This window comes from Oreochromis aureus, linkage group 3 (assembly GCF_013358895.1).
Source record: "Oreochromis aureus strain Israel breed Guangdong linkage group 3, ZZ_aureus, whole genome shotgun sequence".
Taxonomy (NCBI): domain Eukaryota; kingdom Metazoa; phylum Chordata; class Actinopteri; order Cichliformes; family Cichlidae; genus Oreochromis; species Oreochromis aureus.
Window position 1 is genome coordinate 130,684,139 of NC_052944.1, and position 72,089 is coordinate 130,756,227.

At 42.6% G+C, this 72,089-nt stretch overlaps 2 protein-coding genes and 1 long non-coding RNA gene across 3 annotated transcripts in view; all 3 read right to left on the reverse strand.

Moving 5' to 3' along the window:
- The window catches only part of LOC120438095, a 9,400-nt gene extending 4,487 nt beyond the window's left edge, over positions 1–4,913 (reverse strand). The window contains exons 1-3 of the long non-coding RNA XR_005611664.1: positions 4,867–4,913; positions 885–1,058; positions 439–612 (exon numbers count right to left, since the gene is read on the reverse strand). This is a non-coding gene — a long non-coding RNA (uncharacterized LOC120438095). The remainder of the gene's footprint in view (positions 1–438; positions 613–884; positions 1,059–4,866) is intronic.
- Positions 4,914–27,157: 22,244 nt separating this feature from the next.
- On the reverse strand, positions 27,158–28,645 carry LOC120438094. Its single transcript, XM_039608536.1, has 5 exons — positions 28,131–28,645; positions 27,954–28,031; positions 27,572–27,735; positions 27,360–27,479; positions 27,158–27,285 (listed from the first exon to the last, which is right to left on the reverse strand). The coding sequence occupies exons 1-5, from the start codon at positions 28,489–28,491 to the stop codon at positions 27,196–27,198; spliced, it is 813 nt and encodes a 270-aa protein (XP_039464470.1). The 5' UTR covers positions 28,492–28,645; the 3' UTR covers positions 27,158–27,195.
- On the reverse strand, positions 28,521–30,394 carry LOC120435329. The gene is made up of 8 exons (XM_039604714.1): positions 30,148–30,394; positions 29,886–30,025; positions 29,546–29,750; positions 29,367–29,468; positions 29,091–29,281; positions 28,866–29,007; positions 28,645–28,781; positions 28,521–28,577 (listed from the first exon to the last, which is right to left on the reverse strand). The coding sequence occupies exons 1-8, from the start codon at positions 30,392–30,394 to the stop codon at positions 28,521–28,523; spliced, it is 1,221 nt and encodes a 406-aa protein (XP_039460648.1).
- Between the last annotated feature and the right edge of the window lie 41,695 nt (positions 30,395–72,089).

A 72,089-nucleotide genomic window follows, 5' to 3' on the forward strand; every position in this document is an offset into this window, starting at 1 on the left:
TTTCTGTAAATCCAATAAACTTCATTTCACTTCTCAAATATCACTGTGTGTCTCCTATATGATATGTTTAACTGAAATTTTTTATTGTAACAACCAATGATTTATACAGGAAAATAATGACTATTGACAAGGTTGCCCAAACTTTTGCATCCCACTGTATGTTAAAGTCAAATGAGAAATTATTTGCATTTAATAGTAACATTATCTCTCAGAGAGAATGTTAGAGAGCCTCATTCAGGTCTAAAACAGTATACTGAACTAAAGTAGACTGATCCTGAAAATGTACATTCTGTTGTATTGACATTATTAAGTGTCAAAATGGTAAAACACAGGACTTTAGGCTTCATGTCTGAAATTACAGTCATAGATGAGTAAGCCATTTATCTATTGATATAATGTGTTTTAAAAAGTTTTCAGTGGAAAAGACGAAATCCTGACCTGAGAATTTCCAGCGTACAGTATGGACTCTCCACAGCAGCAGATAGAAGCTGCAGTCCTGGCTCCTTTATGTTGTTGTTACTCAGGTCCAACTCTCTCAGACTACAGGACTTGGAGCTGAGAACTGCGGACAGTGTTTCACAGCTTCTCTCTGACAGGTTACAGACATTCAGCCTGAAAAATGTTGAACGAGAAGACAAATAACACTTGCGTTAAAGTCTATTGATGGTGCGGCTAGAAGCTATTCGATTTTTCAGTATTTAATACTTTTTCAGGACTTGCTGGAATCCTCATTGCCTTATCTTAAAGAAGACAGAAATGTGACAGTTTACTCTGACTTGGACTGAAATACTAAAAGTACAAACACATATGAATGAAGTTTACTTATTAGAGCTTTTTGCTAATTGATGAAATAAATAAAAAAAACTAATATCACTTGATCTGACCGCAGAATTTCCAGTTTGCAGTATGGACTGTTCACCCCAGTAGACAGAAGCTTCACTCCTGAATCCTGCAAGTTGTTATTATTCAGGTCCAGCAACCTCAGACAGGAAGCTTGGGAGCTGAGAATTGAGGAGAGAGCTTCACAGCTTTTCTCTGAGAGGTTACAGTGACTCAGTCTGGAAAAAAACAAAGGAGGGGGGGGGGGATCAAAATACACTGGCTTGTGAAAGTATTCGGCTCCCTTGAACTTTTCCACATTTTGACACATTACAGCCACAAACAGGAATCAATTTTTTGGGAATTCCACGTAAAGACCAATACAAGGTGGTGTACACGTGAGAAGTGGAATGAAAATCATACATGATTCCAAACGTTTTTTACAAATAAATAACAAAAGTGGTGTGTGCGTAATTATTCAGACCCCTGAGTCAATACTTTGTAGAACCACCTTTTGCTGCAATTACAGCTGCCAGTCTTTTAGGGTGTCTCTCTATCACCTTTGCACATCTAGAGACTGAAATCCTTGCCCATTCTTCTTTGCAAAACAGCTCCAGCTCAGTCAGATTAGATGGACAGCGTTTGTGAACAGCAGTTTTCAGATCTTGCCACAGATTCTTGATTGGATTTAGATCTGGACTTTGACTGGGCCATTCTAACACATGGATATGTTTTGTTTTAAACCATTCCATTGTTGCCCTGGCTTTATGTTTAGGGTCGTTGTCCTGCTGGAAGGTGAACCTCCGCCCCAGTCTCAAGTCTTTTGCAGACTCCAAGAGGTTTTCTTCCAAGATCGCCCTGTATTTGGCTCCATCCATCTTCCCATCAACCCTGACCAGCTTCCCTGTCCCTGCTGAAGAGAAGCACCCCCAGAGCATGATGCTGCCACCACCATATTTGACAGTGGGGATGGTGTGTTCAGAGTCATGTGCAGTGTTAGTTTTCCACCACACATAGCGTTTTGCATTTTGGCCAAAAAGTTCCATTTTGGTCTCATCTGACCAGAGCACCTTCTTCCACATGTTTGCTGTGTCCCCCACATGGCTTGTGGCAAACTACAAATGGGACTTCTTATGGTTTTCTGTTAACAATAGCTTTCTTCTGCCACTCTTCCATAAAGGCCAACTTTGTGCAGTGCACGACTAATAGTTGTCCTATGGACAGATTCCCCCACCTGAGCTGTAGATCTCTGCAGCTCGTCCAGAGTCACCATGGGCCTCTTGGCTGCATTTCTGATCAGCGCTCTCCTTGTTCGGCCTGTGAGTTTAGGTGGACGGCCTTGTCTTGGTAGGTTTACAGTTGTGCCATACTCCTTCCATTTTGGAATGATCGGGAATGATGGGGAAATCTTTTTGTGGCCTGCTTTAAATTTCTCAATAACTTTATCCCTGACCTGTCTGGTGTGTTCTTTGGACTTCATGGTGTTGTTGCTCCCAATATTCTCTTATACAACCTCTGAGGCCGTCACAGAGCAGCTGTATTTGTACTGACATTAGATTACACACAAGTGCACTTTATTTAGTCATTAGCACTCATCAGGCAATGTCTATGGGCAACTGACTGCACTCAGACCAAAGGGGGCTGAATAATTACGCACACCCCACTTTTCAGTTATTTATCTGTAAAAAAAAAAAAAAAAAAAAAAAAAAAAAAAAAAAAATGTTTGGAATCATGTATGATTTTCGTTCCACTTCTCACGTGTACACCAATTTATATTGGTCTTTCACGGGGAATTCCAATAAAATTGATTCATGTTTGTGGCTGTAATGTGACAAAATGTTCAAGGGGGCCAAATACTTTCACAAGCCACTGTAAAATCAACAAAAAAACTTACGCTTCAATACATACCATGCATTAACTCTGTACAAATAATTAAAAAAAACATATACACATAAAAAATATATGTCAAAGGAAAATCGTGTATATGTGATCAGCTACATGAAATGTATTCTTTTATTGATCACTAAGCAAACCATATGTCTACGTGACTTTTCACCTAATAACTTTTGACATGAACTCTTCTGTGATAAACAACTTACAGCTTCCTCTTTCTGTAAGAACATACAGATTTAGAAAAGGGGAACCTCTGCTCAGAGTTCTTAGAATAACTCTGTTATCTTTGTACACACACACACACACACACACACAGACTTGTATAAATAAAGCACGCAGACAGTGATGAGACGCAGGTCGTGCGTCCATGACTGCCCTCGCGAGTGAAAGACAACTGCAGTGTTTGTGTTTTCTAACTCAGGGCTCTTAGCTTAAGAACTGCGGGGTGATTTAAAGAAATCCCCTGTCAATATATCTAAGTAGGAATCAGTGAGGAGCTGGTAGATATTTTTTTTTGGCTCAGTACACAACAGCACACTCATACTATAGTCTTTGCGACTTTGAGCCTAATTGCAGCATTTATGATTCAAAACAACAGTTAACATAGATTGATGGGGGCTAGACAAGCATCAATGCAAATAATTTTAAGATGACATATTCTTCTAATTTTGGGGTCTAGATTTTTGTTCTCTAGCTTCATACTTTAAAATTATATATATTTTTTAAAATCTCATACTGGACCTTGTTGCACACCCTCGGTTTTTTAAAACTGGCTAAAACAGTGGTACTGAAATTGCTGTCAGAAAATGCAGATATGCAGTAAGCAGTGTTTTATACTGCTCTGTTGCAATTACTGAAAAATGCTACTGAAATATTTTAATTTGTGAAAATTTTAAACTTGAACCTGTTCTCCTGGACTTTGTGATGGGGACGGGGTGAGGAATAGAAAGGGAAAGACAAAGAAGCAAACTTACATTGGTGCTAGCCCAACAAGCTAAATATGAAATTAACAATGTAAATAGTCGAACTGTAGACAAAATTGGAAAAATAGGTATCATATGGCAAAGTAGTTAAAATGTGGTCACACTGACAAGAGATATTGTAACTTTCTAATGTTATACTTTTATGATCAAGGGAAACCTTTAAAACACAATTTTTCATCTTTTTTAATATATTTTTTAAATAAATAAAAATATGTTTTGAAATATTGACAGTTTTGGTTGATTTGCTTTTGGAAACTAAAGAAGTCGGAAAAATCCCAATAAAGATGAATATAGACAAAGGTTTAGATATTTACTCATATAGAAGTAGGAACAGAGTGGTCCCTTAATATTTTGTTTCTGTTTGTTTTTATTTTAAATTTATTTAAATATATATTTAAATGACATGATATATCACAGAAACATATCTTTTAATTTGATTTATGTTAGATTATTTTAAATCTTCTATTTTGAGAAATGGATAGTCTAACCATGTAGGTTGTGGAACAATAACTGGCGAAAACGAGAGGTTTTAGAAAGATTAAAGCTCCTTAGACAAAGATTAAAGAGAAATCCCATGTTAGTCGAGTTTTTTTGTGCACAGTTCAGTGTGGATGTGGTTTTTAGATCAAAACTTGTTGAGTTTAAATGTTTAAAGGTTGTGTCAAAAATTACTCCAAATTAAAATTTCAGAGGTCAAAACCTTTCTTTTGTCCTTTGTTTGAATTTTTTACTATAGATCTGCATTGATGTATACATCTCCAAAAGTTGATTCTGTTCATCTGGACGTAGCGTTTTCAGTGGGAGAAACGTTTCATCACCCATCCAAGTGACTTCTTCAGTCTCAGCTGACTGCAGCTTTCCCCAAACTTATAAACAGTACATTTGCATGATGCCTGAAACCAGCCCACTGAAGGAACAATGGGCTGGGAAGTCACCTTCATTATAATTATGCAAATTCTCATGACCATTGATACTGAGCAATGGCCATGAGTACCATTCACAGAGACCTCCCAGCCAGAACTGCCAACTCTTGAACCACGATCGTCTCCATTTAATAAAAAACCTTGGGATATGTTGGGATACAGATGTGTGATAGCAGAGGGTTAGGGGGGGTTAGAGTGACTGTCTATAACAAAGTTTTAAAGCGAAGTTTGATTACATATTGACTTACAGAGCTTTGTTGGAGGCTTTGACCACTGGCAGCAGCCTCAGAAGAGCCTCCTCTGAAGCAGAGTATTTCTGCAGGTCAAACACATCCAGATCTTTTTCTGATGACAGTAAGATGAAGACCAGAGCTGACCACTGAGCAGGAGAAAGTTTATCTGTGGAGAGACGTCCTGATCTCAGGGACTGTTGGATCTCCTCCACTAGAGAACGATCATTCAGTTCATTCAGACAGTGGAACAGATTGATGCTTTTCTCTGCAGACAGATTCTCACCGAGCTTCTTCTTTATGTACTGAACTGTTTTCTTATTGATCTGTGAGCTACGATCTGTCTGTCTCAGGTTACCTCGTAGGAGAGTCTGATTGGTCTGCAGTGAAAGACCCAGGAGGAAGCGGAGGAACAAGTCCAGGTGTCCATTTGGACTCTGTAAGGCCTTGTTCACAGCACTCTGGTAGAAGTGTTTCTCTATTGATTCTCTTGTTTCAGACTTCTGGGAGGTTGTTTGTTGTTCTTCCAGCAGATTGATTCCAAACTTGATGAAGATCATGTGGACATGAAGAGCAGCCAGAAACTCCTGAACACTCAGATGGATGAAGCAGAACACCTTGTCCTGGTACAGTCCTCTCTCCTCTTTAAAGATCTGTGTGAACACTCCTGAGTACACTGAGGCTGCTCTGATATCGATGCCACACTCTCTCAGGTCTGATTCATAGAAGATCAGGTTTCCTTTCTGCAGCTGATCAAACGCCAGTTTTCCCAGAGACTTAATCATCTTCCTGCTCTCTGGACTCCAGTGTGGATCTGTCTCAGCTCCTCCATCATACTTGACGTTCTTTACTTTGGCCTGAACCACCAGGAAGTGGATGTACATCTCAGTCAGGGTCTTGGGCAGCTGTCCTCCCTCTCTGGTTTCCAGCACATCCTCCAGAACTGTAGCAGTGATCCAGCAGAAGACTGGGATGTGGCACATGATGTGGAGGCTTCGGGATGTCTTGATGTGGGAGATGATCTTGCTGGCTTGCTTCTTATCTCTGAATCTCTTCCTAAAGTACTCCTCCTTCTGTGGGTCAGTGAACCCTCTGACCTCTGTCACCATGTCAACACAGTCAGGAGGGATCTGATTGGCTGCTGCAGGTCGTGTGGTTATCCAGAGGCGAGCAGAGGGAAGCAGTTTCCCCTGATGAGGTTTATCAGCAGCACATCCACTGAGGTGGACTTTCTAGGTCAGTTAGGATTGTAGTTTTGTGGAAGTCCAGAGGAAGTCGACACTCATCCAGACCATCAAAGATGAACACAACCTGGAAGTCTTCAAAGCTGCAGATTCCTGCTTCTTTGGTTTCAGTAAAGAAGTGATGAACAAGTTCCACCAAGCTGAACGTTTCCTCTTTCAGCACATTCAGCTCTCTGAAAGTGAATGGAAATATGAACTGGATGTCCTGGTTGGCTTTGTCTTCAGCCCAGTCCAGGGTGTATTTCTGTGTTAAGACTGTTTTCCCAATGCCAGCCACTCCCTTTGTCAGCACTGTTCTGATTGGTTCATCTCTTCCAGGTGAGGCTTTAAAGATGTCTTCTTGTCTGATTGTTGTTTCTGGTCTGTCTGGTTTCCTGGATGCTGTTTCAATCTGTCTGACCTCATGTTCATCATTGACCTCTGCAGTCCCTCCCTCTGTGATGTAGAGCTCTGTGTAGATCTGATTCAGAAGGGTTGGGTTTCCTGCTTTAGTGATCCCCTCAAACACACACTGGAACTTCTTTTGTAGTGTCCATTTTACCTTATGTTGACATACTGTATGAAAATTCTCTGTAAACAAAATACAGAACATTACGCCTCATCTTTTTAAAGCACTGATAGTTGGCTAAATTTTGGCCCATCTCTTAAAACAATAGTTTATTTATTAAGTAGCTGGAAACGTTATAGAAATCCTCTTACTGCTCTGCAGATGGTCGGCCAGCTCCTCCTGCTTCATTCTCCTCAGGAAATCCAGTATGATCTTCATAAATGCCTCTTTGCTGCTCCTCTTCTCCTCATCGTCCTCCCTCTGACTCTCTAAGCATTCTGGGTAATCTGGACTCAGAACCTTCTGGATCTTCTTCAGCTCGTTCTTCACAAAAGTGATGATGTTGTCCTCCAGCAGCTGGAACGGAATATTTATGAATGAGCCAATCAGACTGAAATCATGGAGCCAAACATCAGATCCATGTTGGAAACACTGACAATCCACTGGTCTACAAAGAGCAGCATGGAGATGACTGTGAACAGAATAGATGTAAAAGCAGTTGTTGTACATGCACAGACCATAAATATGGAGTCCAGGTGTGTTTGATGCTGCTGGGCAGACTGACCACTGGGAACCTCTGAGCTCTGCTGGTCCACTCTGTGGAGGAACCATGAAGAATTAGTTCATGCACAGAATAAAGATTCAGTAGTTTTCTTCTGTGTGTTCATTTGCGGCAAACTCCATCTTAAGTTTCTAAAGATTCAAATTGTATCTCAAATATATCAGGCAATTTTATTTAGTCTGTTTTCTTTTCCAGCATCAAAACTTAAAACATTCAGGAAAATAAATTATTTCTTCGGGGCTGAACCCCCAGCCAGCATTTAATATCTCTTGAAATCTGAACGCAAACAAATGTCACAATCCAAAAATAAAAACTATTTTTTTCTCTCTCTGTGATTAACTCTGAGCATCAGTATGGTGGGATTTATCCACTACATCCACACCACTGTGGTTCAGTGTTGTCCTGATGGAGTCTCATTAACAGCAGTCAGTATGATCCAGGCTTTAGCTGCTGGGTCTCTGTGTGACCTCTCAGACTGTTTAACAGATCAGACACAAAGAGAATCAGAGCAGCTCTTTAAAGACAAACATGAACCCACTCAGGTCACACCTTCCCCACAGATATGAGCATCACTGTCCTCAAACAGCAAATGACCAAGTCTAACATTTGATCTTTTCTCTTTCATTGTTTTCTTTTTAATGAATCTTTGTAACAATCTGAGGATGTTTCAGGTCAGATTTAACAAGGAATACACAAACATGTAAAGGAGTCATCACAGCTCTCTGACCTCATTGGTCCAGGTTCAGCACTGAAGTGTGGAGGATGACCTTTAGACCGCTTACTCCTCACAGATGGACAGCTGGATCCTGCTGATTCTGCTCTGTCCTTCTTTTCCTCCATCATCATCCTCTTGTGGACTTCAGTCAGTCTGACAGTTAAACCAGAAACACCAGAAAAGTTTCATCCGAGAAGCTTCTTCAGTTCTAAAACCAAAGGGTGGAGAGTCCTCGATATTTGAACCCTCGAGGGAAAGAAAGAGGGTCACTGACCGACTATTGATCATGTGCTGAGGCACAATATTTTCTAATATTGCTAATATTTAATAATTTCTAATATCTGCTTTGCAGTTAAACTCATCAAACTTAAATTATGTTATTTGTATGTCTATGGAGATATATTCTGTGTAGGTCTTTAGTGCTAATGTTTTAGCCGTTGGCTGTAATGTTAGCTAGTTCATGGCTATAGGAGTCTGGGTCAGTTGTAATAGCAACAGTCTGGGTTAGTTGTAACAATAATGCAAATGTTACAACTTACCACACTATTACTTTAAGTTAGATTAAACAAGTTGGGGCAACGACATCAGCAGAGAGAGGTTCACTGGTCGCATTTGTATATGCGGTTAATGCCATTATTATGGATTACCTTGGTGTGATTTGCAAAGTGCTTCAGAAAGATGAGGAAATCTGTTTCTTGCACCTATGATTTATTTCCACTACCAATACTTCCTACTGGTCCATCTCTGACACAGTGGTCTGCATAATGTATGTGTGGGAACACAAACAGTGGAGGAATTGAATTCCGATGCTGGTGCACAACAAAATTTTTTAGCTTCATTGTTATGTTCAAAATTGGTGCAATTATTTCATTGTGTTACATTTCACCCCAGGATATGTTACAACTAACCCAGACTATGGGGTTAATTGTAACATTTCACTCTTTGTGTTTGAGACCATACCATGCAATGGGTAATTGTGTTGCAGAGAAAATAGCTGCACTATTTAATAGCAGAGACATGTAAATACTTTGCATTACATTTTGAATCCACTACCTTAAAACAGCTCCAATTTACAGACAGAAATGTCAAACATGTTACAACTATCCCCGGTCTCCCCTACACATATTACACAGAACACTTTTTTAAAGTAATGCAGTACGTTAATTAATCACATCCAGGAGAAAATACTTCATTATACTCATAACATTACTTTCATGTTACTGTGTAAAATGAGCTTAAACACTGTCTCATAACAACCATGTAACAATCTAAAGCTGAGGCTACAGCCTCACACACCAACACAGATCCTGATGAGGACACACATGATCTTTCTCTGAGTGTTTATGAACACAAATCAAAGATGAAACCAGCACAAAGACACTTCAAAGTGATTCTACTGTAGAAACATGAACAGGTAGAAACCTGCAGCCTGACTGCTCATCATTTTGTTACCTGTTCAGGTTCAGCAGCAGCAGCTCACTTTATCACGGTGCTGGTCTGGGGTCAGCATTTAATTCAATTCAATTCAATTTTATTTATATAGTGCCAAATCACAACAACAGTCGCCTCATGATTTACTTAGCTTTAACCTCACTCTGGGAGCTTAGTGTTAGCATTAAGCTATCTAAAAAGTTCAAAGAGTCACAGTTGTGTTAGCATAACAGCATAACACAATTATTGCAGTTTTCCCTCCCATCCTTTTTTGTCACAGTTTACGAGGCAAACCGTGTGGAAGATAAAGGGGTTGACCCAAATGCAGGCACGGATGCAGGGGAATGATTAAACAGAAAATGAGCCTTTATTTTGGCTGATGAAACACTATAGAAACAAAAGCACAGGGAAACCAAGAGAAGCAAACTAAACCTAAACTGGGTGAAACTAGATAAAATAAAACCTGAAAACCGGGAACTTGTCAGGTGAATGATGGGAATGATAAATAGGCATGATACACAGATGCTTTGACAAAGAACAGAGACAATGAACCACTAAATACAGGGAGTGCAGAATTATTAGGCAAATGAGTATTTTGTCCACATCATCCTCTTCATGCATGTTGTCTTACTCCAAGCTGTATAGGCTCGAAAGCCTACTACCAATTAAGCATATTAGGTGATGTGCATCTCTGTAATGAGAAGGGGTGTGGTCTAATGACATCAACACCCTATATCAGGTGTGCATAATCATTAGGCAACTTCCTTTCCTTTGGCAAAATGGGTCAAAAGAAGGACTTGACAGGCTCAGAAAAGTCAAAAATAGTGAGATATCTTGCAGAGGGATGCAGCAGTCTTAAAATTGCAAACTTCTGAAGTGTGATCATCGAACAATCAAGCGTTTCATTCAAAATAGTCAACAGGGTCGCAAGAAGCGTGTGGAAAAACCAAGGCGCAAAATAACTGCCCATGAACTGAGAAAAGTCAAGCGTGCAGCTGCCAAGATGCCACTTGCCACCAGTTTGGCCATATTTCAGAGCTGCAACATCACTGGAGTGCCCAAAAGCACAAGGTGTGCAATACTCAGAGACATGGCCAAGGTAAGAAAGGCTGAAAGACGACCACCACTGAACAAGACACACAAGCTGAAACGTCAAGACTGGGCCAAGAAATATCTCAAGACTGATTTTTCTAAGGTTTTATGGACTGATGAAATGAGAGTGAGTCTTGATGGGCCAGATGGATGGGCCCGTGGCTGGATTGGTAAAGGGCAGAGAGCTCCAGTCCCACTCAGACGCCAGCAAGGTGGAGGTGGAGTACTGGTTTGGGCTGGTATCATCAAAGATGAGCTTGTGGGGCCTTTTCGGGTTGAGGATGGAGTCAAGCTCAACTCCCAGTCCTACTGCCAGTTTCTGGAAGACACCTTCTTCAAGCAGTGGTACAGGAAAAAGTCTGCATCCTTCAAGAAAAACATGATTTTCATGCAGGACAATGCTCCATCACACGCGCGTCCAAGTACTCCACAGCGTGGCTGGCAAGAAAGGGTATAAAAGAAGAAAAACTAATGACATGGCCTCCTTGTTCACCTGATCTGAACCCCATTGAGAACCTGTGGTCCATCATCAAATGTGAGATTTACAAGGAGGGAAAACAGTACACCTCTCTGAACAGTGTCTGGGAGGCTGTGGTTGCTGCTGCACGCAATGTTGATGGTGAACAGATCAAAACACTGACAGAATCCATGGATGGCAGGCTTTTGAGTGTCCTTGCAAAGAAAGGTGGCTATATTGGTCGCTGATTTGTTTTTGTTTTGTTTTTGAATGTCAGAAATGTATATTTGTGAATGTGGAGATGTTATATTGGTTTCACTGGTAAAAATAAATAATTGAAATGGGTATATATTTGTTTTTTGTTAAGTTGCCTAATAATTATGCACAGTAATAGTCACCTGCACACAGATATCCCCCTAAAATAGCTAAAACTAATAACTACTTCCAAAAACATTCAGCTTTGATATTAATGTGTTTTTTGGGTTCATTGAGAACATGGTTGTTGTTCAATAATAAAATTATTCCTCAAAAATACAACTTGCCTAATAATTCTGCACTCCCTGTATTCATACAAGCTAAGGGAGGGAGGGATGGGGACACAGCTAAACCTAATTAGACAAGGCAACGGGGAAGCAAAACCAGATACGTGAAACATAGAACATAGGGAATATGACACAGGAGTGGAGAAGAGGCAGATGAGAGAGACACATGGTGGGGAAACATGGATAAACCACAAGGAGGGGAAACAAGACAACACACATAAGCACAAACACAGATAGGGGGCAAAGACATGAGGGGAGCCTAAATATACAACGGTTAACAAAGTGGTAATCCTGAGGTTATTCTAAGAATAATAAACCATAATACAACAGGTCATAAAAACACAAGAAACACAAAATGCTGTGTCAAAAGGACCCAGAACCATGACACTTTTCTGTAGTAAAAATATGAGTTATATCAATATCTACGGACACACTCGACCTTGTTGGTCCAGCTGTGAGTCCGTTACCATGAACTATGGAGCGGCAGATTTGTGCTTTTTGTGCTGGAATTAAGCTGCACACAGCTGATGTTAGCCAGGAAAACATTACACACTGACTTTAATGGAGAGACTGGAAATACAAACATACACAGTTTGTTGTGTGAAGAAATCAAACATGAGTTGAACAAACAGTAAAGTTCCTAAAGAAGAACTGTTAAAGGAGGAAACAAAGCAAACTTACAGTTTCTTCACACACCAACAACAAGCTCCACTCCACACCTGGACACCAAACATGGACACACAGATGACGACTGTGAAAGGGCCACACCTTCATGAGCTGATTTAAAAATATGCCGTCTGACTGCTCAGACCGGCTCACAGTGTGTCTAAGTCAGAGTAAAGTTCACATGCTGATGTGTGAAGACATGAAACCTTGTTGTAGCTTCCAGTGGGAACACACTGAGGCCACCTACAAGACAGGTGGGAATGAGGAGGGATCTGAAATCATATGAGATCTCAGTGAGTGAGAAGTTAGAAAAAACAGACTTAAGATGGCTCTAAGTGATAACTGCTCTGGAGGTCAAAACACAAACTGCATGATGTCACTGTAACCACCACAGTGACAGGAAGTGTTTTTAAATGACTGAAACACTGAAATGATGCTAACGGCTGTCGTTACGCTCACTGATAGCAGTGCTGATGTGTTCATTTCAAACACTGGCTTAGGTCAGACTTCTTCATCCTTCTCCAGCGTGAGGCTGCCCTCAAACCCACAGGAGCTCTGACCTTTGAAGTCCTGACCCTAAAGCTGAAAAGCTGAAAATCGTTATTTGATCATTATTATTATATATCCTGTTTATGTGGAGGCACTTTTCTATCTGTCAGTGCTGAAGCAGACGTCACTGATCACATGACTCCGAGGGATGTTTCCAGCACCTCTCTGAATCTGAGCCATGAAGATTTAAGGCAGCTCTGAAGGCAGTGTTAAAAAGCTGTACCTAATATAGTGGCAGCAAAGACTCAGTCAGTAATGATAAGAGCCAGCAGGGGGCAGCACAGAGAGGTGAGGCACTGTCAGAGAAGCAGGCTCACATCAGACTGGTCTTATTCCATCACCTCTACTGTTAGGAGAGACGGCATCCATCCCATTTGGATGGCGCAGATCTCATTTCTAGAAATATGGACAACTTTATTAAACCCCCCAAAATATGACTATCCAGAGTTGGGACCAGGAAGCAGAGTTGCAGTCTTACACGCCTCTCTGCAGCTTCTCTCCTCCTGCTACCCCCCCAAAAACCCATCTCCATTGAGACTGTGTCAGCTCCCAAACAGACAAAAAACAAACTAAAAACCAGCAATAAACAATTTAAACAAAAAAAATCAAAAAGAAAGAACAATACAGTATCCACGTGTCTGAACCAAAGAGTAAAACAGTGAAATGTGGATTATTAAATATTAGGTCTCTCTCCTCCAAGTCTCTGTTCGTACATGACTTAATAATTGATCAACAAATCGATTTACTCTGCCTTACAGAAACCTGGTTGCAGCAGGATGAGTATGTTAGTTTAAATGAATCAACACCCCCGAGTCACTCTAACTACCAGAAACCTCGAAGCACAGGCTGAGGGGGCGGTGTGGCAGCAATTTTTCACACCAGCCTATTAATTAACGAAAGACCAAGACAGACTTTTAATTCATTTGAAAGCCTGATGCTTAGCCTCGTCCACCCCAGCTGTAAAACTCAGAAACCAGTCTTACTTGTTATCATCTATCGTCCACCTGGGCCTTACACAGAGTTTCTCTCTGATTTCTCAGACTTTTTATCTGATTTAGTTCTCAGCTCAGATAAAATAATTATTGTGGGTGATTTTAACATCCATGTAGATGCTAAAAATGACAGCCTCAACATCGCATTTAATCTGTTATTAGACTCAATTGGCTTCTCTCAAAATGTAAAAGAACCCACCCACCACTTTAATCACACTCTAGATCTTGTTTTAACATATAACATAGAAACTGAACATTTAACAGTGTTTCCTGAAAACCCTCTGCTGTCTGATCATTTCCTGATAACATTTACATTTACAATAATTGATTACACAGCAGTGGAGAGCAGACTTTATCAAAGTAGATGTCTTTCTGAAAGCGCTGTAACTAAGTTTAAGAATATAATCCACCCACTGTTATCATCTTCAATGGCCTGTTCCAACATAGAGCAGAGCAGCTATCTGAACGCTACTCCAACAGAGGTCGATTGTGCAAATTCCCTGCTGACTCGGCCTCAGGATGGCTAGAGGCAAGAATCAAGCGCACTCAAATGAGCTCATCATTGATCATGTGCGCATCACGCAGAGGGAGAGTGGGAGTGAGAGACGAAAGGCGCAGCGACAGAGCATGGCAGTTGTAACGCAGTTTGTGTGATTCCGTGTGCGTTAATGAATCTGTAAGTTTACCTTTGTTAACTGGTATGATAATAGTCATAGTTGTTTGTGCATGTTAAAGCTAAAGTTATGCCTTGGTACACTGATATCACGTTAGTAGGTTTATTTAATTATTTATTTAATTTGCACTAAGTTCATACCAGTGGCCAGAATCTCCTCCAACGATTACATCCCGCGGTTAAAGGATTTTTCTGTTGTTTATTGCTTAGTTTAGCTGTTGTTAGCTTGCCACATTCTTGCTTTAGTACTAGCAACTGGGAATATAGGTGCTATTTAGCCAACTTGTGGTCTTACGGTGACCCCTTGTGGACATTGTAAAATATTGCTGCATCTGAGTAGATGATATGTTCTGATTGCTGCTTAGTTATTTTTGACCCTGCTAATTATAGTATTACCTGTTTCTGTTTCCAGACAACCATGCTTATAGTCACCTATACTGCATCTGCTACTTAGGCCAGACTTGTATACCCAGCACCTCCAGTATATATATATTCTACAAGCGGTCCTTCGAGCCGGATGGTATACAAGCTGCGCTATGGCTACACCCAGAGATTTCAACGACGACCAGCCCGCACTGAGTCCCCGTCCCAGCAGGGTGTGACGCATTCCCGGACATCTGGAGGACTTCGAACTCACCTACCCAGCTCACCGTCTTTATAGTACCACAGTAAGACCAGCATCACCACTGACATCAACTTACGCAGCACCACTCAGCCCTGGGAGTTCCCCTAACTACCCTGCAGCTGGTCATTATGGTACGGCAAGTCCAGAGGAAAGATGGCAGCGGCTGGAATCACTTTGGCAAATGATAAGCCAGCAGATGAAAGAACTTGAATTGGAAATGGACAGGGTCAGATTGCTTTCGTATCCACAGAGTGCACATCTGCCTTACCCTTCATACCACTATGCAGCATTTCAGCCACATTACAGTAGCCTCCCCCATTTAGAACTGGGTTACCCTGTACGGCCTCCCAGTCCAAGAGCTGCACCTAACATTCAGCACCAGGTTCTGCACGCTCCAACACAAGCCCCTGCTCCTCAAGTGCAGGTTGACACTGCTGCATCAAACACTCAGCCTGCTTCAGAAGCGATGTCTGTACCAGCCCCCGCATCCACGGCTCCTCCAGCCTGCTTGCCGCCGTTGCCAATGCAGCCTGTACCCCCTGCTCTAACACAGCCTGCATTGCCCTTCGCACCACCTCCTGCTTCTCTAATGATGCCTCAGCCAGTGTCCCCTATCACACCGCAGCCAGAACCACATGTGCCTCAGCCAGTGCCCTCTACCACTCCTTTACAGCCTGAGCATGTCCTGCCAGAGCAGCAGTATGATGCACTTCCCAGGGCCTGGCAGTCTGTTTCACTGCCATATCCACCTGTGCATTATCCTAGACCACCCCGTGGTCAGCACTATTATCCAACACCTCACCCAGTAGACAGTTCACATCAGCCAAGTATGATGGAGATGGCGATTGCTTCATCATTTGGCATTCCTAAACCCAAACTGACTGTATTCAGCTCAGGGAAAGAGAGTGATTTTCTTATGTTCAAAAAGGGCCTGGACAGCTTACTTGGTCCACACAAGCATTTAAGTGAAGACTATAAGTATCAGATCCTGCTTGACCATCTCACATTCCCATCTGCACTCCAAGTGGCAAAGAGGTATGTCAACAGTCAGACCCCATACACAAGTGCCATGCAAGCGCTCACACAGAGGTACGGACAGCCAAGGCAGCTAGTGCAGGGGGAACTGAAGGCCATTCTGAATGCCACACCAGTCAGGGCCGGAGATTATCAAGCATTTGAGGACTTTGCTACAGCAGTTGGAACTCTACTGGGGATGCTCAGTACAATGGAGGGCCCCTCATCGTCAGAGTTGAAGTGTGGGTCTCATGTGGACACTCTACTCACCAAACTCCCCACTAACTATCGAGATGCATTTGGTGAACATTGCTTTAACCGAGGAATTATCCAAAGTGGCAGTGATCGTACATACACTCTCCCTGATCTAGCTGAGTGGCTGGAAAGGAAGGCCCAGACGCTGCAAGTGTCTCGCCAAATCACAAGCCCCTTCCCAGCTATACCAGCACATACTGAGTGCAAGGACCGGAAAGCAGTGAGACAACAGAGGGTCAAACCTGCTACTATTCTGCTTGGGAGTCATCAGGGATCGAAGCCCGCTAATCCTTCTCCGAGCCCTGCCACTGTACCACACCTGAAGAAGAGAGACCGTTTCAAGCCCTTCTGTCCTTATTGTAATAACCAGGAGTACTACCTCAATGCCTGTGCTGACTTTGCCACGCTCACCTGTACTGCCAGAGCTACCTGGATAAAAGAGAAAAAATGATGTTGGAAATGTGGGAGAGGACATTCCCCAGAAAACTGCACTCTGAAGAAGCCCTGTGCAACATGTGGAGAACAACATCTGCTCATACTACATGATGTTGCTGCTGCAAAGAGCATCCTGACGGTAAATACGTCCTCCAACATGGTTTTCTTGGATCAAGTCAGCCATTCAGGGCGAGTAATGCTAAAGGTTGTCCCAGTGCGGTTGCAAAATGGGGAGAAAACACTGGACACATATGCTGTCCTGGATGATGGCTCCGAAAGAACAATCATACTACCTGCTGCCATCCATCACCTTGGCCTTGTGGGAACAGAAGAGATTCTGTCCCTCAGGACAATTCGACAAGAAATCGTACAGCTGATGGGAGCCACTGTATCCTTTCAGGTGTCAGGTATGACAAACCGAAGAGTGAAATATGACATTCACCAGGCTTTTACAGCAGCCGAAGTAACTCTGGCAGAGCAATCTCGTGCTGCTGACCTCCTGACACAACGATACAAACACTTGAGAGGCTTATCCCTGCAGTCCTTTGACAAAGTCCAGCCCCTGCTACTTATTGGTTCTGATAACCCTCACCTGATAATACCTACCAAGCCTGTGCGTACTGGGCCAGTTGGTGGCCCAGTGGCTGTGTGCACAATGCTGGGGTGGGCGATTCAGGGACCAGCAAGCTTTTTGCAGCAACCAACAGATGAGAGAAGCTGTCTGCATTTGTCCACTCTCTCCTCCTCAGATGAGCTGCATCAACATGTCCAGAGACTCTGGCAGCTGGACACCCTACCCTTCCACACCAACAAGGAGGTGACACGATCAGGCGAAGATAAAGCAGCCATAGAACGACTGGAGCAAGGGACTGTCCGGGTCACCGTCGATGGAGTGGCTCGCTATGCTACTCCACTGTTGCGAAGACAGAATGCACCTGTTCTTCGGGCACCTCCCACAGCAGTGATGGCACTCCTCAGAGCGACAGAGCGACGTTTGTGTAACAATCCAGATCAAGCTGCTGTCTACAATGAGGAAATTCACAAGTTGGAGAAAGCTGGTTATGTAGTGAAGATCAGCATGAATGAGGTGAGCAGCTCTGTGGAATCATGGTTTATCCCGCACCACATTGTGTACCACAACAACAAGCCCAGAATCGTCTTCAACTGCTCCTTTAACTACAGGCAAGCTTCTCTTAACAAGAACCTGCTTCCTGGCCCGGTTCTTGGGTCAACACTGCTTGGCGTGCTTTTGAGATTTAGAGAGTATGCTGTCGCTATCAGTGGAGATATTCACGGCATGTTCCATCAGGTGCGTCTTCTGCCTGAGGACCAGCCACTTCTACGCTTACTTATGGCGAGATGGGGAGAGGGAGCACAGCCCAGACGTGTACGAGTGGCGTGTCCTTCCTTTCGGGACCACATGTAGCCCATGCTGTGCTACATATGCCCTGCAGCGCCATGTAAAGGATCACAGCGAAGACAATGAAGAGGTACTGTACTCTGTGCTCCATGCATTCTATGTGGATAACTGCTTACAGTCTCTACAGTCTCAGACTCAGGCAAAGGACCTGATAGACAAGATGAGAGCCCTCCTTGCCAGTGGAGGATTTGAGATAAGGCAGTGGGCTAGCAACGCACCTGAGGTCATTTGGCTTCTGTTGGTAGGTACCAACAGAAGCCAAATCAACTGAGTGTGAGTTATGGCTGACCACTAACAAGACTGAACCACAAGAGTCTTCGCTTGGTCTCCTGTGGCAAAGGAAAAACTCCCTTTTAACAGGAAGACACCTCCGGCAGAACCAGGCTCAGGGAGGGGCGGCCATCTGCTGCGACCAGTTGGGGTGAGAGAAGGAAGACAGGATAAAGACATGCTGTGGAAGAGAGACAGAGATTATTAAGATAAGATAAGATAACCTTTATTAGTCCCACACGTGGGAAATTTGTTTTGTCACAGCAGGAAGTGGACAGTGCAAAGGTTATGAAGGAAAAATTAGAATAAAAATAAAATAAGAATAAATACAGTACACAACTGTACAGAATAGAATAAAATAAAATACTATATACAGTAGAATAAAATAGAATAAAATATAGACAACATTTTTCATTTTGTCGTCATTTTGTCTTTTTACCAAAAATGCCTTTTTGTCTTTTGGTATACTACGAAATGGCAATAAACCATTAATATATGTCTATGCTGTGCTCGTATTTTTTTTACCCTACTCAAATTCAATTTATGTTACATTTTATTTTGAAAGATTTAAAATGGTTCTTTAAAGAACCATTTCAAAAAAGGTTCTTTATAATGTTTTTTTAAAGAACCATTTGAAGGACCTTTTTAAAAATGGTTGCTCCTGGCTAGTCACCTCGAGAGGATGGATCCCATAAGCACAGGTAAAAAGGGGGACACGGCTGTGACCCCAGAACACACAGAACTTTGTTTGAAATCGGGGCAGAATAATCCCCTGATCTGTGCACCGGCTGAAGGGTGGTCTAACCCCTGAGGTCGAAGAAAGAAGAGGAGCAGAGAATCACCCGACTGGAAGACACTGGTAGCTGCAGAAATAAAATAAAGGTTAGAAGCTCCTCGGACAGAGGTTCTAGTCTGAGTACGTTTGAAGGGTATAAGGTACAAGATGAGTTTGGGGAAAACGGGAGCACCAAAATAAAGCTGTGGGAGAACTGGAGAGTGATGGGAGTGTCATCTGTAACTACTGTTGTTGTTGTAAATATATCTTGATGCATTCTCAATCATCCAGGAAAGTAAATGCATAATTATGCATAATTCTTGCATAATTATGATTAAGGAACTGACCTCACAGCCCATTGTTCCTTCAGTGGGCTGGTTTCAGTCATTATGCAAATGTGCTGTTTATAAGGTTGGGGAAACCTGCAGTCAGCTACGACTGAAGAAGTCACTTGGATGAGTGACGAAACGTTTCTCCCACAAAACGCTACGTCCAGATGAAAAGATTCAACTTTTGGAGATGTTGTAAATATAGTTTTTCTTGCATCTGTATTGCCTAAACACAGAGGTCATCCCACATATTGTCCACCCGTTAAAGGTGGACAGAGGGCCTCAGGGGCAAGAAGAAATGGACCTCGCAACACTGAATTGTAAGATGTAAGTGATCTCTTTAAAAAGAGATCAAAGGGGAAATTGTGAGATTATTATATTATCTTATGCCACGTTATACCCCTAATTAAAGATTGTGAAATTATTTTGTAGTTTTAGTTTCCCTGAAGAGGTGATAACTATTAGATTTATTATACTGATTCGTATTATTGATTGATTTATTGATTTATTTACTGTAGAGGTTTTCTGCCCCATCTCATCTGGAGGAGATAAAACAGGAAGCCAAGGCCGTCACTTAGGTGCCGTAAGAGAAAAAGAATGTGAATGCTTAGTTTGGAGGGGGGTTGAAGCTATAAGAATGTGAGAAACGGTCAGAGACTTTGAGATCAGGCGGACACCCTCCTGCGCTCATCTCCCCATCCGGATGGTTCATGCTCAAAGTGTTGTATGGAATAAAGAGATTGTTGATTGAGTATTTATACACTGAGTATTGTCCTTCCTTCAGCCCAAAGATCAAGGAATTGGAATATTTAACACTACAAAGCAGCAGGTCAAACATGGCTGCAGAGAGCAGCTTTATGTCAGTAACAATGTCCAGGACCAAGCTGACTGCTTAATTTGGGCACACTATGTGATTTTGGACCATTTTGAGACCATTTTTCACTCGTGTGACTGTTTTGGGGATCGGCCCGAGTTTCACCGTAATCATGTGTCGTGCATCGTGTAGTACACAGGGGGTAACGAGAAGCGATTAACACCTCACGACCAGCTCGTGATCAGCAATCACAAGAAAATCAAATCTGTTTGAAATCCTGGTCGCCCCTCGTGAAGGTATCGCACTGTTGAAGCAGTGCCAAGAGACGATTTAACGCGACCTCTCACACTGCACACAAGTAAACACAGAAATGGACGTGAAACAGACGGAGTAGCATCACAAGTGATGGAGGCACCACATGTAGAACTTTGGCTCATTGAGTCTTTTGTGTGACCTCACAAATTATCAGGAACGCAGCATCCGTGAAAAGAGCTGGATGGACATCGCTGCTCAGCTGCAGCTGCCTGGTAAGTCCATGTTCCTCATTAGCAGTTTAACAAAGTTGATGGTGGTTGTGTGTGAGTGAAAGAGAGAGAGACAGATTTTGTGTTATAAGCTTCATGTTATGGATGCACAGTGTGAGCACTCAGGTCGCAGCAGAGCATCGGGCCGTATAGTGTGAGACCTGCATCGTGACCTATGAACTTCTAACCCGTGAGATTCGGTTGTTTGAGCACGAGCTGAAAAATTCCCACAGCCTGTGCTCAGCTTTACAGAGAGTTCATACTCTAACTGCAGGACCAGTTCATCTGGAACAAACAGACGTTCATTGGCTCTTAAAACAATGCTTCAGATTCCTGGGCATCAACATCAGCGAGGATCTGATGGTGTGAGCACAAAAGCAGCAAGACAGTGGTGAAATTATGAACAGGCATCAGTGCGGTCACCTATACTGTCCTTTCAAGAGTCTTTACTTGTCACGTGCACAGTTATACAAGTACAACACGCAGTGAAATGTATCCTGACGCGCTCCTCGACTGTGCACAAAGAGACAGAACATTAGATACATGAAGTGAACATATACAGGAGGACATTATGTGCAGTTAGTAGCATTTAGCTTTAGTGCTGAAGCAGCAGGACCAGTTCATCTGGAAAAAACAGGCGTTCATTGGCTCTTAAAACAATGCTTCAGATTCCTGGGCATCAACATCAGCAGGATCTGAGCTGCTCATCATGTTGGTGTGAAAAGCAGCAAGACAGCAGCTCTTCCTGCAGCGCCTGAGAAGATTCAGCATGAACCCAGAATACTAACAAATACTGCACCATTGAGAGTATTCTGACTGCTGCATCACCACCTGGTAGCTGTAATGCTCTGGACTGCAAAGCTCTGCAGAGGGTGGTGAGATCAGCACAGCGTCACCAGGACTGAACTGGCAGCCATGCAGGATCTACAGACACGCTGCATGAGGAGGACACAGCGGATCCTCTCTGATCCCAGACACAGACTTTTCACACTCCTGTCGTCCAGCAGGCGCTTCAGGAGCATCCAGACCCGCACTACCAGACACAGGGACAGTTTTTACCCACAAGGCATCAGGCTTTTGACCTGCTGACACTCTGCACACACCACTACACACTGTAACAGTTGCTGTTGTAATGCAGTGTATCACCACATGGCGGCGCCTTCTGTCTCATGACTGGTGTGTCACCCCCTTTTTGTTCTTCTTCGTACTCTCCCTGTAATGGATGCTCCCGTGTGTACGCGGACTAGTGTGCTCTCGTGTAATGTGTGGTAGAGGTAACACTTTTATTTTTGATATTGTAAATAAATGAGTACTTTTGGAAAATCAGAAGCTGTTGCTCATTCGCTATCCACTTGCACACCTCCGCGGCTGGCTTCATCTCCACCGCACGTTACAACTGGCGCCCGAACTTTTTTCCCTTGGACTTCAGACGATTTTTGTATCCCGCCGGGGATTCTTCTCTTCTAGCACGTGAGCTGTCTCGGAAATCTTCTCACTTTTGCGGACGCTCGGACGTTTTCCCCAGCCTCAGCTCAGGTGGGACCCGACTAATTTCTGGATTCCGCGGTGTGCCGCTGCTCCGCTTGGAAAAAAGAAAAAGAGAGAAGCTGACTCCGCGTCGCGAATGGACTCTGTGGATCTGTTATTTGGACGTGCTGTTGGACCGTTAGGACGTCGGCGGCGCTAAAGCTAAGGCTAAAGCTGCAGTGACTTTGACTCAGTGTTCATTCAGAGGGACGTGATGTTTTGTATGAAACATTGAAGCATTAGGGTGTACATGGACACTCTGTCTGGCTGATATTAACACTTAGGTAATGTGTGTGAACGCTCTTTTCACTTCGCCATAACTTTTGTGGGAGCGAGTTGTTTCCAAACTTTTAAAATGGCGTCCCACGCAGACACGGGGAGTGAGGAAGATGGCTGCGACCCGAATGCTGAAGCGCCAGGCCCAAGAGCATCTGGCTGCAGCCACTGTGGAGCTCCACAGTAACCGGATACACGTGACCTCCACACTAACCGGAAACACGTGACCTCCACAGTAGCCGGAAACACGTGACCTCCACAGTAACCGGAAACACGTAACTTCAGTTAAATCGACTTTGACAGCGAAAACTAAATTGTGTTTTTGTTACTATTGATGCTGCTGAGAAATAAAAATGGTTTCAAGTGGGGGGTTTTTAACACTCTGGGTTTGTTCAAAAAAAATTCACCATCCCCTAAATTGTTCGTGGCCAAAAGTGCTATAACGCGGCGCACCTTCCGCGACACTCGCTGTTTCACTGATTTTTTTTTTTTTACAGTACATCGTGTTGTGCGTTCTGATACCATTGTCAATCAATCTAGTCCAGTGTCTCCTGTACAGTAGCGGCCCCTAATAGGCCCACGGACCGGTACCGTTCCGCGAGAGTAGAGGCTCCGGTGTGAAATGTATGGTTGTAGTTGTGTGTCTTATTTTGAAAGAACTATTTACGCGTTACCATAGCGACCAGAGAGCATTAAGAAGCAGAGAGGAGGATGTCACTGTCATTGTTGTTGGCGCACAGCTCAAGTCACGTTTATTATTATATTTACAAAATACCACAGTTTCTTTTTTTATTTTTTTGTTGTATTTATCCGCGACACCTTAAAGGTCGTTCCTGAAAATATTGTCTGACATTAAAGTGGTCCGTGGTGCAAAAAAGTTTGGGGACTGCTGCTGTACAGTACAGAATGCGTTTAGCTTGTCGAATTTACATAAATCTTCTAGCAGTGTAACTCTGAAGTGCTGTACTGTATGTTTGTAGGTTTTCTCCCAAACAAACACAACAATGCCGACGATACGTTTTGCACCCTCAAATGCACCTTTTGGTTTCATTCCATAATACTGGACTTATGTTTCTACGAAGGTTTGAACTCTAAGAGTGTTTAAACAAAAGAGAACATTGTGAAAATGTTCATGCTTGTCTGAGAAAAGTGTATAAAGCATGTGGTGAGGGGTTTTACAGTCTTAACATCTATAATTGTAAAAAATAAAGTTGGCTACTTCAGGGATTTCACCTACCGCGGGTTATTTTTAGAACGTAACACCAGCGATAAACGAGGGACTGCTGTATTATTAATAGTAGAGTCTGGGACATTTAATTGATTAACATCAACACTGATTATTATGCACTGTTATTTTTGTTCAAGGAGAGCAAAAAATATAAAACTTTCTCTCAGTTTGTTCGTTGCCAAAAATGGCCACTTTTTGTGTATGTTCACAAAATGCTATAAAATGTATATTTCTTAAAACATTTATCTACTTTTACCGACGTGACTCTTTAAAAATCCTTTTCATCAAAATCAAAATTGTATTTAAATTTTTTACTCTTTATAGCCAGTTAGGTTATATATTACCATTAACTTTTCAGATAAAACGGTGATAAAGTCCTAACGTTTTCATGAAACTTCCTCCCCCATCTGAGCATCGGGAAAAGGCTGTCTTGCAATTGTTGAGGTCACTAGTGTGTGCCCCATTTCTTCCAGGATCACTCTCTTTATAGGTTTTAGTGGACTCCTAGTACTGTGAAGTGGTTTCATGGGACAAAGGCATTGTATTCCAAGATCTGGGAGACTGTAGAAATGAGCAGTGATGCCTTTCTTACCATCTTTCCAGAAAGATAAGTGATCTGGAAGCTGTTAGGCTTACTTACAGCAGCAGCACTTTCTGCACCTGCATAAACTCCAGGACACATTTACTAACAGTGTTTGTTGCTGTATGTGCTGCAGCTTTGAATTTTTTAATAATATATATTTTGTTAATATTTTGGCTATGGTGTCTTGTTATGAAATGTACAAGAGTAAAAGTGTTTCTAGCATGTGCTTCAAAGCTAAGTTTGACTGGGAAACTCAAAGCTCAATAGTCTGTATCAACAGAAATTCACTGCAGCCTATGTAATATTTGATGCGTCATATTATTCCCAGTCTATCTTGCAAATACATATTTGCGTTGCAATGTCATGCACAAACACACACAACTATTAGATCCTTAAGATCAAACCCGTGTCATTCTTTTGGTCCACTGCAGTGCAGCAGTCAAAAAAAAGAATAAGTGAAGTGGCCACAAATGGCCAGGATAGAGCCCAGAGTGCTTATGCTGTTACATTTACATTTAATGCTGTTACACTGTAATCCTTTATTAAAAGTATGGACATAGAATCAAGTGAACAACATTTTGAAATAAGTTTATTTGGAATTTTGTACTATGCAAAAACAAAAAAAAACAACAACAACGACATATTAAACAAAGAAACAAATATAACAAACAGCCAGTGCCTTTATTTGTCCATTACATGTCAAACATAGCACTGACCCTTAGTCCCTGCTCATCAGCACATGCTTTCAAAAAGAGCTCCATGTCCTCTGCAAACTGAAAAACAAAGAGGAACAAGTCCCTTGCTCCAGTGTCTTCTTCCTCTGACATGTCTCTTAAGACCCTCTGCTGGTCCCCTTGATTTAAGGACAGATATTTTGGCATTGTTACGTGTCCACGGAAAAGTGCCTTATTTTGGACAACCCACTGCACAGCAGGACGCAGATCTTCAACAACTGCTGGCTCCTGTGTCGGGCAAATGGGGATAAAAACATAGCTATTTCTCTGTTGCAGAACAGTTTTTAACAGTTATTCAAATGTCACTAACCATGTAATTACACTACTGTTTAAAGTGAATACTGACCTGACTGACTTCCTGGAACTTGCGCTTTTTCAGTCTGAAAATGGGCACGTGTTGTCCTTCAAGCACAGCTTTGGCTTCCTCTCTCCAGTGTGCAAATAGCTTGCCAGAGCTTAACAGAAAATTTTGATATTGTTAAGGTGTGTAAACTTTGACACAACATCGAACAGAAGTCAAAATATAAATACCTTCTGAGATCAAAGTTCTCCATCAACAGCAAGGACCACCATTTACGCAAGTAGGGCATGTCTGACTGTAAAATATTAATATGAAACATATTTAACAACTTTCAAAAGATTCAAGACTCCATTGCTGTGAAAGTAAATAGGATGCTTACTATAGTATTGTCAAATGGTGCATCCAGTGCCACGTACAGAGCAGACTATTTGGAAGAAAAAATAAAAATGTCATTTTTTTAGAAGCTTAAATTAGCTTCTGTATGAATCTCAAGAAGAGAAGAGAAAAATTACCATCAGCATGAAGACCCCACAGTCAACTCCATAGTCTTGGCTTGGAAAACCCTGTATTACATTGAAAATAAAGGCTTGTTAATAAAATCCCTTAAAAGAAGACTAGTGTAATTCATATTATTCACCATACACTTAAACTAGCACATACCTTCAAGTCAAAGCTCTTTTTTTCTGACCACTGCCCGGGAATGAGCTTCACTGCAAGATTCCTTTTTTTCAAGACAGTTACATTCACAAGTTAACAGACATCATCATGATGGGTGTGAAATGTTTATTGCTAATAGCACCAACTGTAACTACAGGCCTTAGGAACACGACCTCAACAAAACAGCATAACAAAATGAAAAAGTACAGTCACATGCTCACAGTTGGTCAAAATTAAGCATTTTCAGCTTTAATTTCAGGTTGGCATATTTTATAAACTAATATTTAATGGTGTTTTATGTTAAACTAGAACATTTGAAGACCCTATTTATGTCAGAAACTCATCTAAAGACAGCATCACTGACTTGATCAGAATGTGAAGATGAGAAATAGAATAAAATGTTGAAGCATCATGCTGATATAGTTTATAAAAAAAAAGCATGTGAGTGTACTGTATGTGTGAACACTCAAGATCAGCAGAACATGATCTGGGGATGCACTTAACCTGGAACACTGAACAGGTTCCTGAAAATTCTGGAACAAACCAAAAATGCTTATAAAAATGTGACCTCAAAAGTGAAACATATTGTTGGCCACCAAATCCTGCCTTTGTGTATAATGGGTCAAGAAAGAGGATTTCTCTTTTAGGTGGCTTCAGTACCTAAAAGACAGTTAGCCATGACTTCAAACCTGAAAACAATGTCATTGCAAGCGATCACAATCAAAGACTTTTGAAACTGTGTCATAAAAGCTTGAATACATCTCAGACACATAGCAAAATTCTAACAGTTTGTATGTGTCAAAAACAAGACTTACACACAACTGGAAATGACCAGGTGTCCAGAGAGGAGAACTATGATGTCCATCTTCTGAGCATCAGTCTGAAACACAATTTTATTTTTAAGTATTCGGTATATGAACTCTCACCAAAGTTATAAAAAAAAATCATTTTGATTACTTGCTTGTTTCTTTAAAGGGCGGTACACTTACAGGAAAGGACTGCAATGGATCACAGCCATAGGGTGCAAGCCAAGTCCGGGTGACATACAGATTTTCTATGTAAATGCTTATCCCTAGAATGTAAAAACAGCACATTTAAAACAACAACTCTTTAAATTAAAGCTTGACGATCCTCGTATACAACATACAGTACCTTTGACTGAACAATTTTAGTGATAAGCTCAAAACAGCCATTTCCAATCTGAAACAGAAAAAATCATCAAAAAAATGAATGTACACTTTATTATTTCATATTCATAGAAACAAAATACTTACAGTTGATTCCATTTGTTTGTTTAAACCCAGTGTCCAAAAATCTGCCTGCGTGATGCATCCAGAAGACGTTTCAACAATCAGCTCATCTTTGGGTCTGCTGATGTCCAGAACATAGTTGAGCTAAAAAACAGAGAGGTGTCATAGACTGTGGATGACAAAATCAGATAAGCACTAAAAGTTGCACTTTGCGACATCTGAAAACTTTAACATACAAGCTGTTGTTGGCCCGGGTGCGGTACAAAACACCATGATGAACGGCTGGCCAAAATGTTCTCAGGCTTTGTCAGAGCTTCGCACGGTGGTCCACACAGGTCAGGAAAAGTTGCATCTGTTGACCTTCTATTGGCTTTCTTGTTGTCAACTCTTACCTGAGGTTCTATAGGGATTTTAACAGGTTTCAGACAGAACACTACATAGAATGCATATTAAATGCATACAAATGCAAGAAAAATAAGCACTATTTATAGAAGGAAATTCATTTGAAACAGCATGTAACAAATTCGTTTATGAGCCCTCAACTACAACAAGATAATGAATGCAAGATTATTATTTCACCTATATATGACAATCACTATTCAAAATAAGAAATTTTACCAGTGTCACCAGACATTGAAGGTGCTGGGTTCAACACCGTTTCTGTGGTTTCTCTGGGTTTATTGCACACCTGTGGGGCTAGGTACACAAAGAAAAGAATATACACACACAGATAGGAACAAATCTAACATGTGAACAATGGTAGCCTTCTGGTCATGAGACAATGCATGTACTTACCTACGACAGCTTGACCCAGTGCCGACAATGAGATATTGATCTTTCCAAGTCGACCATGTCTGAGCTGCCTCTCCACAAGTTTCTTGTTGGTGACAGTGTTATAATGATGAGTTATATTTCTCATCAGAAACACATGTGTGGATGGACTCATATTACTTAAAAAGTAATTGCTTTTCCTCATGTTTGCAAAGAACTGTTCAACAACTTGACTGTTCAGCCAGCCTTTCAGCTCTGGGACAAGTTGAATTCTGCGTAATATGTCCTTGGGATCTTTTGTATTTCCCTCATGAAATCTGTCATACAGGACATAATGGTCAGATGATCCAGTGACAGGATGAGGATTTTCATTTACACTATCCATCCTTTCATGTAGCCATGGAAGATTCACTTTCAGGCTTCCATCCTGTGCAGCCTTGACATTTTCCTCAGTGGGCTCAGCCAGTCGACCTTCATGTGGATGAAATGGCAGTTTATCAGGAACCCGCAAATTGGTGTGTGCCACCAAACCCCTTGCAAAATCGTGAACACAGACGTTTGGCATGTGCTTCCAGGACAGGAGAAGGTCAGCAAAATCCCGGGGACTTTCAGCACGAAGATTAAATTTAACACTGTATACAATGCCATGTGGACATAGTATTACAGACCATCCTCCTGCAAGCAAAGATTTAAAAAGTTGTTTGTGATTGTAATTACATATTTTAATGCTACTTCTAATAATCGCTAAGTGATGCTTACCAGAGGCCCCCCATATGCTTTGAAAGACCTTATCATATGTCTGCCTGCTCTTCATCTTCTCCTTCAGTCTGGTGATGAGATCAAAGCGGGAGCCTTTGGAGTCGATGCTGCAGGCTTTACACAATTTTCTCACCACTCCAACCTGACAGTAATTAGGGAAAAATGTAAATGGAACAACCCCAGAACTTTATGTCACATATTCTGAAAACTTAAAAGCACTGTTACCTTTTGTTTGGTGAGTTCATCCAACAGACGGTCTTCTGTGACACTGCTAAGCTTTGCTTCATGTGAAGAGCTTGTTCCTACTTTTTGAAACTCTGTGTTAAGCACAATGTCACTTGTTCGAGTTTCACTCCCGATCCATGGTGCCCAGTGCGTGTAACTTGGTGGAACTGAAAATCGATTCTTCACGCCGCCTACAGAAAATGGCATGTTTTTAATTACAATCTAAATTACTGTAAAACACTGAATGACTTTCAATAAGTTTTTGCCATCACTCACTTGGAAAAAACCCACGGCTTATCATTTCCAGGTGAATAGAGTTCCAAAAACCTTCAATGTCATGTTCACCATTGAAGTCTTCCGGGGCTTTGAGGTCACTCACTATAATAAATTGACTCATAAGAACATGCACATAATGTACACAATGAACTATAAACACAAATGTACATTAAACTTACCTGCTAACTTGAACACCCCTTTTCTGTGTAAGTCCATAACTACCACAGGGGGGTGAAACCCACAGTTTATGCAGGAGTACATGTAGTCTGTGTCAGTCAAAGCCTCAAAATGGCAATAAGCATGAAAAATGGTATCCCTAGAAGGAAACTTCACTCTTCTTAAGCCCTCCAATGAGTCAATGACCCTTGAAGCCGATACATGGTTCTGTAATATGACAATAGGGTGAAGAAGACTATGATTACACAGTTATTTAAATTTGGGCACCAACATATCATAATGACACAAACACATTTTTAAAGCAATCTTCAGATGAGTATATTTTATTTTTGTGATCCTCACCTGCAGATTTTCTCTCAAAAAAAGGCAGAGTTCAAGAGACAACACAACGTGGTTGTCAAAGTTGTGAAGCCCATCTGTCCACTCCTGGTATCTGTAGACCATGTGGCACTGAGGACACGATCTATGGTGTGTTGAAACATCTGTTAAAGACAAATCACATTAATGTCAAAACATCAGTATAGGAACAATTATAACTAATTATTTCACACTGATGTTTAATCTTATTCAAAATTTATTTGAATAAGAAAAAATTAAAACTTACTCTCAATCACTCCCATCATGCTGACAATCCTCGCTTTATTGGTAACTAGAACAGCCTCATCAAGTTTAGGGTGCTCTGGGCACACCTGGCACAACGTTTCACATGGAAAGAGCTGTTTCTGATGATCCATTTTCTGTGAGATGACATTTTCTGAAAGAGATCCAGGAATTTTTTTCTCTTTAAACATATAGCGGATACTCCTTTCGATAGCAGCATTGTCCTCAAAGGAAGAACTCTCCTGAGTCATCTGTGATGGGGTGCTTGATGATAGTGGTACAGTTGATTTGAAGATGTCTCTCTGTGTCTGGAAGAGATGCCATTTAGCTATGTTTTTATGAGGACATGATATTCGTGGCTTTGCACAAGCACAATGCCAGGTGTTCCTCTGAGCATTGTAAGTCACAAATATTCTGCCAAGACGGCAGAAACTGTGTATTTCCGGCTCAAATACAGACAAACAGATCTGTGTTGAGGATCCACCAAAATCCACCCTTACACAAAGTGGAGCATGTGCCATCTGGGCAGCTTTCTGTCTCTTTATGCATGTAGCAGCTTTGGCCTCTCCAAAAATTTAAGGTCCACCATTTCCATCACGATGTGCTCTTGAAGAAAAACCTCCTTTACAGTTTCTCGGCAGTAATCTAGTGAGCGAAGGTGCTCACATAAACTGAAGCCAAGTCCGCTCCGCTGGGCCAGCAACTGGTATTGCTGACATTCCTCCAGCTCACATCTGATATTGTGAGACATCCCCCATGTTTTCCTCTGAACGTGAACTGGCACAGAAAACCCATGGCCAGTTCTCTGCACAGCAAATAACCCTGTAGTTTCATCTACACAAACACACTGCAGATGACTGGCCAGGGAAACATCGATTGATCGGTTGGAGTGCTTCCTCATCATGTGAGCCTTGTAGTTTTTGGTACGAAGAGTAAGGCCACAGTGAGGGCATGTCATTTTCATGGACTTTCCATCAGCCGCAGTTTTATTGAACACAGAGGGTAGAGCATATGAATGTTCTAACAAAGATTCAGAAAATGGTTCAGATACCGAAGACAAAACCCTGGGGGAGATGGGGCTCCTCGAAGAGTACTGCCGGAAGAATAGGGGTCTCCTCGGAGAGTTCAGCGGGAGCAGTCCTGATAATGGTGGCTGACTTGGCATTGAAGAATGCTGACAAGACAATAAATGCCTTGCCATATCCCCACGCCGTATGATTGTAATCTTACAGACAGGGCAGTGAAAGTGTCCTGTTGTCCTACAAGGCAGCCTGCACCGGCATATCATTTTATCTGTAAGAGAAAAAAAACAAACAAACAAACAGACGTAATTTAAATGTAGTTGTATAGAATGCAATCAATTTATCTAACAATCAGATTGTACATGTTGACAAAAACATCCAAGCCATGCTCAATAATGAAAGCAAAATGGTATGGATCACAAAAGTTATGTCAAGAAAAGTGGTGAAAAGTAAATAAAATATATTTTATAATATAATATATATATATATATATATATATATATATATATATATATATATATATATATATATATATATTATTATATTTTATAAAAACACTATTTTTGTTGCAGATGAATGCACTGAACTGTACAATGTCAACAGCAACTTTTAAGCCAACAAAGATACTGCAGAAGTCCTTAAAAAGTGCATATTTATAACTATAAAGTATATTTAATACAAAGATACCGTTGAAATGCAAAGCATTTTTATATGCACACTTAGATGCTCCTCAATCTTTGCCCTGACGGTGGGGCTGAAAGTGGGGCACAGAGGGCAGTGAAAGAGTCCTCTGCAACACGTGTTGCATTCCTGCAATTCTGGCTTTAAGCCCGAATTCCAGATTGATATGTGCATCTAAAACAGAGAGAAAAACAGATTAACACCATATACACATTTAAGTTCAGGTTTTAGCAGAAATAACAATTTACCGTTGGCATGTAATAGATTTGGGAAGAAAATTCTTGAAAAAACCCCCAAATATTTTACAAGACACTTTAATTTTGTGAGATATGTTTCTATTGACATATAACAGTCAATTGAACAGGGGCTAACTAAAATCTGGGCAATAAAAAAAAGCTGTACAGAATAGAATAACGAATAGAAGTATTGAGAAATATATAAATCTGTTTGTGACGTAATTTACGGTGTTGATGCTAACCAAAGGTGTCACAAGTACACACGTTCCTTACTACAGTTTAGATACCTCTGTTTAAAAATGATCAAATAAAAGTAGAAGCATTGACTCGACTTTTTAGTCAAGTGGAAGTAAGAAGTACAGGGTCTAAAATATAATTTATGTACAAAATTTTGAAGTAATCTTGCGTCCCAAAGCACGCGCATGGGTGGCTGATTTACAAATGTACGGATTACAAAGTACAGATACGCTGTGCTAAAATGTGAGAAGTAGAAGTATAAAGAAGTATACAGTAGGCACAAAAAGTACAGCAGTAAAGATACCAGAAAATTCTACTTAAGTACAGTATTGAAGTATTCGTTATTTTGCATCTCTGACGCCAACAATAAATCATACTCTAATGCAAAATGTGTTTTTTTCTTCTTCTCGCCCACAGAAGCCGTTAATCCAGCTCTCTTACTACTTAAACCAGGCCCAGGAAAAAGCATATTTGTGTGTTTCTCTGCCATGGAGCACGATGAAAAAAAAAAATTAAAATAAGAAGGAATGTTGTTGTAACATAAAAAAAGTGGCAACATGATCATTGTAAGAAAACTAGACGATTCCTAGAATTATGAAATCACTAACGGCAAATTTATTTAAGAAAGACTCTGTCCCAACCTTTGCGATCAACTTGCAAGACTTCCACGGTATCCATGCGTGTTTATGGCTACTGTGGAGGTCACGTGCTTCCGGCTACTGTGGAGGTCACGTGTATCCGGTTACTGTGGAGGTCACGTGTATCCGGTTACTGTGGAGCTCCACAGTGGCTGCAGCCAGACCCTTCTCGCCAGGCCTGACAAAGTACATCATCCCTCACTTTACACCTCTTGACCTCAACCTTGAAGTGGAAAACTTGGAAGGAGAGGTCGAGAAGCCACGAGTTTGCTTACAGGCTTCGCTGGAGCTACGAAAGAGCCTGCTGAAATGTTTGGATCATGGAGCTATGGGAGAGCCGGGAGAGCGGCCATCTCCCCAACAAACCCCGCCGGTGCCCCGTAATGACCGCTGGTTGGACGGGTACCAGGTGGATTAACCGTTATCATACGGACAAACTTGAGGTTGAATGAGGGTTGGTTTCATGCAAGATGTATGTAATGTAATTACTCTGTTCATAAGGGATGATTACTTGTTCTGTTCCACTGAACCCTCGTCACCGCGGCCCATGAGAGGCTTTTGGTTTGATTTTCTATCGTACTGATTCAAGCGACAGGATGTGTTGTATTTTTGACTGTTTTGACTGTTTCCCTTGTCTAGAACCATCTCCAGAAGATGACTAGCCAGTAACACTGCATGTTCTATATTGTTTGCTTCGAAACCTAATTTTGTTTATTGACTGTACCAATGCTGTAAGGGTGTATAATAATTCCTCCACAGCCTGCTTACTACCTAAAGTAACTATGTATAGTGAAAGGGGGTAGCGGGAGGAGGGTCACCTGGGTACGGCTGAGGACAGCCTTTTTCATGTGGATGTTTCTGTTTGCTCTACTTAATCCAGTTTTATGGCTCTTTAGTGCGTTAAGGTTCATTCTTGGCATTTACAAAAAGAAAGTGAAAAAAACTAAGAAAACTGATTTTCCACTGTACATATTCATCCTATTTTCCTCAGATTCATTTTTAAATGGTCTTTTGCCCTGTGTGTGTGCCGATCTTAACTATAACCTCTATGTATATAGGGTTCTGTTAGGTGTGGTGTGTGCTTTTTCAGCTGTGTACGGCTGAGGACAGCCTTTTTCTCACCAGGGGGGACTATGTAACAGTTGCTGTTGTAATGCAGTGTATCACCACATGGCGGCGCCTTCTGTCTCATGACTGGTGTGTCACCCCCTTTTTGTTCTTCTTCGTACTCTCCCTGTAATGGATGCTCCCGTGTGTACGCGGACTAGTGTGCTCTCGTGTAATGTGTGGTAGAGGTGACACTTTTATTTTTGATATTGTAAATAAATGAGTACTTTTGGAAAGTCAGAAGCTGTTGCTCATTCGCTATCCACCTGCACACCTACGCGGCTGGCTTCATCTCCACCGCACGTTACAACACTCACTACAACTACAGGACTCTGAACACTGTCACTTCAACTAATGCCACTTGCACAAGTTTAGCACGAACTGTAAATGCCAACTTGTCTTAAATTCCCTAAATATTTAATACTTTTTGTCTTTTTTTCATTATTATTATTATTATTATTAGTGCTTTTCTCTGTTATGTTCTCCATAATCTAACTGCACACTCTCTATAGGCTGATGTAAAGCTGAGGACCAAAGAGTTTCATTCTAGATAAATGTGGCTGCTCTGTTTATCTGTACATCACAATAAAAGCTGAAACTTGAAGCTTTCCTGAGCACCAAAGTCTTTGGACTGTCACTGATATCAGTGCTGTTATTCAACTTATTCACTGTGTTACAGGAAAATGTATTGAACATGTTAAAGAGCTAAAGCTCGACGTCACAGATGAAGCAAACGATCAGTCCAGACTGAGTTCTTCATCGTTGGTACCATTGCTTTGTTTTTAGGCAGCAGCAGTGAAACCTGAAGAAAACAAAGTGTAAATGTTGATGAAGGTTAAACTTTGCCAGCACGTCTCCTCTGCTGCAAACGATGGAGAGAGATGTTAGTGAAGTTTAGACCTTTGACCCACAGGAAGGTTTTAAAGACACAATGATCAGGTTAGTGAAGGTGAGCATGATAAACTGAGCTGATCAGTAACTGTTCAGGTTTTTGTAAAACATGTAATCAGACTGATTTGTGTTTGTGTTGGATTGAAACATTTGTGAGTCCTCAGAGGTCACAGTGTGACACACTTGCATCCACTTCCTGTTTGTGTCCAACACGTCACACAGACCTGCAGCTGCCTTACAAATAAGCTTTACTGTGTTCAGGATGATGTCAGCAGGTCACAGGAGAATCCGTCAGTCTGTAACTGTTGGAGGATCAACATCAGAGTGTGAGATTAATGACATGAAAGTGCTGACAGGTGATCTGCCAGCAGGTGTAACAGGTGAACCTGTGAGCTTCAGATTTCTGTGTTTTCATCACTCGAGTCTGTTTAAAAAGCTGAAACTCTGATTCATTGCTGCAGTAAAACTCTGAGTATTAAAGTAAAGACGAGCTGCTTGAAGAACAGCTTGAGCTCATATTAATATGATACTGTGTACACAGTATAATATTAATATGAGCTGTGCTTCTTATTAATATGAAGCACAGGTCATATTAATGAGAGTGCAGACTCTACATGTACAAATATGTGATCAAGTCTTATTTGTTCAGTGTGAACGAGCACAGATGCTGAATGCTTTCTTTCCTCCATCCTGGCTCACTGAGCAGTGATGATGCATATTTGGAATAAGTGCACATCTAAAGGGCACAAACAGTGAAGCTGTGAACTCTCTGCAGTCACTCCATCATCTAAAGACACTGTGGATGTGACACAGAGAGGAAACTCAGCTTTTCTTCCTGCTCTTTCTCTCGCTTCACTTTCCTGTTAAACTTTGGAAGCACAAATCAAAGACAGTCAGAGGAACTCAGCCAGACCAGCTGCTGCTCCATCTACAGGTGGAGAGCACCACCCACGTGTCTGCAGGAGAACCAGAGTCACACAGTAACAGAGTGAAGAGCAGCAGATGAAGCACAGAGGACACAAAAAAGAAGGAAAGAAGGAAACAAGGTCCATCTATGTCCTTTCAAACAAGCATCAAGGTTTCATATCTAATGAATATAAAGCTGTGAGCTAGAACCAGCTGGAAACACACAGTTCATACAGAAGTGATTTGATCACCATATATATCAGGAAATCATTCAGTCTTCATGGATCCACATTGATGACATGGCACAGTTACTTCCTGGTGTCACTGGTGTGTCGGGTTCCTGGTGTTCGCCCAGTGTTTGCACTTGTTTCATGTTCACTTTATTCACCTGTTCACATTTCCTGTTTCCATGTTTGCTTCCTGTGTGTTATTAGTTCAGTTCTGTTCAGCTGTGTGTCCCTAATCATCATCATCAGCCAGAGTATTTAAACCCTCAGTGTCTCTCTGCTCAGCGTCATTGTTGATGTTAATGTGCTCGACTCTGTACGTGTGTTCGCTTCAGTCGTTTCAGCTCAGCCAGTCATCCTGTGTTCCTGATAATAAACAGCAGCCTTCACCTACCTGTGAGTCCTTTCCTCACCCACACGCCAACCACTGACATGATGGGACCACCTGCTTTGGGAACTGGTCCCAGTCGGGCTTGCAAAGCGGCAGCTCTGCTTGGAAGTGTTTCCAGAAGCTGAAGGCCAACAGGAGCTGATTCAAAGTTGCACAGAGCCCATTTACATGCAGCCTAAGTTATGTTTGTTTGGTTAGCCACATGTCCCCACATCACATGCAGCCAATCATAAAGTTACTCAAAATAGAGCTCAAGGATTTTACATTTGCACCATTTCATTGTTGTGATAGTTAAACTGAGTTATTAGGATAAAATCCTTTTCAAAACAGCCAAATAAACCTGCCATAAAAACAGGCAAGTATCTGACTGTGTCAGCTGAGTTATTAGTTGCAACTCACCCAGCTTTTTCATTGGCTGTCCTCTTACATGTGACCTTGGCTACATTTTTGCTGAGTCAGATTTTCTATCAGATTTCTCCACCCTGAGGTCAGAGGTCAGCTCTGTCTCACACTCAGTACAAACCACCAGCATCACTCAGTCTGCAAGTGTCACATTAGTCGACTGGTAGTGACGGTTGTGCCGATGCAGTGGATTTACCACATGTGAACTTACTGCAGTATTTTGACACAGATGTGCATTCAGATCAAACTGAGCCTGTCTTGGATCAGCACCACGAGCAGCCCTCTAACATCACACCTCAGCCTGTGCAATATTCACCTGTTAGTACTGAGCTGGAGATAAACTGAGCCTGTCAGCCACAGAGCAGGATCACTGAACTGAAGAGGAAACTGACGAGGAAGCCAAGGATCTTCTTCAGCTCCTCCGAGCCGGGTCCTCTTTGTCCAGGCCAGCATTGGCCAGGTAGCCCTCCAACGCTGCTGGATGGCAGACAGTGGAAAACCTGGAGGAGTAGGAGAGAAACAGCAGCTTGGAGTCTTTATACTGTTTAGTTTTTAGAGCCACAGACTTCTTTTAATGTCATTGCTCAGGATCTATGACTGATTAATTATTGTATTTCTCCATGACTGTGTGACACCAAGTGGAAAAGATCAGCTTTACCTTTGTTGATATGCTTGTAATTTTAATACTGATTAAATTACCCATGTAATAATAGAAAGCTCATATATGAAAATGTATTTAAAAAAAGAAATAATCTGAATACAAAGGAGTACACTCACCTTCTGGTAGATGGAGGTGTAGCGAGCGCTGGTGAACATCCAGACCTCCTCGTAGAACTGATCACTGATTGGATCCAAAACATCGATGGAGGATCTGTGTAAGCGCTGAGGATCGTCCTGATGGACACAGAACAGGAGGGTGAGACAAGTGAAGATATATTAAAGAATACTGTGAAATGATCTGACCCACACAGAGTTTGATTCAGAGGTGATTGACACTTTATTTGACCACAAGCGATCTTTTCTGGTTTGACGCCGTCTTTGTAGCCAGAAACCAGCTCTCTCCTCGGCTTCCTGCACTACACGCGTCGCCCACGCCAGTCTCCTCAGTCACTATAAAGGGGGGAGTCATGAGTTCCATCACCCTCACCTGTGCCGTCCAACGTCCCGCCACCACCCTCCACTGCAGCAGGCCAGAGACCACACCCCTGCCACAATAAGTAAAAGTATATCCTTGCTGTACCCTTAATGCTAAATATGCTAAATTAACCACTCCCCTTGCCCCTTTGGGATTATTCTTATGTCACTGAGATGTTGACCTTTGACCTTCACATTAGAGAGATGGGCAGACATAATTAGTGTATGAATTTTAAAGTAACAGGTAATAAAGAGAGTGTAGCAAATGTAGTCAGGTTTATTAGTCTGTATCACACATGAGTGCCCGAGGGAGGCACGGCTGACTGGGGAGACACGGGGAACATGGAGACAGGGGTGACTCCACATGAAACAATGAAACGTGGGACACGGGAACAGAAACTAAACACTGAGGCAGGGAGAACTAAGATTACTGAGAGCGTGATAAATAAGAATAACAAAAACCAAGAAAAACAATAGTAAAAAACTATTTAATCATAAACACAGAGCATTGGGCCAGGACCCACTACTGTGGCATTTATATGTGATAAAAACATTCAGAACTGGACAATCTGCTCAAATGTTGAAATCTTTCTACGTATACTTTAGGTTCAGCTCTCCAGCCTGGCATTTGGTTACGCATGATTCAAAAATTAGATTTTTAAATCGTTTTATTTTGTTTAACTGGTTTTAATTGTCAATTACTTTTTGTGAAGATTTGTTGCGACATTTAAAAAAACATCATTTATTTTCAAAAAGGAAATTTAAAAAATTATTTTTCAAACTTTTATTTGATTTAGAGCATCATATTTGACCAACATAAATTTTTTAATTTCATATAAAATAACTGAAACAGTGAACTAAATATCTGAAACCTTTCCTTCCTTAAAAGTTATAATCCTACTTAAGTCATAGTGCAAACGCTTAAGCAACAAATATACTTAATGCTAATTAATTAATATTTCACTTTAATGTTGCAACTATGCGGTCACTTCTGGCTTTAAACAAAATAATATTTTCCAGTTACAGAAATCATAAAATCCAAACTAAAGTGTTACTGTTGCTATATGCATTTTATATAAATAATCGATGACATGAAGGAAGAGAAAGTTGCAGGTTTCATCCTTTGACTTTGTCTCTGTGCCTTTGGGCGATTTTCAGAAGGACAGATGTTTCTGTTCTATTCTTAAATCCATTTTTTTCAAACACAAACACTATTTTAAAGCTTCTAGAGAGTAAAATAATAATGATAATTATAATAACAGTAATAAAAACGCTCTCAGATCCATCAAACCAAGCAGCAGAAAGAACAATAAGAGAAGAGAAAACTTTAACCTCGTAGACTTCATTATGTTCCAGCTGCTCTACAGACGCTGTGACCTCGAACTTAAGCAGGTCGTAAAGTATGTGCAGCTCAATAACTTCATAATTACACCCTGTGGTATTTAGGCAGCAGAACAACTAAGAATAACAACTACAAATAATGTTTTTAGGTTTCTGTTGTACTGCAAGGTTCTGTACAGGAGAACCAAACCAAGAGCAAATGTTACATGTCATTTACACAAGAGCCATCGAAATTTATCAAATTGAATCAGCTTTGTTTAGATGCAAGAAGAATCATATAGAAATGAAAAAGTATAAATGTAAATCCAGAGCAAAGATATCCTCTAAATCAGGCTCGTTGCTGTTGCAGATTTTTCTCTTGCTGTTCTGGCTCACAGCGCTGCAAGCAGAAAAATAAATATCGCCAAAGGTGTGAAAGGGAACTAATTAGTAAGAGTATTGTTACTCTCCTCAGGAGTAGTCCAGCAGTAGAAATCAGTCCAATAACGAGGTGTGTAACATCTAGCAGGGCGACAGAAAAGCCCAGGGTAACTTCTAAGGACCTCAACGTCTCTCTCACATTGCGTTTTTAAACTTGTCACTTCAGTCTTTACTCTGAAATACAGGAAGAGAACTCATGGCTGAAACAATTTCTCATGAAACCAGGGCTGTGGTCCAACAGTCAGTTTAGGTGAGGAAGGTTCCTAACTGAGAGAAGTGACCCAGAAGTATCTGTGTAGCAGCCACAATGAATCGAGGCCATGAGCTTTATTAACTGATCAAAGTCTGTTCTCTCATCTTCTGTATTATTCAGTTTGCATTGGTAATGCCCATTATTGTAATGCTTTTTCAAGATGAGCAAAACTTTATTTCACTTTGGCTTAGCTGGGATCAGTGATGCATGGAGGGAATTTTACTTCAGCCACAGAAATCCTAAACAGGAAGGAGGAGCAGAGTTACAGTGGATCACTATCCAGCAGGGAAACAAGATTTATTTCAATTTCTTGGCTATGAGTGAGATTTACTAAGTGGGCAAATTAGGGTGATGATACCGTTCCAGAGTGATCTCTTAATAGTGCACTAATTTACACTCAGAGATGCATGCAGCCAGTTCAACCAGGAGACTCAGTGACTCAGTGGTATAAGGGATAAATCTTCTGACCAAACCTGCTGGACTGTGTGAGGTCCTGAGAGTGAGGATTTATCCACAGGAGAGCTGCGTTCTTACAAACCACCCCACTGTGTAAACCTGACATCTGTGGAGCAGCTGAGCTGTATGATGTGTACAAGGACACAAAACATTATTTACCATCAGATCCCGAGCCCTCCATGTGTTAATCAAGAAACTGCTGCTGTGCTACATCCATAAATAATGAATAAATTAGGAGCTAAAGCTAAAAGGACAGTTTATTTGTACCAGCTTCATGTGAACACATTCAAGAACATCACAGATGAAAGAAACATTAAAAACTTCCACACTACATAAAGCAAGAAAAATAGTTTTTCTTTCAGGTGGTTTCAGAAAAACAGAAACATCAAACATCTCCAAGACTCTCTTTGAAAGAACTAAAAACCTTTATTCTCCAATCATGAGTGAACTCATGAAAGCCTTGTGTGCTAAAACATGTCAGAGATTTAAAGGTTAAACATGAGTTTCCAAAACGTTTTGCTGGAGAACAATGAACTCAAGCTTTTTGAGTCTGACACTGAAACCAGAGGATCTTTCTCTCTTCAGATTCACTGTGATGGGAGTGATTTCTGCCCTGAGTGATCAGGCTGATGTTTGCACAGAGCAGACAATGAGGTGAATGTTTGGGCACATTGGTAACAGTGAAACAGTTTATTGGTAACGTGGGATTGTTTGTGTTTGGAGTATGAACTGAGATTCCTGAAGCTCTTGTCACACTGGTCACAGCTGTAGTTTCCTTCCATGTGTGCACGTTCATGATCGTTACGACCATTTGAGTGTGAGAAGCTTTTGTCACAGTGTCTGCACTTGTATGGTTTCTCTCCTGTGTGGACTCGTTTGTGTGTTTTAAGCTCCCACGCAGTGGTGAAGGATGACCCACACTGATCACAGAGGTGCTTTTTAACCCCACTGTGAATCAGTTCATGTTTTTTTAAGTCACGTGATGTGGTGAAGCTTCTCCCACATTCTTTGCAGTATTTCAGTTTGTCTCCAGTGTGTCTACGTTGATGTATTTTTAGGCCGGCTTGCTGACTGAAAGTTTTTCCACAGATGTCACAACAAAAGTCTTTCCCACCCCCACAGCGATGACAGGGTTGAGAACTGGATCCATCTGTGTCGCTCTGCTTCTAAACAAAGACACAAACACAGTGTAAGTCAGTCCTTCAACATTTTATCCTGAACGTCGCCTGAAATAAAGAATCTCTGCAGACGTCGAGTTACATTTTACTGTTTCAGTTGAAACACTCAGTTCACTGGGCTGCAATAACTACAATACTACCACCATAATACTACAGTAATACTAAAATCATAACTGACATGAAAATCTGAATAATCACCAGTGATGGGAATAACGGCGTTACTTTTTTCAGTAACGAGTAATCTAACTAATTACTATTCCTATCGTTACAACGGCGTTACAGTTACTAACAAGGAAACGCGGTCCGTTACTATTTTTCAACAAACAGACGGTTGAAGCTGTGTTCAGCTTACCGCATCTTATATCAGTTGCACGGAAGTAGCTGTAAGTAATCTGGACGCTACAGCTTTAAGCAGCTGCGCGCTCCCGCGGATGGTAATCACGATCACTGTCTAGCACAACACCTGGGGCTAAGGAGGCAAAACAATCACATGAGTGCTGCTGTTTGACTGAGGAAGAATAAAGTAGTCGTGGTAAGTCAATCACATGACCACTTAAAGACAAAGCAACAAGGTGATATATACCAGTTTATAAACTGTGTTGATGGGCCACGTAAAACCAGAGTCATGATAAACAATATACACGCGGCGTTTTTTCCTTATTAGTTTTGTCACGTTAGCGCTAGCAAGCACTCTCTGCTTATGAGCAAACAAACAAAACAAAACAGGAAGTTTTAGGAGTGACGGCGAGAGAGAGAGAGAGTTTTGAGATGTGAAATTTGTGAGGTTTAGCGTGTTTGGAGTGTGTAGTTAATGTGTTGTCTTGTGTAGTTAGGGTGTAGTGTTGTGGATAGTTTTGTGTTGTGTGTCAGAACAATGAGGCGACTGCTGTCTCCAGGTAGAAACAGGAGTGATACACCTGCTGCTGTCAGACCTGCAGGTATCAGGCTGTGATTTTCTCCTTTATAGTGGACAGAAATTATGTTTTTGGAGTGGCACAAATAATTTGTGTGGCATCTTATTGAAGAACAGCTGATTGTTCTGTAAATAGTTTGAAATGGTTATTTTTAAAAATCAAGGTAAAAGGTAAATGGATGCAAATTACTTTGTTGTTCGCAAAACTTGTGCATAGGATTTTAAAATTGACAATTAATATTTGCATTTGAAGTTATGAAATATGATTCATTAAACATGTTTGTGGTTGTTACAGTAAAAATATAACTTTTTCTACTCTGATTTTATGGTTTTTGTCTGATTTTAGATCAATTCTGGTTATACAGTATGTCAAAATGAAAACATGACTGTAAATTCAGGCACGTGAGGTTGAGCTAAAAAGAATGATACCAAACAAGGCAAAGTAAATAGTTTTTAATAAAGGTAAAATGTGGAGAGAAAATCAAGAGTAGTAAAAAAATGGCTAATTATACCCTGGACGCCAGAGGGTTAAACGTTCTTTGTTTTTTTTTTTAAGTAACGCAATAGTTACTTTTCCAAGTAATTAATTACTTTTAGAATATTGTAACTGAGTTACTAACTCAGTTACTTTTTTGAAGAAGTAACTAGTAACTGTAATTGAATTACTATTTCAAAGTAACTTGCCCAACACTGATAATCACTAAGGCTACGTTCACACTGCAGGCGAAAGCGCATCAAATCTGATTTTTCTGACCCTATGCGACCCGTATCCGATCATGGTATGACAGTGTGAACGGCACAAATCCGATATTTTCAAATCCGATCTGGGTCACTTTCGTATGTGGTACTGAATCCGATACTTATCCGATGTTTTAGAAAGCGACTGCTGTGTGAACGGTCATGTCGCATTAAATCCGTCTTTTACTTCACGGACACAAGACAGACGCCAATTATCAGCGCCGGACGACATCGCGAACGCTTCCTGGCCATCCAGTGTAGATGTCAGTGAAACTGTTGGGAAGACAACGTTGGAGAAACGTGAACATTTTATTTGTACTGTATAATCTGCAGATTCTGACAGAAACCTGCAACTATCCTTTGAAGCACCGCTCCTCTAAAACAGCAATAAGGATAATTATTAGGTTATTTACATTATTATGTAAATAACAAAATAACTTAAAGCAAAAACTGGGAAACATAAAGTCCGAAGTCTTTATATTAAGGGCCATCAGTCAAACAACACTGTTTGCTCTGGGTCTAAACAGAGCGCGTTGTGTGTGACGTCGTCTTTTGCGCATGCGGGCCGCTTTGAGCGTTCACACTAGAGCGCGTTTGATGTCGCATTTTATGTGTAGTGTGAACAAGCAGACAAAAAAATCGGATTTGATCGAAAAATTGGAATTGAGCATTAAGACCTGCAGTGTGAACGTAGCCTCAGAGCTGCTTTTCCATGCAGTAGAATTGCTAACATGCTAACACAGTTTAATGAGCAGAGTTGTTCCAAACAGTCAGGCTAAAATGACAAGATAACAATATAAATACATACCTCACAGTAGCACTTGTAGAGTCTCTTTCTGGTGTGGATCTGTTGGTGTCGGAATGTGGAGATTTAAAAGTCTTCTCACACAGGTCACATTTATAAGGTCGTCCCTCAGTGTGGGTAAACGTGTGTTGTTGTAACTCTGTGTCTGTAGCAAAGTATTTGCCACACTGATCACAGCAGTACACATCATGTCTGCTGTGAATGCGTCGGTGTATATTTCGGTTTCCTCTCTTGCTGAAAGTTTTTCCACAAATGTCACAGCTGTATGCCTTAATTCCAGAGTGGGTAACTAGATGCCTCTGTAAGCTACCACTTTGAGTAAAAGCTCTGCCACACTGATCACAGCTGTACGCTTTAACTCCACTGTGGATGAGTTGGTGGTGGTGGATTCTTTCACAGCACTCCATGCATGAGCTCTTCCCGCTGCCACCTCCAACGTCTCACCATAGACTCATTGACGCTAAGCTTGTGTGCAGCAGCGCGGTTTCCCTCCTGGATAGCAAGATGGATGGCCTTCAACTTAAAACTTGCATCATACGAACTTCTTCGTGTGGTTTCCATGATGAAGGGGCGAGGGTTTGAAAATAATTACCAGTTGGTAATTTGTTGTGCGTGTTCTATCTGCTAAAGAAAAGTGTATTCTTCTTTGCATTGATTTTTCATTTATCTTGTTTTTTATTCTAATTCTGGTTAGAGTGCCCCTAGTGGTGGAAGAAAAATCCACAGAATAGCCGCACCTTTGTATAAGCCTCATGGCTCAAAACCTAGGAAAAAAGTAGTGGCTTATGGTCCAGAAAATACGGTAGTATTTATGTCTCTTTTCAATTTTACCATATAGTAACTGGCTGGGTAACATTTATGAAGAATTTTACATGAGATTTCCTTCACCTTGTTTACAATTAGATATTTATGGGCTCATCCAGACTGTCTTCCAGGTGATATCTGGAACATGTCAGTTCCAGTAAGATATTATATATATGGGAGAGACACGATATCTTGGAATAAACTACATATTCTCTTATTGCTGTTGCCAAGTTCCTGTAAAAAGCAGATTTTTCCCACTGCTGACTCAGCTGGATCAGGGAGAGTGACTGAGGTAGATATTAAACTGTCAGTGTTTTTATATAATATTAAAGTACCTGAGGGTATGGCACCAAGCACCATTGAGAATTCCCGAACACTGACTGGAAAATTATATAGTGTAAGGAATTCATTGTAAGTAAGCAGTACACCCTCTTTATTAACCAGCTGAGCCACCAATAGGATCCCATTTTGGACCCAAGTTTCCAGGAAAAGTGATTTATTTTTAAATAAAATATCTCTGTTGTTATGGTTTTTCCATATAAAATTAAAGTGCATGCGGTCAATATCATAATTTTCTTATCCAGATGTAAGAGAGCAGCATATGCCAGTCGGGATATCCCTTCAGCTTTAATAATTAACACTCTACCTTTCAGAGATAAATCCCTTTGCAGCCATTGGTTGAACTTTTTTCATGTTTTTTGTGTAATCGGAGTGAAGTTTAACGAGCATCTTGACTTTTGGTCTTTGGATATTAACAGTCCCAAGTATGTGACTTCTTGTTTAACAGAAATGTTACAGATAGCATTTGCAGTGCAGCCTTTTATTGCTAGTAATTCATATTTTTTAGATTTAGACATAAACCAGATGCCTCAGAGAAATCACTAATCACACTAAGGGCTGGTCGGATTTGATTTGCATTCTTCAAGAAGAGTGTGGTGTCATCAGCTAGCTGGCTGATGATGAGCTCCTTATCAGCTATGGTGATTCCTTGTATAACAGGTTTTGATAGCTTTATAGAAAAATGCCAGATTTTTTCAAAGAGTGGAAAATAAATTAATGTTCAATTGTATCAAAAGCCTTTCAAAAATCCAGGAAGAGAATGAAGCTATTGTCAGATACCAAATCAGAGTAATCAAGTAGATCTAAAACCAGTCTAATGTTATTAGAAATGTGTCTGTTTCTCATAAAGCCTGATTGTGTCTCATTGATAATTGTATCCAAAAACTCTTTAATTCTGTTAGCAAGTACTAAAGCCATAATCTCATAGTCATTATTGAGCAGACAGATGGGTTTCCAATTATCAATAAAAAGTAAGTCTTTGTTTGGCTTTGGAATAAGTGTTATGAGACCTTGAGTAAGAGTAGGAGGGAGGGTGTTATTCTCTATACTTTCTATGAAAACCTGCAGTAAGAATGGAGCCAGGAGATTAGAAAATGATTTATAAAACTCTGCAGTTAAACCTTCTGTGCCAGGAGATTTGTTGGCCTTAAGTGCAGAAATGGAATTACAGACTTCCTCCACAGTCAGAGGGCTGTCACAGTGACTTCTATCTTCCACAACAAGAGTTTTTAGGTTTTTAATATTTTGATAAACAGTGTTGAGACATCCTCATTATATTTTGAGTTGTATAGTTTAGTATAGAATTTGGCACAAAACTTTGAAATTTCTCTAGGATTGTCAGAGACAATGCCATTAATATTTAGTGGATTTTGGATCTGTATTTTTCAAGCCTGAAAAAGCAGAATTTTGTTCTCCCTCCTCCAGTCACCTCCTCCTGGATCTTACAAAAGCACCCTCAGCCTTGTGTCGATATAAACCGTCCAATTTATTTTGAAGGTCTAGTAAAGTTAATTTATCTTCCTCTGAGATTTCTTCTGGGGATTTCTGGTAATAACGCACATGGAAAAGATATTAGTGGTGCAACGGATCAAAAATCTCACAGATCGGATCGGATCACGGTTTTAAAGTCAAGGTTCGGATCAGCAAAAATAGAAAAAAAAGAAAAAAATTCCACTCGCCATTTACTTATTTAAGTATTTTTTGCCTATTAAAAACATTCAACTAAGATAAGATAAGATAAGATGGCCTTTATTAGTCCCACAGGTGGGAAATTTGTTTTGTTACAGCAAAAGTGCAAAGTTATGTAGCAGAAATTAGAAAACACTGGAATGCAATAAAATACAATAAAATAAAATAAAATAAAATAAAATAACATAAAATAAAATACCATATACAATAGAATAAAATAGAATAGAATAATATATACAATAGAATAAAATAGAAATACAAATACTATATACAACTGAGTAGGAAAATACAAAAACACAACTTCGTCAGAAGAAGAATTGCACATATAGCAGTCTTATTGCACATGTGTGGGTTTGTGTGTTTGATCAGCTGCAAAAGTCTTTATTGTAGAGTCTGACAGCAGTGGGGAGGAAAGACCTGCGAAATCTCTCCGTCCCACACCGTGGGTGCCGCAGTCTCCCACTGAAGGAGCTGCTCAGTGCTGTCACAGTCTCATGCATGGGGTGGGAGATGTTGTCCATCAGGGATGACAGCTTAGCCGCCATTCTCCTGTCACTCACCACCTCCACTGGGTCCAGAGGGCCTCCCAGAACAGAGCTGGCCCTTCGGATCAGCCTGTTCAGTCTCTTCCTGTCCCCAGCAGAGATGCTGCCTCCCAGCAGACCACACCATAAAAAATGGCTGAGGCCACCACAGAGTCATAGAAGGTCTTCAGGGTGGGCCCTCCACTCCAAACGACCTGAGTCTCCGCAGCAGGTACAGTCTGCTCTGCCCTTTCCTGTAGAGGGCGTCTGAGTTATGAGTCCAGTCCAGTTTGCTGTTCAGATGAACACCAAGGTACCTGTAGCTGTCCACAGCCTCAATGTCCATGCCTTGGATGTTCAGTGGTTGCAGTGGAGGATGCTTGTGCCTGCGGAAGTCTACCACCAGCTCCTTGGTTTTACTGGCGTTGATCTGGAGGTAGTTCAGCTGGCACCAGTCCACAAAGTCTTGAGTCAGTCCTCTGTACTCCTTGTCGTCCCCATCAGTGATGAGGCCGACTATTGCAGAGTCATCAGAGAACTTCTGCAGGAAGCACTGGGTGGAGTTGTGGGAGAAGTCTGCAGTGTAGATGGTGAAGAGGAACGGAGCCAGAACCGTTCCCTGTGGGGCCCCGTACTGCAGGCGACCCTGTCCGACACACAGCCCTGAGTCCTCACATACTGTGGTCGGTCGGTGAGGTAGTCCAAAATCCAGGTAGTGAGGTGATGGTCCACTCCAGAGTTCTCCAGCTTGTCCTTCAGAACCGAGGGAAGAATGGTGTTGAAGGCACTGGAGAAATCAAAGAACATGATTCTCACAGTGCTCTCAGCGGTCTCCAGGTGAGCGAGGGAACGATGTAGGAGTTCAATGATGGCATCATCCGCTCCAATGCCAGGCTGGTAGGCAAACTGAAGTGGGTCCAGTGATGAGCTCACAAGGCGCGAAGCTGAGCCAGGACCAGCCGCTCCAGGGTCTTCATCAGGTGGGATGTCAGAGCCACCGGCCTGTAGCTGTTGAGGTCCTTGGGCGTGAAGTCTTTGGCACTGGAACAACACAGGAAATTTTCCAGAGCTGTGGGACTCTTCCCAGCCTCAGGCTCAGGTTGAAGAGGTGCTCCATCACACCACACAGTTGGTCCGCGCAGGACCTGACGACCCTCGAGCTGATGCCATCTGGACCCGCTGCCTTCTTGGCTTTAATCCTCCTCAGTTCCCTCCGAACCTGGGTGGTTGAGAGAGACAGGCTGGAGCCTTGTGTTGAGTGTGTATTGGATGCTGTTGTTGGGGGTGGGGAGGAGTGAGCAGGGTGAATAGAGGAGGTGTGAAGTTTCTGAGGTGTCAGAGGTGGAACAGCAGCAGTGGGGGTGGGTGAGTCTGCAGCCGATGTTGGAGACTGCCTCATGGCTGAATCAAATCTGTTGAAGAAATGATTCAGTTCATTCAGTTCAACTGAAGACTCATTCCACGCACTTATATAAAAACAAATTAAGGTGCATATGGACATTATGGACCATGCTGGGCAGCCTCTGCATTCTCTGCACACGACCATAAACAACCAGAGGAGTCTGTTCAGTGACAGGTTGCTTCTCCCAAAGTCAAGGAACAGCAGACTTAAAAAGTCCTTTGTCCCACAGGCCAACAAACTGTTTAACTCCTCGCTGGAGGGGAAATACTTGAAATGTGCCGTTCCCTTGTATTCTTATTCCTATTTATTCTATTTGTCCCTTTTGTATTCTCTGTATTTATAAATGTGTAAACATGGTATATTTCTGCTCACATTCTGCAACTTCTGTTGGTGCTGTGCTACTGGAAACCGAATTTCAGTTTGAACCCACCCGAGGGATAAATAAAGTTTCATCTAATCTAAACTTTAAAGCGCTATAAAATATTTTTACTGAAAACAGTTGCAAAGTGTTTTTCTCCATGGGCGATCGTGGCTCAAGAGTTGGGAGTTCGCCTTGTAATCGGAAGGTTGTCGGTTCGATCCCCGGCTTGGACAGTCTCGGTTGGTGTGTCCTTGGGCAAGACACTTAACCCATTGCCTACTGGTGGTGGTCAGAGGGCCCGGTGGCGCCAGCACCCATTTACCATTTTACCATGATTATAATGAGCTTTGGAGAAACTATATGGGACATTGATCACATGAGAAGTCCTGAGCCTAAAAGGATTGCAGCGAGTCAATGCAGTCCAAAAAACAAGGAACTGTTTTCCTTTAAAATGATGACGTCATCTTGCTTGTGATGGATACTCGATGAGCTTGTGTGAATGTATGCATGTAACTGGACTGTGATGGACTGACGACTAAAAGTTTTTAACTGACTTGATGCTGAGACAGAAACTGCACCGGCGTGAAGATTTGTAAATGCAGTAAATTTACAGGCTGAAAGTACGTGTGAGATGTGAAATGTGAAAGTGGAGCTGGAAAGAGGAACAGGTGGAGCTGTTGTAATGCTGGCAGAGGGTGTGTCTTAGTAACTCTGTGAGGTAGAACTGGATCCAACATTGTGGATGTGTTGATGTTGGAGCCATTAAGATTCTCTGCACACTGTAGGATTTCCTCTGATTCACTGCGGGGCATTTTGGAGTCTGTCAATGAAACTCTTCATATTTGTGTTTGACACCAGTTTATAGAAACAGACAAATGTGTCATGCTTTTGTTCGGCCTCCACAAATATACACATTTGTTCATTGGTTGGACTTTTTGGAAGGAGACACATTGAAAACCATGTTAATAAGATCTTGTTGTTTCCTGTGGATCCGACACAGAGAGTGGACTTCAGACAGAAAGCGTGGAAGAGATTTTAGAGGCCGTGTGTGGCAACAGGAAGTTTCTGTATGTTTGCTGATCTTACATGTGGAAAACAACACGTGATGTTTGTGAAGTTCTACAATGATCATTGTTCTGACAGCATTTTGAGTGGGAACAGTTCAAACTGGGAGTAGTGGGAGTTATTTACTGATTGAAACAAGCTGAATGTTTCTGTGCACGATGAAGATCAGCAGCTCAGCTGATCAATGAATTGACATCAGTCATTTCATGAGATGAAGTCATCAGCAGACATTTGTTCTAACTGTGTGATAAATGTCAGAACGTCAGGGCTCTGCTTTAGTCACTACTTGATGATCATTGGCTCATTGTTGAATCACGTGGCCCAGTCTGACCTCTGACCCTTTGCTGCAGGTCTTCTGTGTTATCTCCACTTTCATGTCTGATCTTCTGTTGTATCGTCCAAAATAAACATCTGAATCATTTCCAACACTTCAGCAGATCTTTAGTTTGGGCAGCACAGTACAAAATAACACATATTGTACTACAGTGGCTTGCAAAAGTATGGACTTGAGTTAAATCGGACCAAGGCGGGCAAGCGTGCATTCATAGAACCAGTAAGTCACATTGGGAACGTATTTTATTTCTGTTACTGTTAATGTAATATTGTAGAAATGTTTTACTGTTGCCTTCAGATAGGAGCTAAGCTGTAGGAATAAGTAAGTAGTAGCCGGGCTCCACAGGATATTCCTCATTTCTGAGTTGTTTCAGTTATTGTGGTTATGTTGTGTGTTAATGTTCCCAAAGATTTTACCTGATGGAGTTCTAAGTTAGCATACAAATCAGTTCTTGTTTATAAAGCCTGCATACACATGGTGGCCTTTGACTGAGTAATTGTGTCCACTAGAGGGTGATGTTGACCCACAAATGAAAGAATTGGCCTAAATTGATTATGATTCTGTGTTTTAGCCATCCTGTGCATTTGATGACCTGCAGAGGAGAACAAGTCGGGCTTTTCAGCCCTAACACAACCTCTTTGTTCTCAATACTACAAAACCTTAAAAGGCTGATATGCAAGTTTGCATGAATCACCAACACAGTTGTGGTTGTTTCTACTATAGTTATAAATAAGGTGATCAAATATCTGCTGACTGATTAGATCCAGGTAACGATGATGTCACACTGGATCTTCTGATCTTTAGCATCGTAGCGCTCGGAGTCTGATGTTGGCTCATGTGTTGTCAGACACCAACATGACGTTCTACTAGTCAAGGCCTCAGCTTAACCCACTGATGCTGATCACACAGACCCACTAATAGAACTGTTTGATCAGGTTTATGCAGCGTCACCATTAATGTCACATTTAATCACATTTACATTACAAGCCCACTACAACCATTATCAACATGTTAAATTACATCATACATCTGCACTGATTTAAAGTATTTTAACCTGATTCATTTTTCCACCTTAACAGTTCATTCCTCAAATCAAACAAGATATTTGACCCTCAAAAAATGTACCAATGTTTGATCTCAAAGAAGGAGCAGCATCCTCTCTCCAACCTGTTTCTCCATCTTCTACAACACCTGATTCATTCCAGTTTCTCTGCTTTGATTCATGTCAACATGAAGCCTGAACGTCTGTGATGAACACACTATCAGCATCACTGACATATTTCATCATTTACATACACTTCCTGTCACTGTGGTGGTTACAGTGACATGCAGTTTGTGCTTTGACCTCCAGAGGGCGACAAATCAGCACAGACAGAGAGCTCCATTCAAACGTTGCTGCCATCGGTAATAATTCTTCAAATATAATCATCAGTGTTTGAGCAGTTATGATATCAGGGACAATCTAGACATGTGTGACAATACTGAACATGTCACATGACACACCTTAAACATCATGTGATCCACTCTCAGTCTGCACAGGTTGAAATGAGCTTTGAAGAAACATTCAGTGAAATAAATCTTTCATCACAGGATTCTTGTGAGCAGCAGATGAACTTTGTACCAACAACATCTTCAATAAAAGAGTCTGAATGAATCTATAGACTGGAAACAGGATTCTTGTGAGCACCAGATGAACTTTACAAGAATCAGTGGATTCATCTTCTTTTTTAGATCAACTTTGATCACTTAGAGCATCTGTTTGTTCTAACGTCTCACTCACTAACATCTCGTATGATTTCAGATCCCTGCTGTTCTCCACCTGCCCTGTAGGTGGTCTCAGTGTGTTCACACCTGCAGCTGCTACAAGGTTTCATGTCCTTCCACCTCAGCATGTGAACTTTACTCTGACTTAGACTCAGTCTGAGCAGTCAGGCGACATATTTTGAAACCAGTACATGAAGGTGTGGCCCAATCAGAGTCGTCAGGTGGAGTCCCGCCTCCTTTCAGGAAGCAGCTCACCTGTGTGTCCATGTTTAGTGTCCAGCTGTGGAGTGGAGCTTGTTGTTGGTGTGTGAAGAAACTGTAAGTTTGCTTTGTTTCCTCCTTTAACAGTTTGTCTTTAGGAACTTTACTGTTTGTTCAGCTCATGTTTTTACAGCCTGCAGGTGTGTTTGATCAGAGCCCAGGTTTTTATTGTAAGTGTTATTATTACTTATTACTTAGTAATCTAAAATCAATACGGTATAGTGATATATATATATATATATATATATATATATATATATATATATATATGTAGTTAAGCCCATAATTATTCATACCCCTGCCGAATTTTGACTTAAAGTTACTTTTGTTCAACAAGCTAGTTCTTTTTTGAGCAGAAATGACACAGGTGTCTCCCCAAAGATAATAAGACGATGTACAAGAGGCATCATTGTGGAAAAAATATTTCTCAGGTTTTATTTATATTTTAGCAAAAAGTATCATGTCCAGAATTATTCATACCCTTCTCAATAATCAATAGAAAAAAGCCTTTATTGGCTATTACAGCAATCAAACGCTTCCTATAATTGCAGACCAGCTTTCTGCATGTCTCCACAGGCATTTTGCCCATTCATCTTTAGCAATGAGCTCCAAATCTTTCAGGTTGGAGGGTCTTCTTGCCATCACCCTGATCTTTAGCTCCCTCCACAGATTCTCAATTGGATTCAAGTCAGGACTCTGGCTAGGCCACTGCAAAACGTTAATGTTGTTGTCTGCTAACCATTTCTTCACCACGTTTGCTGTATGTTTTGGGTCATTGTCGTGCTAAACTGTCCACTGGTTCCCAAGGCCAAGTTTTTCTGCAGACTGCCTGATGTTGTTGTTGAGAATCTTCATGTATTGCTCTTTTTTCATGGTGCTGTTTACTGTGATTAGGTTCCCTGGTCCATTGGCTGAAAAACACCCCCAAAGCATTAGGTTCTCACCACCATGTTTGACAGTGGGGATGGTGTTCTGTGGGTTGAAGGCTTCTCCATTTTTATGCCAAATGATCACAATGATGCCAACATCATTGTGACCAAATAATTAAATTTTTGTTTCATCTGACCATAACACTGAAGACCAGAAACCTTCTTCTTTGTCCAGATGAGCATTTGCAAAGGCCAAATGAGCTTTGGCATGCCTTAGAAGTGCCTGGAGAAGTGGCGTTTTCCTTGGTCTGCATCCGTGGAACCCAACAGTGTCCGTTGGACTGTCTGCCTTGAGACATTGCCACCAGCAGAGCCCAGATTCACCAGAATGGCCTTGGTGGTGATCCTTGGATTCTTTTTCACCTCTCTCACTATCCTCCTGACCAACACAGGTTTCACTTTTGGCTTCCGACAACGTCCTCTGAGATTTTCCACAGTGCGGAACATCTTGTATTTTTTAATAATACTTTGCACTGTAGCCACTGGAACTTGAAAACATTTGGATATGGCCTTGTAGCCCATTCCTCACTTGTGAGCAGCCACAATGCACAGCTGCAGGTCCTCACTGAGTTCCTTTGTCTTAGCCATGAATGTCCACAAACCACCTGCAGAGAGCTGCTGTTTTTCACCTGTTGAGTTGATCAAAACAGCTATTCCCAATTAATCGGGGTAATTAGGATGCTTTAGAACAGCTTTGACTATTTGGAATGGTCTGGAACTTTGGATTTTCCCAGAGACTGTGACAGTTTGTAAAGGGTATGAATAATTCTGGACATGATACTTTTTGCTCAAATGTAAATAAAAGCTGAGAAATATTTTTTTTCCACAATGATGCGTCTTGTACATCATCTTATTATCTTTTGTGAGACGCCTGTGTCATTTCCAGTCAAAAAATAACTTGCTAGTTGAATAAAAGTAACTTTAAGTCAAAATTTGCCAGGGGTATGAATAATTATGGGCTTAACTGTATATATATATATATATATATATATATGTAAATACATAATAATGAAAATGTTTTCATTTAAACTCATGTTAGAGCTGAAATAAAGTCTGTGGTGTGAAATAGCTGTAGTTTGTTCCATTAGATCATTTTCTTCAGGGACACAGCAGATAAAGAGACTCTGTCACAAAATGTGAAATAAAACCATTAATATGTAAATTAAATGGAATAGATTCATTAAATATCAGGTCAATTAAAAGACTTCGTTAAAATTCTGCATTGAAGCTGCTGGGTTATCTTTACAAAAAAAATCATGGTTTAGATTAAAATACAACAGTAAACTTTGTTTTGTTGGTCACCATGGTGACACTCTCCTATTAAAGTGCATTACTTCTGAATTAATCACATGAACGTACAGTTTGTGTGTGCGAACACAAAACATAGTTACTGTTTCACAAACTGCTGTAGGTCTTAATCATGTGTCAGGTAACTTCATTCCATCTCATCCTTCTGTGGATCCACATACATCAAAGTCCTCTTGAAACACATGCTCTTATTGTGAAAATCAGCATACTCTCCTCTCTCTTGTTTCTATCAGAGGTGGAGTTCTGACTCATTTCAGGTACCAGCTCATCTTTTCTAAGTACCAAGTACAGCAAGTTTGAACAAGGTCACTTAGGAGTCCTGAGAACTGGATTCAGTAAATGTGACACAGCTCAGCTCAAGTTTCATGGATTCACACATTAGCATGTGAACTTACTTTGGCTTAGATTCAGCCTGAACAGTCCGACTGGACAGGACTGAACACATGAAGGTGTGGCCTGCACACAGACACACACACACACACACACACACACACACACACACACACACACACACACACACACACACACACAACAACAACAACAACAACAAGGCCTTAATAAAAGTGTGAAATTATGTTCACAGGAAAATGCCACGAATACACAATGGTAATATGACATACACAGCACAAATAAAAGCATAATAAAACACCAGTCAAAGAATGAGTAGGAAATTTAAAAGAATAAATCTATGCAACAACTGCAAGCATTAACAGGTAGAAAAGGCAAGATTAAACAAATACGTTTTAAGCCGTGATTTAAAAGATTGAATAGAATCAGACGCCCGGATCCCAATCGGAAGGTTGTTCCACAACTCTGGTGCAGCCAGGGCAAACACCCGGTCACCTCTAGACTTCAGCCGAGATCTAGGCTGCACCAATAGTAACTGAGTAGATGATCTCAGAGCCCTGGCAGGAACATATGAGTTAAGGAGTTCCTTAAGGTAGCTCGGTGCTGTATTGTTAGTGATTTTAAAAGTAAGCAGCAAAATTTTAAATTGGATACGGTATTTCACAGGCAGCCAGTGCAAATCGGCTAGGACGGGAGTGATGTGGGCAAACTTCCTAGTTTTGGTTAGAATGCGTGCTGCAGCATTTTGGACTGTCTGTAATCTATGAAGGAGGGCAGAATGGAGACCAAAATAGAGTGAGTTGCAGTAGCCTCGAGGTCACAAAGGCATGGACGAGCTTTTCCAGGTCTTTATGCGGGATATACTGCCTAGCCTTAGAAATAAGGCGGAGTTGGTAAAAACTGGATCTAACAACAGCAGACACTTGTTTATCAAGTTTAAACGAGCTGTCAAGTAACACGCCCAGATTCCTAGCAGTGTCAGAAAAGGAGCTAGTAAGAAAACCAAAAGCATCACGAAGTTGGGCACGAAGAACGTTACTGCCAAAGACCACAATTTCAGTTTTCTTATCATTAAGGATAAGAGTATTTGCTAGGAGCCATTCCTTGACCTCGCACATGCACTCTCGAAAACAATTCAAGGACAAAGCTAGGTCATCATTTAGCTCAAAATAAATCTGAATGTCGTCAGCATAGCAATGGAAAGAGATGTGGTATTTCTCGAAGATTGCACTTAGAGGAAGCATGTACAGTGAGAACAGGGTAGGGCCTAACCAGTGTTGGGACTAACGCGTTATTAAGTAACGCGTTACAGTAACTACGTTATTATTGTGGTAACGAGCACGGTAACTAGTTATTATGCCAAAACCAGGAACGCGTTACTCGTTACTGGGATTTAGATAGGCTCGTTACTCGTTACTTCGTGTGGTACATATCGCGGAGCTTCCACAGATTCAATAACATTAGCAAGTGGTGGAAGCCAGCAGGTGGATGAAGGAAAAGGGAGGCAAGAGGAGAGACCCGACGCGGCCGCCGGTCCGAGTGTCAGGTGAACTGAACTTCAGGTAAGAAGTTATGACCTGCAGTCTATCCGGGTCAGATATAAACCAAGTTTAGGTGGAGTTTATTTTCAGTATGCTGACATTTTCGTACTGCGTGCTAGCTAGCATGACGGAGTTTCTATACAGCTGGGTGGGTGCTATGTTACTGATGCTGAACTTTATTTTGTTCATACGGTTAATTATTAGAGTTGCCAACCGTCCCGTAAAAAACAGAATCGTCTCATATTCAGAGAAAATATTACGCGTTTCGTACTGAGGTGAAAAGGAACACAGTTTGTCCCGGACTTCAGCTACAATGAAAAAGACACAAAGCTGGAGCTGCACAGCTGCCTCTTCTTCTCTCATTCTCTCCTCTCCTGTTTCTACTTCAATCACGAAACTGATCAATGATCAGCTGATCGGCTTTTTCTCTTGTTTATTTATCGCCCACTTTGCGCCAGAAAGAGGAAACCAGCGGATGTCGCGTTAAACAACAGCAGCACGTTTAAGCTTGATCAGCTGTTGTTAGAATTTATTTAATATTAATTTCTAGTATCAGCTGATGTTTGCTGGAGCCACAGCTGTAAAGCTGCTGGTCATGATATCGGTTTGGTTATCTGGTGAGAGGGAAACATGAAGATGAAACCAGGAGATGTCCTTACTGAATCATCAGAGCTGAACAGGTGATGGAGAAACAGGTTTACCTTTTAGGTGACATGAATGAGTTGAAAGGAAGTTATGAACTGTTTCTGAGAGACCAATAACACCAGGATCCTTTTCTACGTAGCTGACAGCTGGTAACTGTGCAGGGGCGGGTCTAGCAAAGTGTTGCCAGGGGGCCAGGTAGGGCATTAACAGGGAAAGGGGGGCACAAAGAAATACTTTTCTTTCTTATTCTCATTTAAAATGTCTCGCTTTTAAAAAAATAATTATCTGAGTCTTACAACAAACGATTGATAGATTGATACATATATACCATCAGAACAGTGTACATCACTGTCACAACAGTGTTTATTTTCATTCAAAGGCTTTATGATTTTTCCTATAATGGTGGGCCGGTCTCTAGTCAAAATGCCCGGGACGATTGTTTTGTCCCAGTCCAGCTCTGTATGCAGCTCATCTGCAGTCTGGTGTTACCTACATCTTCCTATTCAGAAGGCAGAATTTCCAAGTTCTGAGTACAATCAAAAGCACCACGACTGCAGTTTTTGTGTTGGATGTAAAAAGCAGGCTAGAATCATGGCGGCGGTCAACGACGGTCCAGGTGTGGGATTTCTCTCGTGGAAATGTGCACATTATCTTTTCCTTTCTGTTGGTAGGTGGCACAGTGCACTTGTGGCAAGTAAGCAAGATAGAAGACTGGCAACCTTGCTGGGTATCCAGTTACGGAAGCAACACATTAACAAGAGAAGTCTGAGTAAAACCAAAGTTACTTTCCCTAGTAACTAGTTACTTTGAAAGTAACGAGTAACTTGAAGTAACTGAGTTACTTTTTTAGAGAAGTAACTAGTAATGTAACTAAGTTACTAATTTAAAGTAACTTACCCAACACTGGTTATGTCCATGTCTCATCTCCAGTCCCCTTTTCCCTCTGTATGTATTTACAGTGTGCGTGTTCCTCGTCGGTTCGTCATGTTAAGTCTGCGTGTCTTATTCCGTCATGTATCATGTATCACTCCAAATCTCACTACCTCTAACTGATAATAACTGTTTGCTGAGTGTTATGTCTAAAAGGTATTGCGCAATTGCCTGTAGTAGAGGATCAGGTTTGTTTTCCACTGATAATGGATTTTAACATGACTGACCAATGATTGTGGAGCACGTCCATGTAGGATCTTATACATACAACGAGCAAACTTAAATGTTTTAAAATGTTCAAAACTTAAGATATTATATTTCTGAAGTATGACGGAAGGAAAAAGTTACGTTATTTCATATTTTTAAAAAGTCCAATTTCATATGATCAAATTTATGTCAAAAAGTTCATATTTATTCCCTCCTATGTCATGTGTGAGTACTGTACTGTAAAAGTTCATAGATATCAGATGATACTGATAACCTAATGCTAATTGCAATAACTATGCAGAGGTCTCTAGGCCTCGACTTTTATGGAGCATGTGAAGTTTGGGGCAGAGTGGACAAAGAAAAGTTTCTCAGCAGGTTCAACAGGTTGCTACAACACAGGCCGATGAAGTATTGCACTCACTCATCCAAACTGGCAAACATGTAACATACACCCTAAGACTGATCCTGCTTTCTACTCTTTTGCTATGATTTAATTTGATATTATGTAGCCTTGGAGACAGTTTGCATAGATTAGAATGTTAGATTCCTGTGATGTCATCAGTGCATCAATGATGTCATTGTTTTAATGTCTTGTGATAGTTCTAAGTGCATACAAAGTCAGAGTTCAAGTGAGTTTAGTACAATTTTGAACCAGTTTCTGACATGTGGTCAAAATCTTGGCCGACCTTTACCACACCACGTGCTGTGGGTGTGCGTAAATATCTAGGTGAGTAAAGTCTCCTTTACCTGTTAAATTCATCTTAATTTGGGGCTTTTACTTCAGGTGCCATTCCTGCCATTCAGGACATTTATCACCAGCGATGCCTCCGTAAAGCACACAGCATCATCAAGGACCACAGCCACCCAGCACATCAACTGTTCTCCTTGTTACCATCTGGCAGACGTTACAGGAGTCTGTCTGCTCGGACTACAAGACTTAAAAACAGTTTCTACCATCAAGCCATACGACACCTCAACCACAACACTTAAACACACACAACACAGGACTCAGAAGCTACCCTGCAGCTTCACAAGTACTCTGATTAATCTGCACTGGTCACTTCACTTTATTGTTATTGTAATTTATATTTAAAAAGTGCAATACTGTAAATTTCTGCTGCTCATTCCTGTGCAATATCCCATCTGCCCTCCCGTCATATTTCTTTTCAAGATTTTCTTATTTAATCACTAGTGTACATATATTTATATTTATAGATACATATATATTTAGTCATCTTTTCTCTTTTACCATGTCTCTCTAATATTTTGCTCTTTACTATTTTTCTATTTCTTATTTTATTTTATTATATTATATTTTATTATATTTTTTCCTACTGTATCATGCTGCTGAGAGACCGCTGCTCGTCAAACACATTTCATTGCGATGTTGACCCTGTGCTAACTTGCATATGACAAATAAAACTGAAAACTAAACTGAAACTGAAGGTGTTTTGATTCAGTAGTAACCAAGTGATCTTTGTACAAACTGCAGACCGCCACACTGATCCCTGGTTCCTCAGGATAGAGGACAGGACGTCAGATGGGCGAATCAAGAGCTCCAAACGCAAAGATTGTGCCACAGAAAGACTGGAAAAAGCTTCCAAAAGAAGCAAGGACAGCAAAAGTCCAACCCCAGGCCTCAGCCATCTTGTCTTGGAGAAGTGTAAGTGAGACATTCAGAGATTTTTTCTTTTACAGCTATTGATCATCTGTAGGCCTGTGTGGAGTTCAGAGGTCTAATTGGTTTTGGATTTTGCAGCTGCTTTCAGAAAGAAGAGCAGCAAAGGAAAGTCAAGCAGCGATGGAACAAAACAACCACGCAGTAAAAAGAGCAAGACATCAAGCTCACAGGAGGAGGCCAGCTGCTCCCTCTATGAGTCAGATACACACAGCACATACAAAAGTCACACTAAAGGTAAGAAGTACATAGGTAAGTTCACACCACACCTGCAGTGATAGAGCCTCTTTGCCAAGCTCTCAGAGTTTAGCTGGTATCCATCTGCTAATCACTAGGAAGCTTCTAACAAAGACTGTATGAATGTGTACATTGAGGCAAAGTCAGCTTTCCTACATACAACTAATCACAACCCCTGTGTTTGTTTTGTCTCTCTGCAGAGGACTTTGAAGAAAAATACAAAGTCCTGTAAACGAGTGCCATCTTGTGGCCACATTTGGTAATGTTTCTGGAAACTAGCTTTACTATGAGCCAGTGATGATTATTTTTAATGAGACTGTAAGGTTGTATAGTGCAAATGTTGGCACTATGGGGTTACCCTTATCAGGCTGCAGCACTTGTAAACAATCATCCAGTTATTACTATTATTATCATAAACTGTTAGATCTGTTACTACTCCTTCAAGGAGAGGTCTGGACCTTGACCAGGCGTTACCATGGCAGTTCTTTGATTCTTTTCTTTGTCAACCATTCTACTGTAGGTATGATGGTGTGCTTGAGAAGTAAACAGTGCAGTCAAAATATTTGGAACAATTGCTGTAACAAGCAGTTTTATTAATAACAGAAAATATTTTTTAAATGCAAGTAAAATAATAAAAACATCCATTAGTTCTAGTAAAAATAAAGGAAGAGTGGACAGGCAGAGGTTGCAACATAGTGTAGGTCACTATTAAAGCTGCAATTGAACATAAGTGATTACACTACAATACCACATGTGGTATCAAACGTTTGTGCTGGTTTGTGCTGCTAAAATTTTCCTTTGTGCTGCTTCTGTTTTAAAGATATTAATGAAAACGTAAAGGTCAAAAGGTCAACCAGCCCCCCCACATTACTCAAATCAAAGAAAAATGATGTCAAACATTTGTGCTACGTTTGTGCTGCGAAAATTTTCGTTTGTGCTGCTATCGTTTCAAAAATATTAATAAAATAATGTCTTGATGCATGCTCAATCATCCAGGTAAGTAAATTCCAAAACGTTGATTGTGTTCATCTGGACATTTTCAGTTGGAGAAACGTTTCATCACTCATCCAAGTGACTCCTTCAGTGTCAGCTGACTGCAGGTTTCCCCGACCTTATAAACGGTACATCTGCACAGTAAAGGAAACTAGCACCACTGAATGAACAATGGGCTGGGGGGTTAGTTCCATGATTGTTAGTGTGCAAATTCTTATGACCATTGATCAACGACTGCTAATCAAAGACACAGATTCTCGAATGGCCATGAGTACCATTCACAGAGAGTTGGGGAATGGCTGCAATCACAGCATTGAAAGATGGTGAAAGATGTACCCTTGGGCCCTCCTTCTCGATTCATAGATGGTCAGCATCCTAACAGCCTGATGGACGAAGCTGTCTCTCAGTCTGTGTGTTCTGGCCCGGAGGCTCTTCAGTATCCTTCCTGATGGCAGCAAACTGAAGAAGCTGTTGAAAAGATGAGTGGAGTCACCTGTAATGGAGAGGACCTTCTGGATGAGGCAGGCGCAGTAGATCTCCTGGGGAGGGAGGCAAGAGAGGTCCCCACAATCCTCTCCGCTGCTCTCACTACCCGTTGTCATGTTTTTTCCTGCAGGACCCAGTGCAGGAGTCACACAGTGATGCAGTTGGTGAGGATACTCTCAATGGTGCCTCTGTAGAAGGTGCTCATAATGGGGGTTGAATCTCTTGTCATGGGTCAGCAGAGTGAAGAGAATTATTATGCGAGTTATTATTCAGCCCCCTTTGGTCTGAGTGCAGTCAGTTGCCCATAGACGTTGCCTGATGAGTGCTAATGACTAAACAGTGCACCTGTGTGTAATCTAATGTCAGTACAAATACAGCTGCTCTGTGACGGCCTCAGAGGTTGTCTAAGGGAATATTGGGAGCAACAACACCATGAAGGCCAAAGAACACACCAGACTGGTCAGGGATAAAGTTATTGAGAAATTTAAAGCAGGCTTAGGCTACAAAAAGATTTCCCAAGCCTTGAACATCCCACAGAGCACTGTTCAAGCCATCATTCAGAAATGGAGAATTGAGGGAGCCAGTGGAATGTTAAACAGTGATTCACCATCTGCAGGAAATGAGACAAAGGAAGTCCACAATGTCATGTCACACACATTGACAAGATACTCCTCGGCCATGTCTAGCATTGTTCCAGTTTTTGTGTCATTGGCAGAAGATCCCCACAGAGAGATTCTCACATATGCACTGCTCAACACACAGAGCGATTCAACTTTCATCTTGGGAGATCTGGTCTCTGCACTAAATGTGAGGACTCAGCCAGTGCAATTAAAGCTCAGTACAATGACAGCAGTAGACACAGTCATAGCTAGTAAAGTAGCTTGTGGATTGCAAGTTCGTGGGCTCCATAGTGAGTCGCATATTCAGCTACGCCAGGCATACACAAGAGATTTCATCCCAGTCGATAAGTCTCACATTCCTACAAAGGACACCGCACTTCAGTGGCCACATCTGAGGCAACTGGCAAACAAGCTGCAGCCACTTCAAGACTGTGAAGTGGGATTGCTGATCGGCTATGATTGCCCATCAGCACTGGCCCCTCTAGAAGTTACTGTAGGGTCAGAAAACCATCCATTTGCTAAAAGAACCGTGCTTGGCTGGAGCATCATAGGGTCAGCAAATCCATATCTTGATAGAAAGGAACATCAGAGCTTTGTGCACAGAGTGGCAGTAAAGGAAATGCCATTGCCCCCGGTCAATGATGTGTTAAAGGTCCTAGAAATGGATTTCAGCGAAAGAAACTACCAAGATAAATATGTTTCTCAAGATTATGTTCATTTTGTAAAACTCCTCGGCAGCACAATCACAAAAAGGAAGGATGGACACTATGAGATGCCACTTCCTTTCAAGGGCAGCTCTCCACCCATGCTGCCAAACAACAAGCGACTGGCTGAAGCTCGTTTGCAACACCTCAAGAGGAAGTTAAGGTCCAACAAGCAGTACCATGACCATTACACAGCAATCATGGAGGAAACCATCAGCAAGGGTGTTGCAGAACCAGCCTCCCCTGCACATGAGGGAGAGACAATTTGGTACATCCCACATCATGGGGTGTACCATCCTAGGAAACCTGATAAACTTAGGGTGGTCTTCGACTGTTCAGCCAAGTTTCAGGGCATCTCTCTGAATGACACCTTATTGACTGGCCCTGATCTGGTAAACTCTCTAGTAGGAGTTCTCTGCCGCTTTAGGAGGGAAGCAGTAGCCATCACTTGTGACACTGAAAAAATGTTCCATCAGTTCTATGTCCCACCCAACATGCGGAACTACCTGAGGTTCCTATGGTGGAAAGGCGGTCAGCTGGAAACAGAACCCCAAGAGTATAGAATGGCGGTGCACCTTTTCGGTGCTGGTTCCTCTCAGGGTGTGCCAATTTCGGCCTTAAATATCTTGCACAGCAATGCGGCCGATTATCCTTCGGGCGGCTGCTTTCATTGAAAAGAACTTTTACGTTGATGATGGACTAACTAGCGTCCCATCAGTCACAGAAGCTACAGACCTGATTATCAACGCACAACAGCTGTGTAAGACTGGAGGTTTACACTTGCACAAATTTAACTCGAACAAGGTGGAGGTGCTATCTGGTGTTGCGCCTTCAGAAAGGGCAGTAACCACTGGGCCTCTCAACCTTAGCCTGGATTCAACAGCAGAGGGTCACGTACTTGGCATTCAGTGGTCAATAGAAAGTGACACGTTCAGCTTCAACATTGACAAAAGGGATCAACCCTCAACTCGCCGTGGCATCCTGTCTGCTGTTTCGTCCCTCTACGACCCTCTTGGTCTCGTAGCTCCCTTTATCCTGAGTGGTAAATGTATTCTCCAGGAGCTGTGTCGCATGGGCATAGGTTGGGATGATCAGCTTCCCGATAGCCTACATTCACGGTGGGAGCAATGGAAAAGGGATCTACACAGGCTAAAGGAAATAGTGATACCCAGATGCTACCATCCTCCAGACTTTGGCAACATAGTGAGAGTGGAACTACACCACTTTTCCGACGCCAGTAACATAGGTTATGGTGCATGTTCCTACCTCAGATACAAAAATGGAAAGGACGAAGTACACTGTAGCCTTGTGTTAGCCAAAGCAAGAGTTGCACCAACAAAGCTCATGAGCATCCCAAGGCTGGAGCTTTCGGCTGCAGTAATCTCCGCAAGACTAAGAGTCATGTTAAAAACAGAGCTCGGCATGCAGATTGACGAGGAATTCTTTTGGACTGATTCCCAAGTTGTATTGGCCTACATCAGCAATGAGGCACGGCGATTACATGTGTTTGTCGCAAATCGTGTTCAGCTAATCCGAGAAACAACAGACCCTGCTCAGTGGCACTATGTGGATACGGCAGAAAACCCAGCTGACCACGCTTCGAGAGGTCTTTGTGCAGGGGACATTCTGTCAACGAACTGGTTATTGGGTCCTAAATTTCTATGGAAACCTGAGATACACCCAACACTACATTTTTCACCAGATTTGCTAGTCTGTGACCCTGAAGTTAAATCGGTGAAAACCTTTGCCACCCATGCCAATGAGCAAAATGACATTCTGAACCGTCTAAGCCGCTTTTCCAGCTGGACAACGCTCATTAGAGTAGTTGCAAGAATTAAGAGACTAGGCATGAAGTCAGATCGTGTCAGCAGCATTGTGACGGTGGAGGAAAGGAGAAAGGCTTGTGAGCTAGTAATCAGTCTGGTTCAGCGACAAGCATTTTTGCAAGACATAAAGACACTTCAGAAGGGCAACTCTCTTCCATGCTCTAGCCCCTAAGCTGTCTTGATCCCATCTTAGATGAAGGACTACTTGTGTCGGTGGAAGACTGACAAAGGCAACGCTCAGTCGAGAACTAAAACACCCGGTCATCCTTCCAAAGGAAAGTCACATTACAAGACTAATACTGTCTCATTACCATGCCACCATCTGTCATCAGGGTCGCAGTCAAACTCTAGCAGAACTCAGAGCAAATGGGTTTTGGGTGCTTGGGGGAAGCAAAGCAGTTGCCAAGTTAATACATAAATGTGTGCAATGTCGAAAACTTCGGCGCCCCACCGAGGAGCAACGCATGGCAGAGCTCCCGAAAGAAAGGACTGAAGCCTCCGCTCCTTTCTTGTACTCTGGTATGGATTGTTTTGGTCCATTTTCCATCAAGCGGGGCCGCAAGGAGTACAAAAGGTATGGGCTTATCTTTACATGCATGTCTTCACGTGCTGTCCATATCGAGATGCTAGAAGACCTATCAACAGATGCATTCATCAATGCCCTTAGATGCTTCATCAGCCTCAGAGGAGCTGTTTGCCAACTCCACTGTGACCAAGGCACAAACTTTGTAGGAGCCAGAAATGAGTTCAGAGAGGCTCTCAAACAATGTGACATGCAGGCACTGGAGGCTTTCCTGGCAGACAAACAGTGTGAGTTCGTTTTCAATGCTCCTTCTGCAAGTCATGCTGGTGGCATCTGGGAGCGCCAAATTAGGACCATTCAGTAATGTGCTAAATGCCACTACCGCTCAGTGTGCAGGAAGACTAGACGATGCCTCTCTTAGAACTTTGTTTTATGAGGCCATGGCTATTGTAAATAGCTGCCCTTTGACTGTGGGCAGTATCTGTGACCCAAAGGCACCTGAACCTCTTACTCCGAACCATCTTATACTGATGATGTCCAAAGTTGCTCTACCACCACCTGGGAAATTTGTGAGAGAAGACTTGTATGCAGCAAAGAGGTGGCGTAGAGTACAATACTTAACTGAGCAGTTCTGGGGTAGGTGGAAAAGAGAATACCTCATGAATGTCTCCACAAGACAGAAGTGGCACAAAACCCGGCGTAATCTAAAAGTGAATGACATTGTTATCATCAAGGAAGATATGTTACCAAGGTGTCAGTGGCAACTGGGACGTATTGTTGAAACTATCGAAGGCGATGATGGTTTAGTCCGTCGGGTCAAAGTTCAAATAGGAGTCCAAAGTCGGACCAAGAAACTGGACCTTGCTTTCAAGCCCCCCATTATCGAGCGGCCTATTCAAAAACTGGTGGTTCTTGTTGAAAGAGAATAATAACAACCACGTTATTATCTGAGAGGAACTGACATGCTGACATAAACAATGTAACAGTCCAGGTGGCACCTGCTCTATGATGTTTGTACACCTGTATATTGGTTGAAGTGGTTTCATTTGTTGTTGTTCAAATCATGTATGATTAGCTAGTTTGTAAATCATAGCATGATTGGTGGGAGTGTAATGAACCGCTGATCTGTACCTTAAGTCATCCTTGCGGGGGTTGTCGGAACTGGATGCGCAGTCGCACTAAGGACAGATGTGCTCAGAGGCATGCCCCGTAACATGTATGGACATGTAAACAGTCTGTCGCGCGAAGAGAATAAGTTGTACAAAGTCCATGTAAGTTACGATAATACTTTGATAAGTATGATAAGTGTGTTTCCAATGTACAGTATGTTGCTGCGTTTGTATTGTGAGCTATCTGGAAACCTTTTTGTTCTGTACTTACGTTACTTACATCCATGTGCTATTTTTTAGCTTAGACATGTGTGTCATGCAAGCTAGCAGCACCCCATGAGAAAGCGGGCGAAGTGTTTAAGTGTTCACGGAGTTTGCACCCTTGGCAAGCGGAATGAGGTATGTGATGAGAGGTGATCTGTTGTTATATTTTATTTAACCGAGCTGTGTAACCCCTTGATGCTGTTTGAAGTAACCCCTTTTTGTTTTATTTAATCTGTGACTGTATATCTCAGAATTACTTGTTTGAACTTACCTGAATTAACTTAAGCTCATTGTTGTTATTGCTCATTGTTATACTTCAAAAGGACTGTAAAGGTATCAATTCTTTTCTGTTTTTATAGTTTTCACGGTGCTCAATGTCCAGAGAATGAGCCGTGTGTGGTGAGGAAATAAATGGCTGCACCCGTTAGAGACTCTTCTGTCGTTCTTGATGCCAAGGGCTGCTACAAATTGTATAAAATTGAATGGTTCTAGCTACAGTCGACAGGGGAACAATGTTTGTAATGTACATGATTTAATTTGAGTAATGTGAAACGCATGACATGTATTGTATAGTGTAACGATGGTTAAATGTTATATTACAGTCAGGTTAGTTATCTCTGCACGCTGTTGTTTCTTTAAGATACATGTTTGGTTGTGCTGCAGGAAAAAGGGTGTTAATGTGTGCAGGAAGGGGAGGGGGGTCCTGGTTGTTGTTGTGTGTGTGACTGTGCGGGGCTGAAGTGAGGTGTTGTAAGAGAGCACTCTCCCCGGAGTTAACGGCCCGTTTGCCTGTGTCACCAAATAAACGGACAAACTGAGATCGAAACGTCTGGTTTTTGAGAACATTACACTGGTGTCAGAAGTGAAGAACGACCACCTAAAACGCCCGACACCCTGTTGCTGGCGACGCTGACCGTCACGAGACACGAGGATGTTGCCAGACAAGGTTAAGAGGGAGACGGAGGAGAGGGAGGTTCGTCCACGCTCGCCTGCCCATGGAGTGAGGGAAACGGCGCTGCGGCTGTCTGCTGAGGCTGGATTTTCTCCAGGTTTGACTACGCTCGGGACCTTTTCGCACCGTGGCAGCGATTCCGGTGGGAGGGAGTCGACCTCGCTTGGCGCGCGGTCACGTGATGTAAACAAACAACAGCAAGCTGCGGTGAACATAAAAACGCCTAAGTTCAGCGGCAAGACGCCATGGGAAGTGTTTATTGCACAGTTTGAGCTGTTAGCCGTTGCAGCTGGCTGGTCTGAGGAACATAAAGCTCTCCAATTGGCTTTGTGCCTGTGTGAGGATGCAGCTGCATGCCTGCTGCTGCTGACCGAGGAGCAGAGGAGAGATTATAATGCTCTGGTTGGGGCACTTCAGAGACGTTTCGGGCAGTATAACCAACCGGTGCTGCTGAGGTCAGAGTTCCACAACAGACACAGATTGCCGGGAGAGCCCCTTCGCATTTTGGCCCATGAAGTCGAGTGTCTTTGCCAGAGGGCGTATGACAGCATGCCACCATCAGTGCAGGCGGAGTTAGCTCGGGACCAGTTCCTGCAGGCCCTGAGCCCTAAAGAGCTCTGTATGCAAACTCAGCTTGCTCGACCGGCCACACTCAGTGCAGCCCTGGAGCAAGCGTTGGAGAGGGAGATCCTTGCAGGATCCTCTGGGGGCGCTGATGACACACATGTGGTGAGGGCTGTGTCAGCACCTGTGGAGCAGATGGAGATGCCAGCGGGCCTGTGCAGTTTGGTTCAGACGGCTTCTCTGCAGTCACCTTCCCCTCGGGCTGGCCCACGCCGCCGACCACAGAGCTGCTGGGGATGTGGACAAGTCGGACACCTCATCAGGCAGTGCCCCAAGCTTGCAATTGTTCAGGGAAACGCCCACGGGCCCGTGTAGGTGGGAGTACACGGGCCAGGGAGAACGACATCCCCACACCACCGCCATTTCCACCCGGTTCGGTCATCGCTGTGGGCTGGACCCAGGTTGGCGACTTTTGCCATGTTCCAGTGATGATTGCGGGGGTGTCCTGTACGGCCCTTCTGGACACGGGGTCCAATGCAACGCTGGTCCGACCCGATGTCGTCCCAACCGGAGCTGCTGTGCAACCAACTAATGTGCAACTTAAGACTGTGACCGGTGATCTGGCCCCAATTAGAGGGAGGGGAGTGTTCCAGTTTAAGGTGGGGGACCTCGGTGTGCCTTATGCTGCCTGGGTGGCTGACGTGCAGGACGCCTGCATCCTTGGGCTGGATTTTTTGCGAGCCATTGGTGGTGTACTGGACTTAGGCAAAGGCTTCCTCATACTTCCTGATGGGAAGAAGGTGCAGCTTATTCCTCCCCCGGTCTGCCCAGCATCTACCGCATCGTCCACCTCCACCTCGAAGACCCCCGCAGACCCGCCGGCAGAACAGCAAGCGGGGGAGGAGGAGAGGCTCTCAGTAGTGAGGAGCATCTGGTCAAAGAACTGTGAGGGGCTGACTCCACAGCAGCAAGAGAGTCTATGGCAGGTACTAAGAGAGTTCAGTGACATTTTTGCCCTGAAAGAAAGTGATGTTGGCTTGACACACTTGGTAGAGCACGTCATTGAGACCGGGGATGCCGGTCTCAATGACGGTGTCTGGTCTACCTGGATGACCTTCTAGTACACGGGAGCTCCTTTGATGCTGCCCTGGATGCCCTGAGACAAGTGTTGGGGAGGGTGGCGGCTGCAGGCCTGAAACTACACCCCGACAAGTGCCACTTCATGAGGAGGGAGGTGGAGTTTCTGGGCCACAAGCTGGGTCAGGAGGGCATCGGCACTTTGGAGGAGAAAATTCACACCATTACTGAGTGGCCCACGCCGGCGGACCAGAAACAGCTCAAAAGCTTCCTAGGACTGGCGTCTTATTACAGGAGGTTTGTGAAGGGCTTTTCCTCTATAGCTGCACCACTCTTCCGCCTGCTGCAGAAGGACCGTGACTTCATCTGGACCCAGGACTGTCAGCAGGCATTCAACACCCTCCGCAGATCGCTGACAGAGTCCCCAATCCTCGCCCCCCCTGACCCCATCCTGCCTTTTGTCCTGGACACTGACGCAAGCAATGTGGGGCTGGGAGCTGTGTTGTCACAGGTTGGGCCGGAAGGTGAGAAGGTGGTGGCGTACTTCAGCCGGGTCCTGAACAGGAGTGAGCGGCGCTACTGTGTCACACGACGAGAGCTGCTGGCCGTGGTGGCAGGGGTGAGACACTTTAAGTACTACCTGTGTGGCACAACATTTGTTATCAGAACTGATCATGCCGCCCTCCAGTGGCTGATGTCTTTCAGGGAGCCAGAGGGACAGGTGGCTCGCTGGCTGGAGGAGCTCCAAGCCTTCAATTTCACTGTGGAGCACAGAGCACAGAGCACCATTCCAACGCAGACGCCCTCTCTCACCGCCCATGTGCTGCAGCTGGCTGCCGTTACTGTGAGAAGCGAGAGGAGATAGAGCGGGAACTCACAACAATGGATGGAGCAACACAGCTCGCCTGCAGGGCTCTTCTGGTGGTGGATGCAGTGGAGTGGAGGGCACGGCAGGAACAGGACACTGACCTGCTGCCAGTCCTGCAGTGGCTGGAGAGGGAGGAGCAACCCCTTTGGGATGAGTCTAAGGAGCTTGGACTCATCCCTTTGGGATGAGGTCACTGGGTTTTCCGTCTGTACCAGGGGACTGTGGGCCAAGTTTGCAGCTCTCAGGCTGAAGGAGGGCGTGTTGGAGCGTGCCTGGAAGGATCCTGCCACAGGGGAGGAGAGGTGGCAGGTTGTGGTGCCAAGGTTGCTGAGGTCAGCTGTGCTGGAAGCCTGCCACGGGAGCACTGGCTCCGGCCACTTTGGGGTCTCCAAGACCCTCCGCCGCCTCCGCCAGGGCTACTACTGGGGTCAGCAGCGGAGGGATGTGGAGGACTTTTGCCGCAGCTGTGATGCATGTTCCTCGCACAAAGGGCCACAGGACCAGTCCCGGGCTCAGCTTCAGCAGCAACCAGCAGGAGCTCCAATGGAGCGAGTAGCTGTGGACGTCATGGGCCCATTTCCTCGTACAGACAGAGGAAACCGCTATGTCCTTGTGGCCATGGACTATTTCACCAAGTGGCCGGAAGCATATGCCATCCCAGATCGGGAGGCTGAGACTGTCACTGATGTATTAGTGGAGGGGATGTTCAGCCGCTTTGGAACAGCAGAGACCCTCCACAGTGACCAGGGGCGTAACTTTGAGTCCAAGGTATTTGCTGCCATGTGTGAACGCCTTGGGATTAAGAAGACCCGCACCACCCCACTTCACCCCCAAAGCGATGGACTGGTGGAAAGGTTTAACAGGACGCTGGCCCAGCAGCTAGCCATCCTTACCTCAGAACACCAACGAGACTGGGACTACCATCTTCCCCTTATCCTCATGGCCTACAGGTCGGCAGTGCAAGACTCCACCCAATGTACGCCTGCCCTGCTCATGTTAGGGAGAGAGCTGAGAACTCCTGCAGAGTTGGCTTTTGGGAAGCCCCCGGACGCGCCAGAGGCACCACCAGGCCGGGACTACGCAAGGAGGCTGCAGGACCAGCTGGATTCTGCACATTCCTACGACATTCCTATGACATCACCACTAAGGGGAGGCACTTCCGTGCTGGGGAGCTGGTGTGGGTCTACAGCCCAAAGAGAAAGAAAGGACTGTGTCCTAAACTGGATAGCAGCTGGTTGGGGCCCTGCAGCGTCCTGGAGCGAGTGGGGGAAGTTGTCTACAGGGTGCAGTTGCCTCCTAGAGGGAGGAAAGTGGTGCTGCACAGAGACCAGATGGCCCCGTATAGAGGGCAGTCCCTCCCCTCCTTCCCTGAGGGACGTGTACAGAGCTCCCATGACCCTGCACAGAGGTACCCCCGGCCGGAGCTGCGTTCCCCTCCCTCGGACTCTTCACCTCAAAGCCCAGAAGCTCCGTGTACACCCCAGGGGCTCAGGAGGTCAAGGATGGAGCGTAGGCTTCCACCCGCCTCAGAGACTGTGTTGTTCCCTCAGGAACGAGGAACATATTGCTGGGGGGGCAGTGTAACGATGGTTAAATGTTATGTTACAGTCAGGTTGGT

Excerpts from the sequence above, each read along its gene's own strand:
- LOC120435329 (XM_039604714.1), bottom strand. The coding sequence starts at position 30,394 with ATGACTCAGGAGAGTTCTTCCTTTGAGGACAATGCTGCTATCGAAAGG. Across the intron at positions 29,282-29,366 it reads AAGCCGTGGGTTTTTTCCAA|GCGGCGTGAAGAATCGATTT; the intron begins GTGAGTGATGGC and ends CATTTTCTGTAG. Across the intron at positions 28,578-28,644 it reads ACGTCTGTGTTCACGATTTT|GTCGACTGGCTGAGCCCACT; the intron begins GCAAGGGGTTTG and ends ATCCACATGAAG.
- LOC120438094 (XM_039608536.1), bottom strand. The coding sequence starts at position 28,491 with ATGGATAGTGTAAATGAAAATCCTCATCCTGTCACTGGATCATCTGAC. Across the intron at positions 27,736-27,953 it reads TTCAATGTCTGGTGACACTG|AACCTCAGGTAAGAGTTGAC; the intron begins GTAAAATTTCTT and ends AAATCCCTATAG. Across the intron at positions 27,480-27,571 it reads ACCCGGGCCAACAACAGCTT|CTCAACTATGTTCTGGACAT; the intron begins GTATGTTAAAGT and ends TCTGTTTTTTAG.